This window comes from Diceros bicornis, chromosome 8 (genome assembly GCF_020826845.1).
Source record: "Diceros bicornis minor isolate mBicDic1 chromosome 8, mDicBic1.mat.cur, whole genome shotgun sequence".
In the NCBI taxonomy this organism is placed as follows: Eukaryota; Metazoa; Chordata; class Mammalia; order Perissodactyla; family Rhinocerotidae; genus Diceros; species Diceros bicornis.
Genome location: NC_080747.1, coordinates 67,861,802 through 67,933,497, shown reverse-complemented (window position 1 = coordinate 67,933,497; position 71,696 = coordinate 67,861,802). Strand labels below are relative to the sequence as shown.

General features: G+C 40.9%; 3 protein-coding genes across 4 annotated transcripts in view; 2 read left to right on the top strand and 1 right to left on the bottom strand.

Moving 5' to 3' along the window:
* HPSE (heparanase) overlaps window positions 1-20,369 on the top strand; it is a 34,328-nt gene extending 13,959 nt beyond the window's left edge. The window contains exons 3-12 of the mRNA XM_058546352.1: window positions 335-460; window positions 4,617-4,790; window positions 6,320-6,488; window positions 6,789-6,836; window positions 7,328-7,421; window positions 8,105-8,211; window positions 9,304-9,418; window positions 13,074-13,192; window positions 14,374-14,520; window positions 18,776-20,369. Coding sequence (XP_058402335.1) covers window positions 335-460; window positions 4,617-4,790; window positions 6,320-6,488; window positions 6,789-6,836; window positions 7,328-7,421; window positions 8,105-8,211; window positions 9,304-9,418; window positions 13,074-13,192; window positions 14,374-14,520; window positions 18,776-18,935 — 1,259 coding nt within the window. The 3' untranslated portion in view covers window positions 18,936-20,369. The remainder of the gene's footprint in view (window positions 1-334; window positions 461-4,616; window positions 4,791-6,319; window positions 6,489-6,788; window positions 6,837-7,327; window positions 7,422-8,104; window positions 8,212-9,303; window positions 9,419-13,073; window positions 13,193-14,373; window positions 14,521-18,775) is intronic.
* A 15,881-nt stretch (window positions 20,370-36,250) lies between these two features.
* Window positions 36,251-55,218, top strand: COQ2 (coenzyme Q2, polyprenyltransferase). 2 transcript variants are annotated; one of them, XM_058547405.1, is made up of 8 exons: window positions 36,391-36,503; window positions 41,278-41,350; window positions 42,450-42,616; window positions 46,551-46,672; window positions 48,210-48,295; window positions 50,120-50,253; window positions 52,462-52,650; window positions 54,533-55,218. In XM_058547405.1, the coding sequence occupies exons 1-8, from the start codon at window positions 36,459-36,461 to the stop codon at window positions 54,695-54,697; spliced, it is 981 nt and encodes a 326-aa protein (XP_058403388.1). In that variant the 5' UTR covers window positions 36,391-36,458; the 3' UTR covers window positions 54,698-55,218. The 2 variants fall into 2 exon arrangements, with proteins under 2 accessions (XP_058403387.1, XP_058403388.1); XM_058547404.1 differs by lacking the exon at window positions 41,278-41,350 and having other exon boundaries at window positions 36,251-36,503.
* Window positions 55,219-68,962: 13,744 nt separating this feature from the next.
* Window positions 68,963-69,863, bottom strand: LOC131409748 (ferritin light chain-like). The gene has a single exon (XM_058547410.1). The coding sequence runs from the start codon at window positions 69,655-69,657 to the stop codon at window positions 69,130-69,132; it is 528 nt and encodes a 175-aa protein (XP_058403393.1). The 5' UTR covers window positions 69,658-69,863; the 3' UTR covers window positions 68,963-69,129.
* Window positions 69,864-71,696: the final 1,833 nt, after the last annotated feature.

Genomic DNA, 71,696 nt, shown 5'->3' with positions numbered 1-71,696 from the left:
GTGAACCGTAAGAGAATTGAGCTATGTTTTCTTCAGTGAGGTTCTCTAGTAATTTCAGGTTTCTGAGAAACCTTCTGAAATGTTAAATAACTTGAAGCTATGTCCAGTTTGTCTGTATCCAGTGAATGTCCAATGTTTCTTAGGAAACCTGCCCTTTGGTTGTTTTTTTGTGGTGAATGGTTAGCCAGCAAATTTGACATGTGTAGCAGAATATATCTTTCTCTGATGTCATACCTAATAACCAGAAACTTAGTTATTCTGCTTTAGTCCCGTAAATAGCTAACTAAATAAATGTATGAAAAGAGATTCTCTAAGTTATTTCTTCCATTTGCAGATGTTTGCAAGTCTGGATCCATCCCTTCTGATGTGGAGAAGAGCTTACGGTTGGAATGGCCCTTCCAGGAGCAATTTCTCCTCAGAAACCAGTATCAGAAAAAGTGGAAGGACAGCACCTACTCAAGTAAGAAATGAACGGCACCATGCAGGTGTCCCGGCCCCAGAATATCTGGATAGCTTGAACTTGGGCTTGAGTCTAATTAGCCCTTCAACAGTTGTATAAAGCTGCATAATACTCAAATGTTATCAAGAGTTAATGGGAAATCTTGAACCCAAAACTTCTGTTTTTTCTTTTTTTCACCTGACTTTGCCTACTAGCCACGGAGTGAAATACAGAAATCATTCATTCATGAGCTAATAATGACCTTTACTGCTCTGAAGTACTGGGAAGTCAAGGAAGACATGGATACATGCCTGGTGTAAAAGTAAAATGCAAAAGTATAGAGAGTAAAATGTGAAAACCATCCACACCTCGTTGTCCATTCAGTTTCCCCTCCCAGAAATAAGCCCTATTCTGAGTTGGTGGATCATTAGGCAGGGGAATCCTGGGTCGTACCAGACAGTCTAGGCCATCAAGCAACTTTCTCTTTTTCTTTCCTTTGTGGCTTTGCAAACATAGGACTAGCTCAACTAACCAGGAATTTATTTGCATTCACTGAAACACTTTTTCAGCCTTCAAAATGGGATGATGCTGTCATGCATGTCTTTAAAACAACTGAAACAAGCAATCTTTACTTAACTAAGAAATATATTTTTATCTGAAACTTGGGCATTTTATACTCAGCTAAGGGATGATGTTGCTCCAGATCTCAGTTAAGGAAATAACCTGCTCAGACAGTCTACGACTGTCTTCTTTTGACTTTTGAAAAATAAATTATCTTGAAGTTAATTTGGGTTTGTCTTTTTTTTTTTTTTTTTTTTTTTGGTGAGGAAGATCAGCCCTGAGCTAACATCCATGCTAATCCTCCTCTTTTTGCTGAGGAAGACCAGCTCTGAGCTAACATCTATTGCTCATCCTCCTCCTTTTTTTTTCCCTTTTTCTCCCCAAAGCCCCAGTAGATAGTTGTATGGCATAGTTGCACATCCTTCTGGTTGCTGTATGTGGGACACGGCCTCAGCATGGCCAGAGAAGCGGTGCGTCGGTGCGCGACCGGGATCTGAACCTGGGCCGCCAGTAGCAGAGCGCGCACACTTAACCGCTAAGCCACGGGGCCGGCCCCTGTCTATGTTTTTAAAGGAAATGTCCTTTAAGGAATAAAGGAATCTGCTGTGTTTAGTCTGGGCACCTACTCATTATAGTAACCAGCATCTCAGAAGCAGAGAGGTGTTTCTGGACATTGTTCTACATCCATGGCTGAGGTTAGGAATGTCAGAGTAACTTGTGGTGGCATTATATAATGGAAGAGATAGCAAAAATCTGTTATAGCAAGGACACATTAATTGCTTAGTTAGTGACCTGCACCCTTAAAACAGATGTCCTAGAAGATAGAGTTAAGTTTTCTAAGGACAGAACCCATGGAATGGTGTGTTTCACTTCAGTAGAAGATGACAAAACCATTTGTCATGAGACTATAAACTCACACTGTAAACCTGTTTGGGCAGGAAGAGGAAGCAATGTTACAGGTGTAATTCTGGGTGTGACTGCAGAAAGGACTCCCTTATTAGCATAATCATATTTAATGAGCTAACTCTTTGCTCTCCTTCCCCACCTTTCTTCCTCATCACCCTGGTCCTCCACTGCCAACACCCACTCCCACGCTGAATGCTGAACACACTAACATAAACATACACAGTTTAATGCCAGGGAGAGTCAGCGCCAGCTTTTAATGTCGTTTAGTTTATCTTTATCCCAGGGATCTTTCTACTCTCCCATACAGTAAGAGATAAGAAATTGGATAATGATTGGGAATTGGATAATTAGCTGTGAGTTTTCTTGTTGTTCTTATTTTGAGAAGCGAGTAGGCTGGATAAGTTTTTTTTAAAAAGTGGATTTGAACTCAGAAATATACAGCCCTTATTCTAGGAGGTGTTACTGATTATATTATAGGGAGTGTATAATAGAATTTCAAGCTACATAAATTCCAAGTGCATTTGGAAAAATGAAGAAACAGAGGAAGAGTTGAATAAATACTTGAATGCAAACATTCCATGTTTTTTGAAATGCCTTTGTAAAGGGGCCAGGCAATAACGGTGCTTTATATCTGTAAGGGTTTTTCATGGTTTATAAAGGGTTTTCATGTGTCGTTTCAACCTCTATCTTGTGAGGTAGGAGCATGATGGTGCTAGTTCCAGGATTGAAGATCTGTAGCTGAGACTCATAAGGGGTACAGGGGTCACCTTGATTTGTAAGTGGGAGAGTGGGATCTGGAGCTCAGGTCTCATGATTCCTGATCCAGCACACTTTGTACAATACAATTTTGCAATATGTAAGCCTAAAATACAGTCGTGACTAAGGCAGTCAAGTCACCCCTTTATAACAGGCCCTAGTAATGCCACTGCCATCCGACGACTATGTGATGTTGGGCAGAGCACTTCATTTCTTTGGGTGTCAGTTTCTTCCTAGAAAAATGAGGGTGGAGGTTTGGGGAGGACTCAGTAATCTCAAAGGCTCTGTGCTGTCCACACTGTGGCTCAAGACCCAGTGGAATGCTGGGCCGAGGACTCCGGAGCTTTTCAAACCCTAATGTCTGTAGCTTCTTGATGATCGGCAGTAGCTTTGTGGACATGGGTGACACTACAACAGCTTGCTAGAGTCGTTTCTGCTCCCCCAGCCTTGGTTGGCAGTATTAAATCTGGGATTTCACTGCTGTAGTGATCCAGGCAATTCAGGGTGAAGACTTAGAAACAAAACAAAAACAAAGCCACTTTGAAGGAGAAAGGGTATAAGTTTGCCAGATAGATAGATAGAGGTTTATTTTACACTAGGAGAGTTTCAGAGTGAATTTCTGTTTAACAAAAGACTCAAAATATACATGAAAATCAAAAAGACTTATGCATATGATAACTGATTTAAAGATGACACTCAGGGGCCAGCCTCATGGCGTAGCGGTTAAGTGCTCGTGCTCCGCTGCTGGTGGCCCGGGTTCGGATCCCGGGGGCACACCAATGCACCGCTTGTCAGGCCATGCTGTGGTGGCGTCCCATATAAAGTGGAGGAAGATGGGCACAGATGTTAGCCCAGGGCCAGTCTTCCTCAGCAAAAAGAAGAGGATTGGCATGGATGTTAGCTCAGGGCTGATTTTCCTCACAAAAAACAAAAAAAAAGATGACACTCAAAATTATATTGTTGCCACTCTCAAAAAGTGATTATAGACTAGCTAATGGTTTAAAGAGCTTAGTTCAAAAGTTCCCAAACTTTTATGGCACTTTAGTAGACTCAGTAATTTTTTTCACAGCATACCTAGCCCAAAAAAATACCTAAGAGTTTCAATTACTAAGTTGCTATTAGGTTATTAGGTTATTAGGTCCAAACAACCTGAGAGTAATAGTCTCGTCGTGTCCCACAGATATTGATGTGTTTCCCTTGCAAATTTAAAAGATCCTGCACTGCCACTGTCAGCAGGGCTGCCCAGTTAAATTTGAATTTCAGATAAACGACTTTTTTTGTTTATAATATTGCATAGGACATACACTAAAAATTATTCATTATTTATCTGAAGTTCAAATTTAACTAGATGTCATGTATTTTTATTTACTGAATGTGACAACCGTGTCAGTGAATTCACTGTGTCTCTCCGCGGTGTCTTGGCCCGTAATTTCAAAACCACAACCCTGTAGCCCTAGGCCAATTTTTTAACGTAAAATTCTACTTATTTTAAATTAATAAATCACATACATGAATTTTCAAAAATTTGTTTTAAATATGATTAATTTACCAAAATATTTTGTGCCTGAGTTTGTGAGTAGAGACATTTAGATTATGAAGAATGTGGGTTATGCTGACTAACGACGGTCTGGCCTGTACATGTTGAGCACTGAACCATACAGTGTAGTTTCCCCAATTCACCTGAAGTCACTTGGACAAAATCTGAGTGCCAGACCAAAGCTTCTGGTACCTTCCACGGGACTTGATTCAACAGCTGAAGCAAATGAAGTCACATTGATTTTTTTTTAATTTGTCAGTACAATTTTTTGTCTCATTCATAATTATAGCCACTCATTAGGACTGGAATTCCTTTTATTTAATAACAGAAATAGTAATTCATTATGAAGAGCAAATCTGGAGGCTTCCATCACCATGGTGCCAACCTAACCATTAAATTGCAACATTTTTCCTTTAGGAAGCTCAGTAGATATGCTCTATACCTTTGCAAATTGCTCCGGACTGGACTTGATCTTTGGTCTAAATGCATTACTGCGAACAGCAGATTTGCGGTGGAACAGTTCTAATGCTCAGCTGCTCCTGGACTACTGCTCTTCCAAGAGTTATAACATTTCTTGGGAACTAGGCAATGGTAAGTGCACCTGGGAACATTTCATTAATAAGGAGATTCCCCTTTGGCATAGTTTGTTCCTATTTATGACATTCTTTTTAGTATTAGCAAATAGACTTCTGTCTCTGCACGTTTGTGCCAGTGCTCAACAATGCAACTTTTGGAATTGCTTATGGCAGAAAACTCCTTTATATATCCCAGAACCTATTGCTAATCCTAGATTATGTTACATTTGAGCTGAGAACAACTAGTTGGAACCAGTGACTTCCACAGCTCCCAGGCAAGTTCCCTTGAGATTTTCAGGGTCACTTAAACCTATTATGGTTGGCAGGCTCCACTCAGCAAAACTGTAAAGCGGGCAGTTTGCTTTTACCCTTCCATTCCTTTCTCTATTTCTCAACTTGTCAGTTAATCTCAGTACCCCCATCCCAACCCCCATGATACGCTCAAGCTAGAAGTCCCTGCTATAGAATCCTACCGAGGTCAATTTCCTGATTGTCTCCTTCTTTACTCTTTTTTTGCAAGGAATTTATAAATTCTAACTAAAGTACTAATGATTAGCCACATTCACTCACATTTACACTCACATTCTCACTCACATTTACACATAGCTGGATGCTGAACAACTTTCTACAGCAACCATGTGAATAATAGGTCATCTGAACCCATCCTTACCCATTTCTATACATCCCTCCTTCCCTATTTCTCTGCCTTACCCCTCCCCAGCTCCTTCCACTCCTCAGAGTAAGATAAACCAGTGATGTCAGCATGTTTCCTTCTTCCTTGGGCCCCAATTTGCAAAGAGGTCTGGTTTCCAGGGTGAAGGAGAAGGGAGCAGGGAAGAGCCTGTGCGAGGTGTATTTGGGAGGTGGATTGGACGCTTTCTGTGCCTCCCTCCCATCTCTTCAGCTTTGCTACTTCCAGGCTCATCTACTCAGATAATTTGTGAGTAAACATTCTAAATAAAGCTTTTCATGGTGTTGTAGAAATTAGTTTTTAAAAGTCTTCCCTCCATCCAACTTTTTTCTTTTTGTTTAAAGTAAATAAGGGGCCGACCCCGTGGCTTGGTGGTTAAGTGCGCGCGCTCCGATGCTGGTGGCCCGGGTTCGGATCCCGGGCGCGCACCGAGGCACCACTTCTCCGTCCATCCTGGGGCCGAGTCCCACATGCAGCAACTAGAAGGATGTGCAGCTATGACATGCAACTATCTACTGGGGCTTTGGGGGGAAAAAAATAAATAAAATAAAAATCTTAAAGCAAATTAGGTTATCAAATACTGGATATAGCCTATTTCCCAAATCCATTCATTTAATATCCCTCTTATGAACTTCAAATTGTTTTAATACCCCCTCATACCTCAGTTATATAATTTAAATTTTTGTTTCTCTGGAATATATTCTTTATAACTAGGAGTTTTATTTTTCTTGACTTTAGATTCTGGGTTTTTATAATTTGGAAATGTTTTGTGGCTTTCATATGCTGCTGTTATGTTTGCCTTTAAATAAAAAATTTCTAGGCAAATGATTATTTTGAGAATTGCTGTTTTGCAGAACCTAACAGTTTCTGGAAGAAGGCTGGTATTTTCATCGATGGATTACAGTTAGGAGAAGATTTTATTGAGTTGCATAAACTTCTAGGAAAATTCACTTTCAAAAATGCAAAACTCTATGGTCCTGATGTTGGCCAGCCTCGAGGAAAGACAGTTAAGATGCTGAGGAGGTAAGAGCTGGAAGAAGCAGAACCACTCTTCTTAAAAATAAATTTCTCTCTAGGGGAGAATCCTCAACAGTCCACATGTTATTAAAACAATTTGCTGCCTGACCGGATGGTTTACCAAAAGAGGAAACATTGACTGGCTCAGAATACCAAAGATTTTGGGACAAATGGCACCTATGATAAACTTGTATCAGAATTAGAAAGTTTTGTGTTTGCCTGATCCTAACGTAGTAACCAGCCCATTTCTAGGGAATATATTGTACATATGAGGATTATGATAACATAATAGACTTTTTTTTCCAGCTTCCTGAAGGCTGGGGGAGAAGTGATTGATTCAGTTACATGGCATCAGTAAGTATGTTTCCCGCTCTTAATACTAAGAAAATAATGCTAGCTTTACTTATTACTTACTTTTCAAAACATTATTTCCATTTAACTGCTAATTGACTTCATAGTTTGAATAAGAAACAAATAATGTCTCAAGCAGCACTGTTCTAGAATTTTAATATTAATAAAACAAAGATTTAAACTTATTTTAAATAATGTGGTGGTTCCTACAAGATCAAGGCACACTATCATTTAACCCATGGAACAGACGAGTAGCTAAAACCCACATGCTTGCCAAAGAATGAGTAACCCACAGTACCTGCACTTGTGACTATATCTTCTCAAGACAGAGTAACTGATCCCCTTCCATCCTGGTCTCTCCTTAGTAGGACTGCTGCCTTTTTTAATAATAGGGGAGTGGGAAGAGGTAGAAAGGAGAGCAAGTTTGGCCAATTAACTTAAAAGCAGAAAGTAAAGGTTCATATTTTTTTCTGAATATTTTCTGAATAATTTAGCTACTACTTGAATGGACGAATTGCTACCAAAGAAGATTTTCTAAACCCTGATGTGTTGGACACTTTCATTTTGTCCGTGCAAAAAATTTTCCAGGTAATGGTCTTTTTTTCTTCTTAATGTAAAACCAGAGTCCTTATTTTGTAGTCTAGCTAGTGTGTGTATGTATATACACAGATTTATGTGTTTTTCTACTTTTAGAGAACAGCCACTAGGTCTTATTCACTTTCATTCCCCGTTTAGTGTTGGGTCACGTATGTTGGTTAAAAATTAAAAATACTTTCGGGCTGGCCCAGTGGCGCAAGTGGTTCACTGCGCACGCTCCGCTGCGGCGGCCCGGGTTTCGCCGGTTTGGATCCCGGGCGCGCGCACCGCTGCACCGCTTGGAAAGCCATGCTGTGGTGGTGTCCCATATAAAGTGGAAGAAGATGGGCATGGATGTTAGCCCAAGGCCAGTCTTCCTCAGCAAAAAAAGAGGAGGATTGGCAGATGTTAGGGCTGATCTTCCTCACAAAAAAAAAAAAAAATTAAAACTACTTTCAATAGCCTTTTGGTAGCATTAACTCTGATAGTCCATAAGAATGGGGTTATTTATATTCCTTCCACACCTAGTATTCCAATAAAAGTAAATTGCCCAACACCTAAATGACTGTAAACATATTTTGTAATTATATTGGATGGATGGGTCTGGAAATACAAGGTTTTGAATGTTGTTAATCTTCAGCACCATAATTGGTCAGCTTGTTTGCCATTACCATGGAGACTTTCCTGTTCCGTAGGTTGTTGAGGAGACCAGACCCCACAAGAAGGTTTGGTTAGGAGAAACAAGCTCTGCGTACGGGGGTGGAGCGCCCTTGCTGTCCAACTCCTTTGCGGCTGGCTTTATGTGAGTGAAGTAGCACTCGCCTCAGGGACCGGATGGCAGCATTCTCCTATCCTTCCATTCAGTTGAAATAGCTCGTCAGCCAAAAATTTGATCAAAGATAGTTTCTGTGGCTGAGCCCCAAAATTCGTGCCAGATTTTGCAAGAAAATGGTTTACTAGAGCTTGTTGGACATCTTTAACGCATGTTCCAAATTAATCATTGTGTGAAGGAATTGCTTTAGAAGTTTTGTTCCTTGATAACGGCCCATAAATATGCCAAGGATCCCTTCCTATAAAGAAGTACATTGTAAAAGAGTGCATCTAGAGCCTTGACTCTGAGAAGGACACTTAGTATATGGAGCTCTATTTATATTCCCAAGACGTGTAGAGCCTGAAGTATGAGGTTACACCAGAGGGCCTCCAATGAATTTGAAGATTTACTAAATTACCTCATTATTCAACCACCACAAACTTGATTACTCTAAACAACTGATTTACTTACATTCCGTAGCTCCATTAACACTTTTAATCTATAGTTAGGTATCCTCAGATCAAGACTTATTCTCTTTCCTCTCCTACCCTCATTCTTATAAGTCCAGAATAAAACACAAGTCCTTTATGCTCATGGGGGCATGAGGAGTAGAAAAAGAATGGAGATATTTGTTCTGCAATTCACTAAAGATAGGAAGGGGGAGGTGTTTAGGTGTGATTCTACTTGTTCACAATTTACTACTGCTGACTACAAGCAATGTTTTCTTCAGATCTTACATGGAGCTGGGGCTGGTGGGGGGGGAGTATCTTACAGGATGGAGAATAATTGTCTATAGGAGTGGGCATTTGTCTGCTCTCCTTTGTAGAAGTGGTCTTAGCCTGAAAGGGACTCCTATAGCATATTAATAGTCTTTTAGGATTTGTTATCATGCTGAAGTATGGGAAAAGGTGAAGGGAAGGATAGTCTCCATTCCATTTGAATGACTTATTTATACTTAATACCACTTTTCTGGTTTCCTGTCAATTCCTCCCACATAGATGAATAAATCAGAAAAGTGTATAATTAGAGTTGAGGTATTTTGTTTTCCGAAGCTGAAGGAAGCTGGGCCTCACTGTGTTCCAGGTGGCTGGATAAATTGGGCCTGTCGGCTAGAATGGGCATAGAAGTGGTGATGAGGCAAGTGTTGTTCGGAGCCGGGAACTACCACTTGGTGGATGAAAACTTCGAACCTTTACCTGTAAGTGACCATTATTTTCCTATTTCTGTGAGTAGATTAGAATGTACTGAGGGCCCCTGTATTAACCTCCTATGAACAGTCACTCCTCTCAATAAATTCAATGCTCTCAGTAAATAGCCAAACCACGGAATGGTGAATTGGAAGACACCTTAGAGATCATCCATTCTAACATTTTTGTGTCTCAAGAAAAGAAATTGAGACCCAGGAATAACTTTTTTGGTGCCATTTGGGGCATGATGTGGGATTTTTTTTTTTAAAGGGGTAATTTGAAATTTTATGATTCAAGTTTACAAGATAAACTTGGATCAAAAAGTGTTTTGTGGGCTGGCCCCACAGCCTAGTGGTTAAGTTTGGCGCACTCCACTTCCACAACAGGTTCAGTTCCTGGCGCGGACCTACACCCTTTGCTGGCGGCCACGCTGTGGCAGCGACCTACATACGAAATAGAGGAAGACTGGCACAGATGTTAGCTCAGGGTGACTCTTCCTCAGCAAAAAAAAAAAATGTTTCGCAAAGTAAATCAAAGTTAAAATTGCCTACAGTATCCAAAGCTTCAAAACTTTTTTATGTCATGAAATCATACTTTATTTAACTTGAAGATAAGCCAGTACCGTATATTTGTTGAAAAATCTCACTCTAGGGCTGGCCTGGTGGCATAGTGATTAAGTTCAAGTGCTCCGCTTCGGCTGCCTAAAGTTCGCAGGTTTGAATCCTGGGTGAGGACTTATGCACTTCTTATCAAGCCATGCTGTGGTGGCATCCCACATACAAAATAGAGGAGGATGGGCACAGATGTTAGCTCAGGACCAATCTTCCTCAGCCAAAAAAAAAAAAATCTCACTCTAAGAATTTGCTATTTTGTTAATACTCTATAAGATGTTTATGAATAAAATCTTATTTCCACCCTACCTCCAACTGCATCTGGTGCCAAATCAGGAAATTTAACCTTTCTATCCAAAAAGCTACCTGGAAGCTATATATGTCTAAAAATTGGGATAGTATTGTTATAGCCCTGACAAGTATGACCTTGATTTTTATGGTCTAAAATGGCATTTGAGGATATCCATTTTCTAAGAATAAGTCCTAAGGGAATTATTTGAATATTGTAGGAAAGCTAAGAAAGTTTGCAAAAAGCACATGCCAAAATATGCTAGGCTTTTGTGGTCTGAAGGTAGATTTCCCAACAAAATTGCTTTTAATCTACAGTGGTCCAAGCTCATGGAGTACACTGTTCATAACTGCTAGAAAATTCTTAGAAAAATGACTTTGCACAAAATGGAATCTATCTTCTTCAAGTATATTATGAGTCATCTATAGAGTTAAACCAAACATGATAATTTCACTAAACAAATAGCCAAAATCTACTGCTGGCCCTTTCTTAAATGGACCTCGAGCAAGGGAGGTAAATAAATAGCTTCTACAAAATTCACTTTGAGTACAATGTCTAGAAATTAGCCAGCTTATCCTGTCACTCTCCATAAATAGTACCAGCTATTTATTGTGTTATCTAAATCTTCTCAATGCCCAAACATAAACCTTTGACTTAAGAACCCTTTGTATACGCACTAAATATACTTTTTCCTGAAGGTCACAGTCAGCTAGAAAAACTTGAAAGAGTGAATGGTACCCTTGAAGCCTGCAGGATCCAGGGGAACAGGCCTTAAACCCATGTACATGTCTGTTTTCTTATTTGATTTGCATAACAATCCTGGAAGGTGGCAAGGCAGGTATCTTAGATCCATTTTTCAGATGAGAAAGTTCAAATTGAGACGAGGTTGCATGATTTGCTGGAGGTTACACATTTGTCCCACATTACTCTAAAGAATCCCATACAAATCCCGGCTCTGAGGCCTGACTGCTTTCTACCCTCCCAGTTACTGAACCATGATAAAGTCACTTCTCCTCTGAAAACATTTAATTGGTTCTGCTCTTGTGTCCAGTGAAAAAGTTGAATTTAAGCAGAGAAGCAAAAGCTGTTTCCCTGTGAAGTCTACCTTACCTCTGCTCAAAAAGGAAGAGTTGGAGTAGGTATTGAGTGGGTTTAAAAAAAACAAACAACTTTTTATTATGGAAAATTTCAAAGTAGAGAGAAAAGTATATGAATCTCCAATCTTGTTTAATCCATAATCCTACCCACTCCTCACCTCCCCACTACTGGATTACTTTGAAGCAAATCTCAGATATATCACTTTATCTGTAAGTACTTTAGTATGTATCTCCTTTGTAAAAGCATAACAAAATATGATTATCATACTTTAAAATATTAACAGGGCCAGCCTCGGTGGCCTAGTGGTTAAGTTCAGTGTGCTCCGCTTCGGCAACCCAGGTTCAGTTCTCAGGCGCAGACCTACACCACTCGTCTGTCAGTGGCCATGCTGTGGCAGCAGCTCACATACAAAAAGAGGAAGATTGGCAGCAGATCTTAGCTCAGGGCAAATCTTCCTCAGCAAAAATAATAATAATAATAATAATTTCTCAATATCATCAAATATTTAGTCAGTGTTTCACATTTTCCTTATTTAATAGTTGGTATATTCACATCAGAATCCAAACAAGGCCCATATATTGCATTTGATATATCTCTTAAGGCTGTTCATCTTTAAGTTCCCCCTCTCTCTCTTTTTTTGTCTTTTGAAATTTATTAATTAAAGAATCCAAGTAATTTGTTCCATAGTGTTTCCCACCTTCTGGATGTTGCTAAATTCATTCCTGTGGTATCATTTAGCATGTTCCTCTGTCCCTGTATTTTCTGTAAACTGGTAGTTAGGCTTAGAGGCTTGAGCTTATTTAGACTTTTGGTTTTTGTTTTGTTTCGCAGGAATTCTTTATAGATGATGTTGTGTGCTTCCATCAAGAGACACATAATGACTGGTCGTCTCTCTTTTTCTGACCTTGACAGCTAGCAATGATGGCTGCCTAATCTGTTACTTTACCGAGGTGGAGGGTGGGGGGGCGGTGTAAGGTTTTAAAGGAAATTGTTTTAGTCTCTTAAACAAACAAAAGGTTTTTGTTTTTTGCAATTTTTTTTTTGAGGAAGATTGGCCCTGTGCAAACATCTATTGCCAATCTTCCTCTTCGTTCTATTTTTTCTCCCCAAAGCCCCAGTACGTAGTTGTGTATCATAGTTGTAGAGTTGTAGCTTTTCTGTATGGGATACCACCTCAGCAGGGCTTGATGAGCGGTGAGGAGGTCCGCACCCAGGATCTGAACCAGTGAACCCCGGGCCGCCAAAGTGGAATGTGCAAACTTAACCACCACACCATCATGCCAGCCCCAAAAGTTTTATTTTTAAAACTTGTCTGTGTGTTTGTATCTAAAAGTTTTGCTTTGAGCTTCACTTTGAATTCTTGGAGATAGACAACAAATATTTACACTCTCTCTGAGCAATGAGTTACATTCTTGAGACAAATCTCCCAGCAGGCATGGCCCTCTGAATTATGGAAACTAAGTCCTCCAATGATAAAAAGCAGCAAATGAGATATTACCTTCAGATTCATGGTGGTGACACAGACCAAAAGATGAATCCTCTTTAAATACCACTAGGATAACAGTCACACTCTTTGTAGATAGCTGTTTGCTTGACACAGTTTTTGTTAAATAAAAAAACAAGTAAAGATCTATTTTTGTCCCTTCTTTCCTCAACCACCACAACTAGGATTATTGGCTCTCTCTTCTGTTCAAGAAACTGGTGGGCACCAATGTTTTAATGGCAAGAGTGAAAAGTCCAGAGAGAAACAAACTTCGAGTATACCTTCATTGCACAAACATCAACCAGTAAGTGTGTAACACACCCTTTACCAATCAACAACTTTTACTTAGTAAGCACATAACATCCTATTCTAACACCCTGTTGTCCTCTCTCTATGGTAGGTCTAAGGTGTGGCATTGTTCTATATTTTTTTTGTATTCATAGTGATATGGTACCAGAGTCTAGCTAAAAAAATAGCTTAAATATAGGCATTTGCAGTCCAGCAAAGATTTGTACAATGATTTTACTTGTCATAATCCATAATGGAAAAATATGCAAATTTAAATAAATAAAGAATAGTATAAATGTAAGAACATAACTATTTTTAAATGAATGGTTAATTCATTGAATGACTATGAGTAAATATAAAAATGAATATAAATTCAGATTAATGAATAATTATTTGAATATACCTATCCCCTTGTATCATATCTGATAAATTTAATAAGGAAGAAAAAGAATTAAAAGAAGGACAGCAATAACAACAACAATCTTCTTTTCAAAAGTTTCAACCCAATTTCTGGAGTTGAGAGGTCATAGAGATTTTTGTAGTCCAGTACTCTGGCCTTAGGTGGCAAAAAATGTTCCTAAATCTCAGAGATTTTTCTCTTCTTCTCAGTTTCAATGTGTCCTTCCTCATAGGATGATACTAAAATACTAATTTTAGCCAGGAAAGCCACCCATCACTTCCAATTTCTAGTGAGTGGGATCCTATGGATAGTGAGGATCCTATGGATCCTCACTGGGAAGAAGTGGGGGCCTGGTTTGGATGCATAAATTCTGAAAAGTGTCAATAGATTTAATTTTCTTCTTTATCTCAGTCTTTCATAAGGCTAGAAAAAGCCCCTGTTTATATGGTTTATAATTTTAGTTCACATGAACCCACAACATTTACGTGTTACCATTTAGCCTTCCTGTGTTTAAATATGGATGGGCCAACTGGCTTCCTAACAACTCAGCTGGCAAAGCAGCAAAGATCTCAGAATGCTCCAGCGTAGAAAATGGTAGCGTGAAGAGCAATATTTTTAATTGTTTTCAAAATAGGACCACATCAGTGGTCTAACATTTTCACAAAAGGAAGGGTACAAAGAGGGCCTGTCGTCATTCTAGACACTAATACTTAGTATCCATGAGTATATTTGTAATCAAGTTTTTAATTGCTTAAATTGGATAGATATTTTTATTGATTTAATCTATTTGCCTTTAGCCCAAGGTATAAAGAAGGAGACTTAACTCTGTATGCCTTAAACCTCCATAATGTCACCAAGTACTTGCAGTTACCACATCATTTATTTCGCAAGCAAGTGGACAAATACCTCATAAAACCTTCAGGACCTGAGGGGTTACTTTCCAAGTGAGTAATTTTTCTTGTTCATTTCAAACTTTCACCAAATTTATTGGTGTTTATTAGAATAGAGAGTGTTGATAGGGAGCAAAAAAAAGTCAACTATTTCAAGTTCTAACTATTCTTAATATTCAGGAAGTTTATATATGAATACAAGTTAATACAAGTATAATACTCTGAGAGTCCAAAGCAGAAGGATAGGAACAGAAAGTAGCAATTATCTCAGGGAAGAGTTTACATTTCAAAACAAACAGCCTAATATATCCAGATCTACTCAATGCATTCAGATTATTTGTTCTAAAAATACATAATTCTTGGTAACACAGTCACTAAAGCAAAGCATATGTGATTGCCATATAAAGGCATAGCAGTTGGTGTAAAATCTCATACCACGTGAGCTGGGTGTGATCCTCTTACAGCATTACTTTTTTTATTGGTTAGAGTAAGCAAAAAAACTAGCCAGAAATGTACCTTTTAGGTGAATTATCTGAAGTTGGTTCTAATACATTTTGATTTAAAAGCCAGTCATTGAATGTGTCTTATGAAAGACCATATTCCACAAAATACCCAAGAATGCCTACGAGCCTTGCAGAGTTAGACACACAAATATTGTACGATTTCTGTCCAATGTGTGTTGGAAGGAGCTCTTTTCATCATGACCATTCTTACATTGGAGGATAAAAAATGAGGAGTTTACAAAATTCTCACCATTTCTTGCCATCTTGGCAAATGCTATATGAGTGCTGTTTTCAGTAACAATTAGCATCAGAACCTGAAAAAGCACAGTAAGTGTGCTTTCTCAAAAGTCCTATCCCCCATTGACAGCATTATTAACGCTAGGCACCATGCCTTTATTTTTACCCTCTGCTTTATTTTACTATGACTATAATCATACAACCTCTGATGGGAAAAAGGGAGGGGGAATCCACAAGTTTTCCCAGTATCTTTCAATACACCGCCTTTGTAGATATTTTTAATGAGCTGAATGTTTTATAGAATACCTCGATTTACTTACCCATTTTCCTACTGTTTAAACCTTTTTTTCCTGTTGTAAATAATGTATATTTGGGTAACAGATACTTTATCTGTGTTCTGACCCTTTTTGAAGTGGGTATTTTTAGCATGTTTGTATCTGATGCTGATAAGAGAAAAGCTTTTCTGAAGTAATTGAATAATAGTTGTAGAGTTGGACATGCCTTAAGAGATCATTTTAGTCCAACCTTAGATGGGTATCTAAGGCCATTCGGCTGTTTGACTCCTCCTCTGCTAGAACTTGCAGCCTCTCCTGGCGACTGTTCTCTCTGGCAGGATAGAGTGAGCTTCTCTGTGCCTTTCATCGGCTGCTCTTAGATCTGTTCTCTAGAGCAGAGGCTGGAAATTACACCTCACGCCTGTTGACATGTGGGTTTAGAGGATTTTTTTTCTCTTTTTCTGGTAGGCGAGGTTGGCATGCACTCTGGGTTAATTTTTTGTTTTAATTATTTGTTAACACTTAAAAATTGACAACTACTAAAATATCTGCATTTCTAGCTTTTCTTTAAAAATGGATACCCAGGCTTGTTTTCCCAATTAGATGGAGTTGAACTGGGGTTGTTTACTTTAGACGAGTCATCAGCTTTTTAGAACACCTTAGTCCCCATGAGACCCTGTTGTCCTATGCCTGTCTCCCTGCACTTACATATGTATCTTTCTTGGCCTTTGTGGGCATTTATTTGCTCCCTTAGTCTGGAGCAATGCTGAATACCTCACTTCTCCGGAAAGACACTCAAATACTTAAAGGACAATTGGATTGTCTTCTTTCCAGGCTAAATACACCCAATTTCTTCAACAATCTTCTCTTAGTTGTATTTATCAGCTGTTACATTCTGATCACACATTTCATACTTTCTAATTGGAAAAGTGGTGAAACTATAGATAATGTTTTACTACCCTAATTTCTCTTTGATGAGTATATATTAATTATACTTTTCTCTCTTTAAAATGTTGCAAAGTATCCCAGGTAAGTTTGATGAGTGCACAGTCTGCACACTTGCTCATGTTAATGACCTCTTGGTTAAACAATGATCCCCTTGTGAAAATTATTTTTTACTTGAACAACTTGTGTAGTGCCTGTAGAAGGTCCTGCATAGTAAGTACTTAATAAATATTTGAGCGAATATCTTTAATATGAAAGCAGTATTTTATATTTATGCCAGATAAATTTTGCCCAGCATCCCCAATTCTACCCAATCTGTTGCTTGCTAATTCCTTCTGGCTCCATTTCATCTGAAACTTGACAAGCGTGTCTTCTCTTTCCTGTCATGATGTTACTGACTTCAAAATGTGAAACAAGATACTACCCTCACATAAAGCACTATCCCCCTTGCCCAGCCTGCTGCGGAAATAATCAGCATGCTCTAAGCTTACACTTAATGCATTGACAGCATCCTTTAGCTATATTTATAGCTGATTAAACCATACAGCCAGATGATAGTAGGTATTATCTTGCGCATGTTCATCATCTTAACTCACAGCAGCATTAATTTATAATGATCACATTAACTTTTAAACTGTGTGGCATTTCCTAAAGCATTTCTGAATTTTTTGTGTGTACCCTTGTAAATGGTTCTCAATTTCATGCAGAACAGCTCTTACCGCTGTCATTTAGAGACGTTTTCAAGGCTTCTCTTTGTCTGTGGTTTCCTGGTGATGGTCATGGCATTTCCTCCCCACACCACCTAAAAACTGATGTGATGTAGGCGCTAAAACAAACCTCAAGTGCGTGTGGACTGTGTGTAACTGCAGTGTGGGCTTGTTAGCCTGCAGCTCCATCAGGGTTATCTCATTAAGTCTTTAGGTACAGAGCCCAGAGTTGGGCATCTAACCAAGGTTAAATGGAAACCAGTTTTTATGTTGACTGATTCTTAGCGAGGACAGAGTGGGAGAGATCTTTAAAAATGAAAACTTTATAATAATGCTAAATTGGAAACAACCAAATGTCTAACATTGGACAATTAAGTAAATAAACTAATATGCTCTCACAATGGAATTCTTTGCGGCCATTAAAATGATGTAGTGGATGAATGTTTAATGGTGTGAGCAAAGGTTAGGCTGTGTTACGGGACAAAAATTAAGTTTTAAGAGACTGTGTACTGTATGCTCACTTTTGTTTAAATGAAAATAGGTGTATATATACATACATAGAAAAGAGATGAATATACATCAAAATGTTAAAAATCGTTATGATGAGTTACATTACTTTTGTTATATTTATTTATCTGAATAATAATGATGATGAGATAATACTTTTACATGCTTACTATATGCAAGGCACTGTTTTAAGTGTTCTACATATATGACATACATACAACTGATATTAACTAATCTAAATTTTCAACAATAAAAAACTTGTTCATAATATAAAAAGCATTTGAGAAAAAACAGTAGAGATATAAGCATCGTTTGGAATTATGAAAGTAACTATCAGTAGAACTAAAAGCAGACTAAAGCTTTTCTTTATAAGCTCTTGTTTATATTGGATTTGTTGCTGTGAGCATGTATTAATGTGACTTAAATAATAATAAATATGCATATGAAATAATACTTGTCCTTAAATTTTTTTTTCCATTTTTGATTCAAATTTGAATTAGAATTCCAACAGTAAAATGCAAAGAAAATATAAATTTTTTAGAATCTGTGGTTTAGCCAAACAAAATCATTTCTATTTCACCACAGCAGTATACATGCTACCAAAATATCTTAACGATATAGGAAAATGAGTGCATCATCCCCCCTTCTGGGGGAATGGGCATTAGAGGGTTTATGGGCACAGTTACAAGTGGGAAATTTCACTGACTGTCATTTTTTAAGTTAAATTTGTGAAATTTACATTCCATTCTATATATCTATTTGCTTTATATAAAAATATTTTTAACTATTTACCATCAAATAAAATTCCAGAAGATATGTCATGTTTACCCTTTTTATCCCTCCATCATGTTGCCTAGTATAGGATACGTGTGTTCCATTTTCTGTAAAGGGACCTATAGTAAATATTTCAGGTTTTGCAGGCCATGTGGTCTCTGTCACAACTACTCAACTCTGCCAGTGTAGCTCAAAAATCATCTATGTCAAATACCTAACTGATTATAGTGTTGAAATACAAGTTATATAATATAAGCTGCCACAAAAAATTTTTTTGGTCTTAAAAAGGTCTCCCAACTTTTGTAGAGTGGATGGAGCATGCACAACTTGGCTAACTTGGATGTATCTTTCCTCTTTGCAGATCTGTCCAACTCAACGGTCAAACTCTGAAAATGGTGGATGACCAAACCCTGCCAGCTTTGACAGAGAAGCCTCTCCGCCCAGGAAGTTCACTGGGCTTGCCAGCTTTCTCATACGGGTTTTTTGTGATCAGAAATGCCAAAGTTACTGCTTGCATCTGAAAATGAAAAGCATACACTAGCCCTGAGATTGCATTTTTCAAGTGTACCGACAAGAGGAAAGCAAAACTCAAGCTATAGGAAACCAAGCAGATACATTACGGATCAACCAGTGGGAGCTTTAGGGACCCTGGGACACTCAGTGCCAGATTCAGCACGGGAGAGTAGAGCACTGCTGATAACAATACCTTGTGCCAAACACTGTGCTTAGTTCTTTGCATGTACTGGTTTTATTTAAGGTTATGAAAAATGTATATGAATGCTTCTGATACAGCCAGGAGGCAAGTAAGTGAAGGATATATTATTAGTTGTAAAAAGGTGCTTAGTTGTTTTTATTTTTAAAAGCAGTTATTAGAAGATTATTGGATTCTTACTCTATACGCTATTTCTACGGGCTCCCATCAGAAAAAGTTTACTGCCACCACCTTCAAATTGTCTGTGAAAGAGAGACGATCCCTTTGCACCTTAACAGAGAGCTAGATTCAGCTGCTGCTTCTGTTCTATCTGTTCTGTTTGTCTTTGTCAGCAATACTGTGTAGAGGACAGATGGTTAGATGTGCAAGTATAAAAAAAGATTAATGACAATTCAGAGGGAAGGGATTACGTAAACTTTAAATGAAATAATAAAATGACAGTAAGTAAAATTGATTTACCAAGAGGAGAAAGTTTAATTCAATACATTATAGCCATCTGTAAATGTTTGCTTTTAATCTACCTTTAGCTCTTGTTTTAGTTGGGAAGCTTTTGGCTGCAAGTAAGAGAAAACCTTGATTCAAATGGCTTAAACAATAAGAACATTTATAATCTCACATGACAAGAAGGTAAAGTGGGCGGGGTCCACAACTCAGTATGTCACCAAGGAACCAGGTTCTTTCCATCTCTCTGCTCTGTCACCTTTAGTGTTGGCTTCATTCTTAACCTGGTGCCACGATGGCTGTAGGTATTCCATGGACCCATTCAGACCTGGCAGCAGCCAAAGAAAGAAGATGAGTAACTTTTTCTTCATAGACTTGAAGAACCCTTTCTCAGAGGTTCTCTCAGCAAACCTGTCCTCATGTCTCCTCATGTCTTATGGTCAGGAATGGGTCATGTGGCCATTCTCCCCAACTACTGCCAACAACAGTGAGATTCCTCTAATGGTCTCCTACCAATCTTTTGGAACAGAGAGGGTGTTGGGAAGTCCATGGCGCTGACCACTACAGTTCTGTGCTTTTTATCAATGACAGAATATATTATTTTCTCCCGTATCTTAATTTTTAGAAATATAATCCTCTTTATATTTATGCCCACTATGAATATTGTCTCAATTAAATTTAAGTCCATTTATAAGGAGCTAAAGCTGGAACTTAAAGTTTGGATGCTTCAATACCCTTAAATTTTATATGTAAGTGGTTTTTGTATTTTCACACTTAAAATAAATCAGTTTTTATAACTTCAGTACAGCATGATTTTTTTAATAAGGCTTAAACCTGCAGATCCCTACATTTGCAAGCCTTGCTTTCCTTCACTGCTTTGTTTATACCTCCTGCCTTTATTTGTTCTTTTAGTCTCTCCAATACCAGAAGAGTTGACTCTGAAGAAAAGAGATCATCAGGCACAAATATGATTTCTTACCTCATCATGTAGATTCAATCAAGATCAAAGTCCTGTCCTGTCTATTTTTCTTTTCCGTGTCCCCTCTGCCACTTAATAAATTCAAGGCCTAATTTCTAACTTGTATAATAATAATAATCTCCTAATTGTTCTCCCTGACTTTGTTTAAAATTCATAAATGGATCCCCATTTCTTTTATATATATGACTTCTATTAAGGAATTGGCTCATGTGGTTATGCGGGCTGGCAAGTCCAAAATCTGCAGAGTAGGCCAGCAGGCTGGAGACCTAGGAAAGAGCCAATGTTGCAGTTCAAGTCTTAAGGCCATTTGCTGGCGGAATTCCTTCTTGCTTGAGGGAGTTCAGTCTTCTGTTCTATTCAGGACTTCAACTGATTGGATGAGGCCCACCTACATTATAGAGGGCAATTTGCTTTACTCAAAGTCCACCAATTTAAGTGTTAATCTCATCCAAAAACATCTTCACAGAAACACCCAGAGCAATGATTGACCAAATATCTGGGCATCATAGCCCAGCCAAAGTGACACATAAAATTAACCATCTCAGTTCGTATGGATAATAAGGTTAAAAAAGCGAACAGAGGCCCTTCTCCCAGGGACTCATGATCCAGAGTGAGGAATCAGAGCCTTGAAGGTCCTTTTAGAGATAATCCAGTCTCTGCTTTTTCTAAAGAGTTTACAACAGATGAGCACCTTGCCCAAGAGCGTACAGTGCCTGGCAATAGAGTCTAGAGGGGACGCCTGAAAGTTGGGGCTTCACTATATGACTGTTCTATTGTACTATAAATTAACAGAGTGACATTTGAGTACTCCTCTCAGTCTCCTGCACATTTTAATTGGCCCACTTTTCTTGGGATCACATTGCCTCTGGGCAGGGCCAACATCATGGGTGTGACATGTGCAGTCACTCAGGACCCCATGCTCAGAAGGACCTCATACTTGGTTTAATGTCTTGCTATTGCCATTTGGAAATTCTTAATAATTTTTGAATAAGGTGCTCCATATTCTCCTTTTGCATTGGGCCCCACAAGTAATGGAGCTAGTCCAGTCTCTGGGTACTGGATCAAGGATGTCACTGAACATTCAAATCTGAAGTTCATATCCACCCAGTCCTCCCAGTGATGCTGAACCTCTTCATCTCAAGTTCCTGTGCCTGATGCACACTAAGCCAATCACTGAGACATTGGTGCTTGGGATGGAGAAGTGTTGATTGAAATTGGCCAAAATGAGAAGGTGGGAGGAAAGGTTCTCTCAAATCCACCTTAATAAGAGAAGAAACCAGGGGGTTTTAGAGAGCTAAGGGGCTGGGCAGGAGGAGTTTTGGAGAAACAAAGGGACAATCTGTGTTTCTTTCACTCCTGATAAGCCCCTGGGCAATCTGACTTCTGGGTGTCAACAGCAACTGGGGGCTGGTTATCTGGTGATCCTTGAAGGCATTCTCTTTCTTCTGTAAAACAAGCTCATAATTCCTTGTGACCATTGGGTCACCCCTCAGGTTAAACAAGAAAACAGCAAATTGACAGGATTAACTTCTTTTCATAACAAAGTCGAAAGATAATCTTGGTGAATATTTACAGTAATCCTCGGGTACCTGCTTCACCAGCATCTAAATTCTCTGCAAGATTTACTTCTGATCTCACTCTCAACAAATTTTTAAAACACTTATCTTCATGTCTTTCTCATGCCATTTTGAACTCTTCTGCCAAAGCACTGTGGCTTATAGCATTCTTATGGTTTTTATGAAAATCAGCTATATAACTGAATAAAAACAGAGATACAGAATGCTATTCCTAAAATAGCCCAAGGAAATAGTGCAGCTGAAAAATTACCTGCAAGAATAATTTGGGGGAAAGTTATCACAGCAGTGAAAAACTAAAAACCACCTAAATGCCCAAGAGAATGGTTAAGCAAGAGAATGGCTAAATTAATCATGGCACATTGAAATGAGGGATTATTTTGCAGTCCTTAACAGCCATTTGTGGAACAATATGTAATGACAGGGAAGATGCTCATAATACTTCGAGTGAGGAAAGCTAAGAAGGATTTCTATATAAAGGCTACACTCAGAAGTCATGGAAAAGATTTAAATTCCTAAAATATGAAATATATTATGTGTTTAACAATAGTGTCAGTAACCATTAAAATTCATATCTTCATACTTCCAGTCTTGTTCTGTATACTTCAGTTCAACAAATGTATCAATTTCTACCATATAAAAGACACTGTACCGGCTTCCGTCAGAGATTCAAATGTCAATATGTCCCATGGATATTTTTCAGTTCTTATCTTCTCAGAAGCAATTGACACTGTTGACCACTTTCCCTTCTTGAAATAATCTCTTTTGGCTTCCACGACACCATTTCTCCTGCTTTCCACTTATGTCTCTGGCTGTCCCTTCTCTGTATCTTTCTTGGGTTTCTGTTCTTCTCCCTGTCCTCATATGATGAAGTTTCTTGTGAGTCATCCCAACCCTTGAAAGCGAGGATGATGAGGTTAAAAAATCTTCCCTGAGCTGGAAGAAGAGAGCAAAAACTTTGAGCTAAGCTTTGCTAACTGCAGCTGTACATATTCAGCATAATCAACTGTTGTTTAAAACTAACCAGGTCTTTCTGTACCTCCTCAGGATATGAGTGAGCTGTCTTTTCCAGGAAGTCAAGGTCCAGACATCAAGAGTCAGCCTCACAGGCCAAACACAGGCTGAAGATGAAAACTAACTAGAAAAGTCCAGACAGTCAAGGGAAAAGAAATTATCTTTAAGGCTAAACACAGGCTGGTGGGAAGGTGCCAACGAGCATGGCCACATGCTCCCCCTCCCCTACCTAAAACCCCAGATAAAAACCCCTACCCTTTTCCCTTCCAAGAGGTAGATCTGAGTTCTAACTCCCATCTCCTCAGCTGACTGCCTTTCCATAATAGTAAACCTCTTTCCTTGCCACAAGCCTGGTGTTTCAGTTTTTTCTTTATGGGCCCTACTATGTGGTGGGTAAACCAACCTGTGTTTGGGTTTGGTAACAATTTGGTGGGCCAGCCAGGAGGCTCTTTGCCCGTGGCTCCACGGCCCTGGGCCAGCTGGGATTTCCAGGGAAGCAGTCCAGCAGCTGCCTAGGTGATTTTCCCCAGGAACTGTCCCCAGTACTTTCCGTCTGACCCAGCACCACTGACCCTAGGCACATTTTTCTTGTGGCGAGGAAACAGGCTCTGGATTTGTTTGTTTGTCTGTTTGTTTTGGCTTCTGGTTTGGAACGGATGCCCTTTTGGTGAGTTTCTTTGTTAAAATTGATGGAGTCCTACTTTTCCTTTCTTTGTTTGCCTCTGTTTCAGAGCTTTTGTTCCAGGTTACTGGAGTTCGTTCAAAGGCCTCTGATTTTGTTGAAAGGACTAGGAAGCTCACTCAGGAGAAAACTCTGGGCCCCATTTGGTTTGGTTGGGTTGCCTCATTAAACTGACTCAGTCTTATTTTTCCTTTCATTTGTTTGCCTCTGCTTCAGGGGTTTTGTTCCAGGTTGCTGGAGTTTGGTCAGGCGGCTCTGACTTTGTTGAAAGGACGAGAGAGCTCACTCAGAGAGGACTAACTCTGAGCCTCATTTGTTTTGATGCTTGTGTGTGTGTGTTTGGGTGTGTACGTGAATGTGTAGTTTGTTTGCCTCTATTTCGGGGGTTTTGTTCTTAGTTACTGGAGTTTGTTTGGGGGAACTCCGATTTGTTGAAAGGACTAATTCTTGGTTCCATCTGTTTTGATTCTTGTGTGGATATGTGTGAGTGTGTATAATGTGTGTGTGTGAGTTTTGCTGTAATGGGAAACTCAGATTCTATTCCCAGTGGCAGCCCTCTGCGTTATGTATTGCAAAATTGGGATGTTTTCAGTTATCAACCTATGAAAAAGAAAAAGATGAAACAATCAAATTTGGGGTCAGCTTCCTCTCATGGTCTTAACAGATGCTAATGAAAACAAGTTAACAAAAGAATAAATAGAAGCTGAGAAGAAAAAAATAAAGGGACTCTTCTCAACAAGGTAGAAATTTTTGTAAAGGGTTTTTTTTAAAAAACAAAGAAAGAAAATAAGGCAAATAAGACAAATATTAAAAGGGGGAAAAATATGGGCCAGCCCCGTGGCTTAGCAGTTAAGTGCACGCGCTCCGCTACTGGCGGCCGGGGTTCGGATCCTGGGCGCACACCGACGCACCAGTTCTCCGGCCATGCTGAGGCCGTGTCCCACATACAGCAACTACAAGGATGTGCAACTATGACATACAACTATCTACTGGGGCTTTGGGGGGGAAAAGAGGAGGAGGATTGGTAATAGATGTTAGCCCAGAGCCAGATTTCCTCAGCAAAAAGAGGAGGATTAGCATGGATGTTAGCTCAGGGCGGATCTTCCTCACAAAAAAAATTAAAAAAGAAAGAAAATATTGGCCTGGTGTCTTGCTTACAGGGTTTCTAGCAACCTTACCAGATGAGTAAGGAAGGTCACTGCTGTGGCAGGTGCAGAGAACTCCAGGATATTTTGGGGACCTCAAGAAAAGAGGAATTCACTGCAAATCTGTAGGTATTGCAGACAGAGTCTAATAATAAGTCCTTGGCTTGGCTTTCCTGGCCACGAAAGGCCTATAAAGTTCAGTCTGAGATTCCTTATAAAAAGTTCCAGCAAAGCAGATTTAAAAGACCCTATATGATCGATTGCTATTCTTACTGAGCTTATGTAAATAATTTGGCCAAGTTTATTAAAACTAGATTTATTTTGCATACCAATGAGTCTTAATTTGACTATCTTTGGTAAAAATGAGTGTGATTTTAGAGAGAAAAATTATGTTTCAATAGAGACTATAATATACATTTGTGGATATTAGATTCTGGTTCTGTTAATTATATTTGAGGTTTTCGTTTTCTATCTATAAACTGGACTAGATCCTGAATTCTTCTAGTCTCCTGAAATATCTGGCTACAAATCTCCAAACTAACATTTTCAATTTTTTTTCTGTTCTTTTCATTTGGAATCATTGAGAACTAAAACCATTCTTTTTCCTGAAGCCCTGCAAACTAAAGCTGGACAACTTGATGTAAACCTAAGAGAGAGCATCATAATAGCCCATGTTTGGACAATCTTCATGCATGTTGCTGTGTAAGCCACTCAAAATGTTCACCTGAATGCCTGATAAGATCACTGGAGACATTTCAAACTGCATGGGATGGTTCAACTCTGACATCTAGAGATCTTCTTGACTGACAATCCCCTGGCCTCAGAAACGGGTTTATAATTTGCTCCAACCATTAACCTTGTTTTTCTTTTTGTTTCTCTAGAAATTCTTATTAAATATCTGGTTACTTGCTTATACAATGTAGGCCTAACTTTGGGAGATGCTTTCTATGTTCTAGAGATGATCCAAAAGACGTGGAGGGAACTCAAATTAAGGAGCTAAACAGTGCCAGATGTTTCCTTGCATGCACCATCTTTGTTGTAGAGACTGGGTCCTATTGAAATCCTGGGCTTCATCCCTGCTGGGTGGGACCATATGTGAAACACCACAGGGCACGGGAACCATGCCATAAAAGTACATCACAACTGGGATCACCCAAACCTTGGAAGGTTTCATATTCTAGACAATGACTTCTCTGAATGGTTAAGTGAACCCCTGACAGACTGCAAGTTGCTATTCAGAAAACAGTCTCCTAAAGATAAATAATAAATAACTCCCAGGCTCTTATCTTACTTGTTGAACTATTAGATAGCAGACTACTTGGCAACACCAGATTTCACTTGGGATTCTAGGCGCTAATCTTGACTGGTTTACAGGCCTCTTTTCCCAGATTCCCCAAGGATTTAGGTCCATTATGGAGGGGATACTAAAATTTGGGCTGTCTACTTTGCTAATATGTGTGGTCATCTACGTAATTATAAAATGTGAATTTAAGTGTTGTTCCAAAGCCATTGATCAGAGTACTAAAATATTAGTCATGCAAAGCATATCTTGCTCTCCCCACCAGGTACACAAAAATATTTTAAAATAAAGGTAAAACAGTTTCATTCCTCTGATCCTAATCTTCACCCTTTCACAGCAAGAAGTAGCTAGAGCGGTCTTCAGGCCCATTCCCCAGGATTGAGGAATGATCTAAGACAGTGGGGGTTGAAACTGAGGATGAAGAGGTTAAAAAAGTCTTCCCTGAGCTGGAAGAAGAGAGCAAAAACTCGGACATAAGCTTTGCTAACTGCAACTCTGCATATTCAGCATAATCAACTGTTGCTTAAAACTAACCAGGTCTTTCTGTACCTCCTCAGGATATGAGTGAGCTGTCTTTCCCTGGAAGTCAAGGTCCAGACATCAAGATTCAGCCTCACAAGGCCAAACACAGGCTGAAGATGCAAACTAACTAGAAAAGTCCAGACAGTCAAGGGAAAAGACATTGTCTTCAAGGCCAAACACGGGCTGGTGGGAAAACGCCAACCAGCACAGCCACATGCTTCCCATCCCTTACCTAAAACCCCATTTAAAAACCCCTACTTTTTCCCTTTGAGGAGGTGGATCTGAGTTCTAACTCGTATCTCCTCGACTGGCTGTCTTTTGATAATAGTAAACCTCTTTCCTTACCACAAACCTGGTGTTTCAGTTTTTTCCTTATTGGCCCTACTATGCGGCAGGTAAATGAACCTGTGTTTGGGTTTGGTAACACCCTCTTGTCTTGTTTCTCAACACATTCTTCCTGGGTGAATCAAGTACAATCATACCACAGTTACAGGAATGGGTCACGGTCTCTTTTGCTCTTTGTTGAATTTTTAATATTCATCTTTATTAATTTTATCCTGAGTGTGAACCCATGGTGTTTAGATCAGAGACAAATTATCATTATTCATTTAAAAAGAAAATGCTGATTTTGTGGTTCCCCACACCCCAATTCTTACTCCCAGAGTGACACAATCAAAGCCAGGTCAAATGTCCTAAGCATACAAACCTCAGTCTGTATCACAAGTGAGGAATAGGGGAAAATGGATTTTCTCTGCTTAAATACAGGAGAAAGAAGCAGCTGCCTCCCCCACTGCTCATGAAAAGAGGAAGAAAAATTTTTGCTCATTGGGGATAGAATGGAAAAGATTCTGGGCTCTCACGATAACTTTTTGGAATGTAAATAAAATCTTGCCAGGGCCAGATAGCCCTCATGTTTCTGCAGGTTTTATGATCTAGAGGTATCTCCGAGCTTCCAGGTCTCATTTTTCTTTGAAATGTCAACACCCAGAAAGACAATGTTCCAGTCTTTCTGGCACCTTGGGAACCTGTGGTATAATTAAAAAATATATATTTGGTCTTTGCCCCTGGTTCCTGGCATAAAGCCTCAGAAGCCCTTGGAATTTCCTGAGTGATGAGTGTCTTTTGTTATTCACGAGGAGGCCCTTTCTACCATACCTGAGTTTACGCTAATGAGATGACTCAAGGTGGGCCCTCAGACAGTTTCAAGGAAGGGGCTGGCCACCCAAGAGAACTTTTAGTCCCACCTCCTAATCTCAGGAGAGAGGAGGGATGCTGGAGATTGAGTTCAATCACCAATGGCCAATGATTTAATCAATCATGCCTGTATAATGAAGCCTCAATAAAAACACTTGAACAACAAGATCGAGAGAGCTTCCTGGCTGTGGAACATGTTGATGTGCCAGGAGGGGGTACACTGTGACTCCATGGGGACAGAAGTTCCTGTGCTTGCCCTATGTAGCTCTTCACCTGGTTGTTCATTTGTATCTTTTATAATAAACTGTGATCATAATTGTAGTGCTTTCTTGAGTTCTGTGAATCATTCTAGAGAATTATCAAACCTAAAGGAGGGTCATGGGAACCCCTAATTTTGTAATCAGTCAGGCAGACGTGCAGTTAACCTGAAGACTTCATTTGTGGCTAGCGTCTGAAGTAGGGGCAGTCTTGTGGAACTGAGTCCTTAACTTATGAGGTCTGCACTAACTCTGGCCAGTTAGTGTCAGAATTGAATTGAATTGTAGGACACCCAGCTGGTATCAGAGAATCGGAAAATTGGGAATTGCTGTTGGAAAAACAACACAGAGTTTAACCTAGGAGCCTAGTTTGGGCTGTAACCATTTGTCTCTCTCAGGGAGATAAGAGAAATTTTATTATCCTTTTGGATCAGAGCAATTCATTGACAAATGGCTACAGATCTGATCCTCATGGTATGTGAAAAGTAAAATATTTCTAGGAGAAGTGAAGCAAACATTCTCTATCTTTGTACCATATATATCTCTGTATCCCAGGAGGCCAGGGCTTTTTATAGAAGCATTGAGAAATCTGGGAAGATTTATTTCCCTGCACCTCAGAACTTTGGATGTACTCTTAAACTAGCACTTCCTGCCTCCATCCCCTGTCCTCCTCCTATCCCACCTTGGCTTGGTTAATTCGGACCTGCACTTCAGATCTCAGACTGCATATCACTTTTGAAGGCTTTCTGCACCCCCACTCCACGCTCGCCAAGATGCTCCTCCTGAGTGCTCCCACAGTACACTGGGCCTAGGGCACAGCACTGTCACCTGGCATCAAATACTGTCTGTTTTCCTCTCTAGTCTGTGTGGTCCTTGGGAACAAGACTTTTTTCTCCTTGGTATACCCTGTGCTAAGCACAGTGCTTTCATAAAATAAGAATTCAATAAATACTGTGTTAAATTATTTTCACTCTCTGACTTCAAAGAGTTTACAATCAAATGAGAAAAACATACAAATTTTTGTAACACAAAGGAAAATTACTTAAACTCCATAAAAGAGATAAAGCAAAGTTCTATTTGTGTTTAAGGAGAAGAAAAATCTTATATAGTTGAAGGACTATGTCCACAATTTCAAATGCCATGGCAGTAGTGATAGGAAGAGCTACTCTCTCATTTAAGTTTCAGTGGTGGAGAGTGTGGTCAAATAAAATAGTAAATTCAGGAACACAGCTTTCACCCTCAGCCCCCCAAAAATCCAGCTCTAAGGCTCTTTCTCCTACCAAACACAGACATTGCTCTGATGACAAATCTAATGATCGCTCTAAAGTAATGAGCCCACCAAGGAAGCTAGAGGAGACCTATCTCCAGATAAGGAACTCCCATCAATGGTGAAAATTGCAGGAGCAGGTTTGGAGCTAGCACTTGTCGGGGGAGAGGGAGAATCTCCCTCTGCCCTTTCCCTTAAGGTTCTTCTGGCTGGCCAAATAATCAACAAGACAGGTTAGCAGGAGAAAATAATACCAAGTTTAATAATATGTATACACGGGAGAAAGCAGGGATACTGCGTTTCTCAACACAATAGCAGAAATTCTCGTCTTAAATATCTTTTTCAGCCAATGACAAAGGAGGATTTTGGCGGTGGGGGGAGTCAGTTACAGGAGATTACCACTAAAGCACAGTAAACAAGAGTAAGGTTTATTATGTAGCTCAAGGCCTCACCTTCCACATTGACAAGTCACTAGAGATGAGCTCATCCCCCTCTCTTCTCCAAACAGAGAGGGAGATACCTTTACAAATGGAGATTTCCCTTATAAATGTAAATGATTGTCTGGCAACTCTTTGCAGGGTCATCTAGAGAATGTGGCCAGAGAGACAGAACTTCCGATAAGAGGGGCTTGTTGGTGCCTTTCCTGTTGTAACATTTACCCTAAGTTATCTTTACAGCCATCATGATAGATCTGTTCCAGGAAGGAGCCACCATGTCAAATTCTTTAGGCAGTTAGTGGGGGAGGTCAAATGTCCTCAGAGAAAACAACCAAGGTAAAGAGATAGATTTCAGGGTGGCCAAATCTTGATCTCCCACACACTCTTGTATCAAGCTGCAAGGGAAGGTCTGGCCGCTCTAGAAGTTCCAATTTTCTCTATATCTCCTCTGAATTCTTTTTATGAGAGAGAGCACAACATACAGCATTCTTGTTACTGCGCAAAGGGCACGGTCTGCTTGCTGCAAGACAAAAGCCAAACATCAAGAGGCAAGACAGTGACAGAGATAAGGCATTTATTAACCAATAAGCTAGCAAATTGGAAGATGGGAGGACTAGTATCCTAAAGAACCATCTTAAGAGGGGCACAGAATCTTGAAGCAGTTATATAGGCCAGTGGGTTATAGAGCGGGGGGTTAAGAATGTTGGCTCTCTGGTGTTATAGACTAGAAGTCGCCACACCAGATCTTTCAGTTGTCATTGATGATGGTTATCAGCAAAGACTCTCTGTCTGGGGGTCATCACATTCCTAAGGAATTCAGAAGTACAATGTTATCGACCTATTGCAGCTAGGAGGTATTTACACACGCAGGGGCCATAAAATCTACAGAGCATGTATATTTCCTAGAGGTGAAGGATGTAAATTATGTTAAAAATTTAATATGTTAACACCTTAAGGGGCAGTTGGGGCGAGTCTTCTATGAATAGAGTCTATCGATCCCAACTGACTCTGTTCGCGGAAGACTCACCCTAAACTGTTCAGAGAAAATTGAGAACAAGGGAGTGCTACAGAGGGATAAGTTTGGGAGGGTCGGGGTGGAGGGGGGCCAGGTGGGGACATGTGTGTGCACCTTGATAGCTGTTTCGCGCCGTAGCAATTCGCGCCATAAAATGTAACTGTCTGAATGTTTTGAATTAACCAATCATGTAAAACCGCGCCAACCTTTTCCCGCTTTATGCTCCCAAATCCTATAAAAGAACTTGCCCCCTAAGGCTCGGGGTCGACCCCTCTGTCTCCTGCGAGGGACACGAGTCGACCCGGAGCTCCGCTCAATAAACCTCTTGCGTTTGCATCAAGTTCGGTCTTCTGTGTCTGTGGGCCCGCGTCATCCCGAGACCTGGTGAGTTGGGATTTCCCTCCCCTTCCCCTTGGGAATCCAACAGAGGGTTCCAGAGGTCATTCAAAGTTACAATACAGTTTCTTTTCTACAATATGGCTTCCCTTATGTCAATCTTATGTTGAGCAGTATCATTCTCACTCCAAATTTAAATCTCCTAAAAATGATGAAAAGGAAAGAAAAAGATGGGATCTTTCCATCAAAGGTGAAGTCTTTCCCTCAAACCTACACACTGAGAGGCTTCTAAGAAGTAGAACTAAGAATTACATCACATAGATATTTTCCACTTTGGGGACATTCTAAGCGCTTGATATGCCTATTTATGTTTCCAAAGACCAAGGCAATGTCTTTGTTGAGTTTGAGAATCCAGAAGAAAAAGATATTGAAACTGTTAAAAAATGAACTGAGGCATATTAAAACTTTTAAGAGGTTATTTGAGCATTTATCAGATTGAATTGAGCGGCACCAAAATGGAAGTGGTTAGGAGCACTCCACTGACAGGAGCTGGGAGACAGATTTATATAAAGTGCAGAAGCAAAGAAAGGAAATCATTTGACTGGCTATAGCTTAAAGCCTAGTTGGCTGTTTGTGATTGGTGGTCATTAGCATTTTGATTTTGTAACCTCAAGGCATTTACTGGCTTAGATTTTGGTTTGCTTACTTATGTAGGCCACCACAGCATAACAGCCACACCAGTCTAATGGCCTGTTTGTTTAATTAACTTAACAAAACACGGATGAGGATGGCTGGATGGCCAAGAGGCCCCCGCCAGGAATGCTGGCCCTTGGCCTAAACATCTTACCTGTTACCCTATTACGGTACCAGGTCCGTTTTTGCCCATCACCCAGAAAGCCAAACACCGAGATGACGAGATTGCAGGGAGAGAGAGGGGTTATTAATCACAAGGCAGCCAAGTGGGGAAACGGGAGAATGAATCTCAAATCTGCTTCCCTGAAAATAGGGACTCAGGGATATTTATGGGGTAGGGGGCAAGGTGATCTGAAATGATTAGAGGTGAGGAGGGATGAGGTAATTGATGATCTGCGCAAGCATAGTCAGGCTTCGTGCCTCTTCATAGGACGCATGTTCACAGAATGGCAGCATTAGCATGCCCTGAGGGTGCTAATGCTAACTAAGAGAGTTCCAACCTCTTGACGTCCAAAGGTCACTTATCGGACACGTGTCTGCGTGAGCCCAGTTGATGGGTTTGTGGTCTCAATCCAGCCTGAAGCGGACAAGGGGTTCAATTCCTGAAAAAAAAAATGGCTCCAACATCCATTACCATGGGGACCCAGGTTCCAGGGAGATGTTCTCTATAGGAACCTAGTAGGAATCAGATAGCATATTGCCTAAACAGCACAATTAACAATGGGCAAATTTATCATACAGATTTAGTCCTCGCCTTCTGTCCTGATAAGTTTCTAGGTAAGGCTATCCCCCCCTTCTTCCTGATACAGGGAATAAGATACCTTTACAAATGGAGATTTCCTTTACAAATGTAAATGTCTCTTATAAAGGGTAACCAGAACTGAGAATGGGTTTAGCAAGAACCCTCCCAGATACCCAGAGATGTCTATGGTAATAGCCTGTTCTGGGGGCGGGCCTCCCCTCCCAAATTCCTTTGGTTAGTTAGTGGGGGTGGGGGCCAAAGTGTCTTTCAGGCAGAGAAATATTTTGAGGTGGCCAATTCCGATCCCCCATAGCTACTAGCTGCTTAATCATCAATGGTTAACTGTTTGCCAGTTTCACCCCAACCACACAAGACACCTTATGAAGACCCAGACCTCCAAGAGTACCCTTATCCCAGGGCCAATGCAGCCTCAGAAGCTCTCCATTGTCCTCCAATAAAACAGGGTTGCGAGAACTCCTGTTCCTCCATAGCAAATCCCATCCAGCAAAATACTGGAACTTTTATAACTGGGGGAACATAGGTAGGATAAGTCCAGGCCAGATGGCTGGGTCAGCAAAAGCTGCCATTTTATAACTTCCTCATCCCCAAAGGCAGGCCTACATGTCATTAATCGAAGTGCTCTATCTATCTACATAGACATCAGTCTATTTATTTTGGTTGCAGAAGAGTGGCAGTCTCTGGGTTACTGCTTATTAATGCCCTCCAGTTATCCGTCCTTACAAGTAAGCTCATCTGTTTCCAACTTCTGAAAGAGTAAGTAGCAAAGCCAGCTAGAACAAGTAAACTTCAAGATGCCACATCCCTGGAGCATGTCTTTTCTTTCAATTCTAGTGACTTGATTGCAAATGTTTTTGCCTTTTAGTCTGTCTGGTACTTTAAGGAAGGAAGAAGAGAGTTTTTGCAGGTAAAGTTTCTGTTAGGACTAGAATTGCTATACCTTTAAGTCCTTTTCTGACTTCGATATATATATTGAAGATATATGTATATGAAATATAATATTTATATATATAGAATATATTGAGTATTCATATATTGATATAATATTGTGGTACAAGAAATACATTTGGTCTTCGACTCCAGCTCCTGGCACAAAGTTCCTAAAAGCCTTGGAATTTCCGGATTGATAAGAGTGTCTTTTGTCATTCATAAGGAGCCCCTTTCAAGCACACCTGAGTTTATGTTAATGAGGGAACTTTTGGAAAGTCTTGAAGGATGGGGATTGGTTGCCAGAGGTATCAATCATGTGATTAGAAGGTTGGCACTTTCAGCTCCCCTCCCCCCACCCCGAGACCTCAGGGGAGCGGAGAGGAGGCTGGAGATTGAGTTCAATCACCAATGGCCCATGAGTTAATCAATCGTGCCTCTGTAATGAAGCCTCCATGAAAACCCAGAAGGACAGGGTTCAGCAAGCTTCAGGGTTGGTGAACATTTGGAGGTGCAGGGAGAGTGGTGCATGCCTAGAGAGGGCATGGAAGCTCCAGGCCCCTTCCCACACACCTTCCCACCAATTTCTCTCTTCCACTGGGCTGTTCTTCAGTTATGTCCTTTTATAATAAACCAGTAATCTAGTAAGTAAAATGTTTTCCTAAATTCTGTGAGCTGCTCTAGCAAATTAATCGAACCAAGGAAGGGGTCTTGGGAACCTCCCATCTATAGCTGATCTCTAGCTGGCAGGTCATGATATCAAACCTGAAGTGAGTTCGCTCACTCATGCAGCAAGCAAATCTCTGACACGGCGAGGGGGGGGGGGAGTGGAAGAAAGTAGGGATTTTTTTTTTTTTAAGATTTTATTTATTTATTTTTCCCCCCAAAGCCCTAGTAGATAGTTGTATGTCATAGTTGCACATCCTTCTAGTTGCTGTGTGTGGGACGCGACCTCAGCATGGCCGGAGAAGCGGTGCTCGCCCGGGATCTGAACCCGGGCTGCTAGCAGCGGAGCGCGCGCACTTAACCGCTAAGCCACAGGGCCGGCCCAAAAGTAGGGATTTTATCGCACATCGCTGAGCAAGGAGAACTGGCAGCTCATGCTGTAATCCCGAACTCCCGGAAAAGCTACAAGCAAGGGTTTTTATTTGGGGTTTTATGTAGGGGAGGGGGATCATGTGGCCTTCGGGCTGAAGTTCTGAGTCCTCTGCACAGGTGTGACTGTTTTATGTGTTGCACATGGTGGATTTTTAATCTTCGAAGTCTAAAGTTTACAGTCAGTCATTTTAGTTTCTCAATCTTCCTGCAAGATGCTTAGTCAGGCAGGGGCTGTCAGGAAGTTTCTCAGCCGTCCTCCTGCTGTCCTGCAAGGCAAGCTCAGAAACTTTGGTTATTTTGTTTCCCACATTAACCTTGTGAGTACAAGACCCAGTTTCACCCTAATACAGGGAAATTTAACTCCTTCATCCTCAGTTTCAGTCAGAAGCTCATGTAACAACCTGGATTTAGCAATAGGTTTTTGAAGTGAGGGAGGGGCAGTCTTGTGGGACTGAGCATTTAACCAGTGAGATCTGACACTGCCTCCAGATAAATGCTGCCAGAATTGAGTTCAATTATAGGACACCCAGGTGGTGTTGCAGAATTGCTTGATGTGTGGAAAACCCTCACATCTGGTGTCAGAAGTGAAGTAGGGCTGTAGTAGAGTATTGAGAGTAGAGAAAATGCATACAGGAGGAACTGTGTTCTTTCCTTTATAAACACATAAAATTCCTAGTGCCTTGATCTCTCTGTCTATAATTGGTGAACAAGTTATGAGCTAGTCTTGTAGAATTATGAAGGACCGCCCCCTCACCACCAACACTGGAGACTCAATATATCACAGCATCACTGTTCTAAGCGATTTTGTAAAGGAAAGGAGCATAAAGACTAACCCAATTCCCCCAGAATACTACAAAGCAGATGAGTGACTTGCTCCTGGTCACTCAGTAAGTGGTTAAATGGGATAGTACATGTAAAGTGCCTGGCACACAGTGCTACCCAAGAGTTGGCTATGATAGAGCGCCGACCACCTGTCCTAGCTGCAGGCTCTCAGCATCCCACACGCTCGCCGCCTCTCAATTATTCGAACTCCTTTAACTGTCTGTCAAATTTAAGGTTTTCACTTGGGTAATGAACGTCCCTCAACTCTAAGTACGGTTTTAATTTACATTCTTGGATTTGGCTGCTTGGTGCCCTTTTAGCTTTAAAAAGCAAACAGCTGCCTGCAAATCAATATTCTGGGGTTGAGCAGGTTTTTCACTTTTTCCTTTGTACAACTGTTCTGTATGAGTAAACACTCTTTTCATTTATGGAGAAAGCTGATAACAGGAATTCACTTCACGCTAAGTATCTCGAGGACGCCGTTACAGGGTAAAGCGACCACGACAATCCCTACTTCAAGCTCCTGAAAGGCTTTGACCACACCTCCGCCGGACCTGGTGGACGGGAACAGCCATCCCGCTGACGTCACTGCACACGCCCCCCAGGACCGACGCCCGGGGAATGACGTCAGGCCCGCGCGGGGACACGCCCTGCGGGCGCCATGCTGGGCGCGGGTGGTGCGGGGCTCGCGCGGGGCGTGCGGGCCGCGTCGCAGGCGTGGCTGCGGGGCTGGCGCGGCCACTCCCTGGCCCTGGCGCGCGCAGCGGGGCCGCCCCGCGCTGGGGACTGGCGGCCCTCGGTGGTGCCTGGGCCGCGCGGGCGTGCGCTCAGCCTGTCGGCCGCGGCCATCGTGAACTCGGCGCCCCGCCATGTGCAGCCCTACCTGCGCCTCATGCGGCTGGACAAGCCCATTGGTGAGTGCGGGGCGCGCGGCGCGGGCGGTCCGGGACTGCGGGCGGGCTGGAGACGAAAGCCCGACAGTCAGGGCTCGCCTGCGAGGCCCCGGGACCCTCGAGACGCCGGACGGGGCATCTCCGAAGTGACCCTGCGTTTTTCATACCCCTCTGAATCCTGAGCGCCCGCGGCGGGCCCCACATTCCCTCATTCCACAGTCCCGGTTTAGATAGTGAATCGAGCGGAAATTCCGTGCTCCTGTCCCTGCGCTGGCACAGATTTACAGTATTGAAGCACTTCCACATTCATTATGTTTGATCCTTCCCATAATTCTGCAAAGCTCCCAAAGCAAATAATTAAGACCATAAAGACGCCGAGGACACTAAGGTTCCTCGGCGGAGCCAGACCAGATGAACCTAGCGTTTTGATGGTGAGTTCTAGCTCTTTGCCCTGCACCACCCCTACCACGAAGATTTAATTCGGTTGAATGTATGATGCAGCACGTATGGACTGCCTCTCTGCTCACGATCGCCTCCTGAGGGCGAGTTCCCTGACCTTCCTCGTTTAAAATAATACCAATCACCTCACTGTCTCTTTATGTTCAATTTTTTTCCATTGCACTCCCCACTAACTGACCTTATGCGTTTATTGGTTGACTGACTACTTCTCCAATACAAGCTCCACATATATGGGACTTTCTGTCTAGTGCCTATAACAGCCTAGCAGTAGTAGTGAATGAATTCATTAATTCCTATAACATCGCCTAGCCTTAGGGATAGACAGAACTATGGAAACTCCCTGCTTTCAAGGTACTCCCTGTCTAGTTGAAAAAGACAGACTATTGGGTAAGCTGGGAAAGTATGGGGCCAAATATAAGTGCTTCAGGTGGCAAGTGCTGCAGGAAAAAGAGTAATTGCTGTGGATCTACATTGCTAGAAAATTTCAAGAACAAGTTGGACCTCAGAGGACAAGTAGATTTTGGAGAGGAGGGAAGAGATCTTGATTGGTGGGGGAAATAGTTTTTTGTGTGTGTGTGTGAAGAGATCAGCCCTGTGCTAACATCTGCCAGTCCTCCTCTTTTTTTGCTGAGGAAGACTGGCCCTGGGCTAACATCCATGCCCATCTTCCTCCACTTTATATGGGACGCCGCCACAGCATGGCTTGCCAAGCGGTGTGTCAGTGTGCACCCAGGATCTGAACCGGCGAACCCTGGGCCGCCACAGCAGAGCACGCACACTTAACCCCTTGCGCCACCGGGCTGGCCCCGGGGAAATAGTTTTGCAAAGACCAAAGGGTGGAGTGTTGGAACATTAAGGATATAAGCTGGTCTGGAACTCTAGGTGGGTGTAGAAAATAGTCAAGGCTGGATAAGAGCTGGACTGAAGAAGAGCAGACAATGGGGAGGGAGGAGTAGAGACTGAACTCCAGGTAATCTAGATCATGACATTTGCCATGGCAGTGCATGGCAGTACATTCAAATGCCGAGATACGTTCCCTCCGTCTTTGCCCAGCAAGACCCCAAATTAGGCCTTGTTTTTGGTATTCTAGGTTTATGCACTACCTATTCGGGATCAGAGCACTGGGAGATATAACAAACAGCAATTAAGGTATAAAAGCAAATTAAATGATAGGCACAGTCCTGCCATCATGACCCCTTGCATTTTGGGGCCGGATACAAGTTGATAGGCATAAGTTTCCAAGCCCAGTTCTAGGCTGAAGGCTAACTGTAATTCTGTTCTTGGGGTCTGTGTCATGGAGCTGCAGCGTAGGCTTACAGGCATCTAAGACAGATCAGTAGCTGCTGTTATTCCCGTTTCCATAAACCTCTGGCTTCTACCTTAGTGGCTAGACCACCCCACTACTTACTAAGAGGCTACTAAGGGGTTATGAGTAAAGCTCTGGGGCCAGACCTCTTGAGTTGAATACTCACTCTGCCCATTTGAGGGACCTTGGCTAAGTTACTTGACTTCTCTGGGCCTTCATTTCTCATCTATAAAATGAAGATACTAATAATACTGACTTTAGAAGGTTGTCATGAGAATTCATTAATATATGTCAAGTCCTTAGAACAGTGCCTGACATAGTAAGTGCTCAAGAATGTTAGCTATTATTACTTCAGAAGTGGGAATTGGAGAAGATGGGGTTAATAGTTACGTATGTTAAGAAGATACCAGCCCGAAAGCTTTGGTTCTAAATAGGTGATGATTGCAGGGTTTTTCAGACAACTTATAAATAGCACTGTGTTATAGTTCATTCAACAACAAACATTTTTTTTGTGTGTGTGAGGAAGATCACCTGAGCTAACATCCATGCCAATCCTCTTTTTGCTGAGGAAGACTGGCCCTGGGCCAACATCTGTGCCCATCTTCCTCCACTTTATACGGGACACCGCCACAGCATGGCCTGACAAGCAGTGCATCAGTGTGCGCCTGGGATCCGAACCCAGGCCGCCAGCAGCAGAGCGCGCGCACCCAACCACTACGCCACGGGGCCGGCCCCTCAACAAACATTTTTTTGAGCCCCTACTGTATGCCAGGAACAATAAATTGACAGTAGTAGAATTCCAGGTTTGAGATTTATTTATTTAAATTCTTCTTTTGTGGGGTAATTTTATGTTCATAGTTTTATTTTGTTGAAATTTGATCTAGTTACCTTCATAAACCAACATGGGTTTGGTTGTTTTTCAGAATGGATTACAAGTTCCTTCAACCAGGTCATTGTCAAACTACTGCGTTATTTCAGGAAGTTTCAGCAGGTGGCACTCTTTCCACTAAATTGGTGGTATAATTTTTTGTGTGTGTGTGTGTGTGTGAGGAAGACGAGTCCTGAGCTAACATCCAATGCCAATCCTCATCTTTTTGCTTAGGAAGATTGGCCCTGGGCTAACATCTGTGCCCATCTTCCTCCACTTTATACGGGACACCGCCACAGCATGGCTTGACAAGTAGTTTGTGGGTGTGACCGGGATCCGAACCTGGGAAGCCCGGGCCACGGAAGCGGATCGCAAGCACGTAACTGCTGCGCCACCCGGTCGGCCCAGTGGTGTAATTTTTGTTTTACTGCATTGACGGGTGATTCTGTTGTCTTAAAAATAACGTGTAATTAGTGAGTGACTCTTAGACTCAGTTTACACAGTCTCTTTGGTCTGCCCATCACCTCTCAGAACTTGCTCATTTTATTTCATCTCCCAGAAAGTTCTTCCTTGTTCTACAATAAACATTTTTCTTTCTTTCTTTCTTTCTTTCTTTGTGAGAAAGATCAGCCCTGAGCTAACATCCATGCTAATCCTCCTCTTTTTGCAGAGGAAGACTGGCTCTGAGCTAACATCTATTCTCAATCCTCCTCCTTTTTTTTTTTCCCCCACAAAGCCCCAGTAGATAGTTGTATGTCATAGTTGCACATCCTTCCAGTTGCTGTATGTGGGACACGGCCTCAGTATGGACGGAGAAGAGGTGCGTGGGTGCGCGCCCACATCCGAACCTGGCAGCCAGTAGCGGAGCACATGCACTTAACCGCTAAGCCATGGGCCGGCCCCCAACATTTCTTTCTGAAACCGATTTGCGTTCTTACCACCTCTGTGTCTTTCTTCACAGAAGATAACATAATGAAAGTGTCATAGGGAAGATGGAGAAAAAAAGTAGCTGAGAATCGGGAGGGCGAAAGAACCATCAGAACTTAAGCGTCTGTAGAGATTTAGGTATGCAGAGTGATAGCGTAAGCCTTAGGACAGGACTGGACCAGACCGCCTCGGTTTGAATTGCAGCTCCGAGGCTTTTTGCCTATGTGGCCTTGGGCAAATTACTTCTCTGTGCTTCACTTTCTGTATTTGCTAAATGGGTATACTAAAAATAGTGCCTATCTCATAGATTTGTTGTGAGAATCAAAAACACTTAGCAAGCACTGTGTATTCATTATTATTGTTATTGTTTTCATTATCACCGTCATCTTTAATCATAACAACTCTGAGAGGTAGATATCTCTCCATTTAGAGATGAAGAAGACTGGGTGTTAAAGTTTAATATTCTTTAGTGTCTAGCATCACTCCACGAGTGGCAGACATCAAACCGGAAGTCTGACTTTCCCCTTCACTACAGGAACCCTCTCCATCTGTAGAGGCGCCCTACAGATTCCTATCTGTAAGTGAGTGCGGTACCTATAATATAGACTTATGGCCAAGGAAATTCTGTTAACGACGTCTTTCTCTCTAGAATTCTTTTTTAAATGGAGTCTTCAGTTCTAATTGCACCAGGAAAATAATGCCTGTGAAGTGGTGTTTTCTTTCAGGGCGGGACCAACTACTTCTCTGTCCCTCTGAGCTATGCTTGTAAGTTCAGGGAAAATGAAGTAGTAAACCCATCATGTTTTACTTAGCCTCTCCGTGCATCTGTTTCCTCATGTGTAGAATAGGAACAATAATAGTGCGTTGTTGAGGATTAAATAAGTTTATACATAAGAAGCATTTGGAACACTGCCTGACATGTCATGAGCATTCAGTAAATATTAGCCATTGTCATTACTGTTTTTAGATGGGACACGGTGAATATGAGTCTGTCCAGGACAACCTGTATTCAGGGCTGGGCTGCCCATTTCTCGTTTTCAGCCTCTCCTTGCCTTTTCTGCTATGTGGGTTAAGCCCCTTTTGGAAAAGCCTCCATGAATCGTTCCCACTCCCCTTCCGGTTAAGCTGGGTGGCACTGCTTTATGCCTTTGTAGGACCCTGTACTTGCCCTGTTGTTGAATTGATCTATTTTATTGTTATTTGTTTAACTATGTTTCTTCCTGTTCACTTTTAAGCTGTCTGAAGGCAGAAACCAGCCTTGCTTAGTCACCATTGTGTTCCCAGTTCCTAGCACAGCCCTAGGACAAAGTACATGCTCTATAAATATTTGTAAATTAATAAGGTTTAAACTTAATAAACCTTAAACATGATTATAAGGACTTTGTCATTTGACTGTTTTTATACTGCATCTGATCTCTCTTTAGCCATATCCTTTCTCTCTTACTTTTATGTCACTAAATAGGGAAGGAAAGCTAAGAATTTACCTAATAGACTCCATATCCAAACATTTGTTGAAAGACTTTCTTTTGAAAGTGGAACATGTATTAAAGTTTATGTATGAAGTCTCCTATTCGTACAATCCATTTAATTTTAGCTTAATTTCATCTAGTTTATGGGCTAAGTACCAAAAACTAATCCCATTTGTGCATGTAGCTGCAACATATTAATATAGGTCAATAACCTCCCTCTCCCAAGACCATTAACAACAGTAAAAAAAAAGTTGTATTAGCTTTTTTGAGTAAGTAATACATAAATATGATGCAAAATTCAGAGAGTGCAAAGGTGTAGAGTGAAAGCTAAATCTCCCACCTGCCCAGTTCCCTTCCCCAGAGGCAACTATTACCAGTTTCCAGTGTATCCTTCCTGGCATGGTCAGTGAACACACCAGCATTCAAATGTGTGTATTTGTTTTATATATATGTATAAATATATACACACCCAAACATATAAATATGGTTAAAATTTTCAGGTTGTCCTCCGTTAGGGTTGGACTGTTCTATAACGTCATCAGAAATACACGAGACTTCTGACTCCCTGGGTTGTGTTGTCAGACTTTGGGTTTTGCCAATCTGATAGGTGAAAAATGTTATCTCAATGTAATTTTAATGCATATTTCTCAAAGTTGGGTATCTTTTGATGTGTATAAGAGCCATTTGTATTTCTTTTTCTGTGAACTTCTATTATGTTTTTTGTCCATTTTTCAATTGGACTGTTGATCTCTTTTCAGTTTCTAGCAACCCTGCATGTTAGGGAGAATAGTCCTTTGTGATATGAATTGAAATTTATTTTTCCAGTTTTGTCATGTGTTTTTGACTTTTTGTTACGTCTTGGGGATGTGGTGTTAAAACAAATGAAGACAGTTAACTAACTTGAATTTGTACCTTTTTCATCTTTTATTTTTGCTCAGGAACCTGGCTGCTGTATCTGCCATGTACCTGGAGCATTGGTTTGGCAGCTGAGCCAGGTTGTTTTCCGGATTGGTACATGTTATCCCTCTTTGGCACTGGAGCTGTTCTGATGCGTGGAGCAGGCTGTACTATTAATGACATGTGGGACCGGGACTACGATAAAAAGGTAGTTTCATCATGGAAAGAACAGAGTGGCTCCTCTCAGTTCTGCAGAGTAACACGGTGCCATCATATTTGAATGCCACATAAAGCAACGTGATCATTTAGTGTCCTCACTGAAATCCAGCATAAGAAGTGCAGTATCAGGTGAATAGCTGGTATTGCGAAGCTCTGTGTACTTTGTTTTGCAACACATGAGCGGCTGTGGGGGCACAGTATATACTCCATTTGTACAAAATGAATTCGAATTTAAAAGGCCAGGGGTAAGGATGTTAGGAGCGAAGGTGAAAAATCCATCCTGAACCTTTAGGTGTCCAACAGAACTGTCATCCTTTTCCTTTGAGATGTATATTGGAGCCCTAACTATTCTTATGTAAATCAAATCTTAGTTTAAATGAACTGAGGCAACCCCTATTAGCATTTCTATAGTTACTTCTTTAAAAAACATAATTTTATTTTTTTCTCCTTAGAAAAATAATATGTTTATTCTGAAAAATTCAGACAGTAGAGAAATAGGGTACAGTGTGCAAGTCTTCCTTATCTCCTCCCCAAACCCCAAAGAAAACTTGAGTTAACAGTTTGCTACATCATATTCCTCTGGATTATTTTCTGTACATATTCTAATGCAGTGTGTAACTATTTTTTTGTTCCTCAACAAACTGTTATTTTCTCAAGGGAAGGGTCCATCTTATTTGCCTTTTATCCTAGCAGCTGTGCCTAACAAGTACAAGACGATTAAATGCTTGAGTAAATAATCAAGTAAACTTACAATTTAAAAGAAGTCCATGGTGAATTATGTGAAGTGAATAATCTTACATGCACTTATATAAAGTGAATAATCATCCCTAGTTTGCCTTTCATATAAATCTGAATTCTCTTTAAGCAGGGCATACCTATAATGCTTTGTAGTTAATATATTTTTTAATTCAGAAAACATTCATTGAATACTTGCTGTGTGTGAGACATAGTTAACAGGTTCTAAGATTGCATTAGTGAACATTGCAGAGTGAACTTTTGAGAGAGTGACTTTTGAACTGTGTGTCAGAATGAGGTGGCAAAAAAGGGTGGGCTGGAGGGTGAAGGTCAGTCTAGGCAGAGGGAACAGATTCAGAGGCATGGCTGTGAGATAAAGTATATTATGCTTGACAGTTGTGACTATGGGGTTTATGTGTGGCTGGAGGATAGGGCAGTGGCAGAGTGGCAAGAACTGCATGGTAAAGTCATCTCTGCGCTGCTCACGCATTGGGATGCTTTGATCCATGCCAGGAGATGCACACTGTCTTGATCTGGGGCTTCACACATCCTGGTCACGTTTTCATTCTGCATGACCATATGAATGAGGCTTCTGGCATGTATCACTTCCAAATAATTCTTGAACATATGTAGAGCAGCTAATGTCAAAATCCTGGTTGTGATATTGTATTGTTGATGTTGTACTATAAGGTTTTACAAGATGTTATCCCTGGGGGAAACTGGATAAAGGGTACATGGGATCTCTATATTTCTTAAAATACAGAGATTTTTTTTTAAATTGCATGTAAATGCACAGTTATCTCAAAAGAAAAAGTATAATTAAAAAGAATATATTCAAACCAACTTTTTCCACTTTTTTAATTAACAAAATTTGACTATTTTAGTTCCCCCTTAAGTGATTTTTTTTCTCCTCAGATAAAAGGGAACTAAGTAGATATTTTACATCTCCCCCAGGCCATTTTTCTCTGGTTAGAAGAGTCCAGATTCCTTAGTGACATACAACAAAGCACTTAAATGAATGTTTTATAGCTGTTGAGGTGGTTTTGCTAATGTGAATTTTAAAATGTTATGTGCATCTCTTTTAAAGGATGAGTTAAAAAGCTTGGCCAAATTATAATGCTTCCCTCACAGTTTCTCAAAGGCTGTATATTATTAAGGATATATTTATGGCTCAGGGTTGTGCTTAATACCTTAGATGGTAAGTAAATTGCTAATACGTTAAATGATATGTGAGTTGCCATTAGGATGTACCAGTTAAGCGTGTTTTGTTGATGTTGTATATAATCTACCAGTCATGTGATAAACATTAGATCCACAAACATTGAAATAATCTCAATGCACAGGTATTATTGATTTGGTTTTGTAAGCTGTGAGCATTGTGATTTCATAAAAACCACATAGAATATGTTTTGATCACCATGTGACATCATTTTTAGTCTTTTGATGGAGTGTGTGTTTACTTTCAGCTTTCAAATTTAGCTAGTTACTTTGCACTGTGCTGAAGGAGCAGTGTAATCTTGTGGTTAGTAGTGTGGTCAATGGGACTGGAGTGACTGTGCTGCCTAGCATCTGTGACCTTGGAAAGTTACTTAGCCTCTCTGTCTCAGTTTCCTAAAACTTAGAAATGGCAAGAAGTTGTGAGGGTTGTTATGAGGATTCAGTGATGTGACGCCTATATAGCTCTTAGAGTAGTGGCACGTTGGAAACATGCAAATTCTAGCTAGGATAATCACAATATCCTAAAATAAATATAAGAACATAAATATGTTTTCTAGTTGAAACTACAGGAACCAAATCAGGGATAAAAGATCCATTTCTGTCACTCTAACCAAGATGAGTCATTACAGTTTTGACAGATCTTTTCATTGCACAGTGAAGTGTGCTATAAATTGGGTCAGCAAAATTTTTCTGTAAAGGACCAGATAGTTAATATTTTAGGCTTTGTGGGCCGTACCATCTTCGTTGCAACTACTCCACTCTGTTGGAGCATGAAAGCAGCCATACACAATATGTAGACAAATGGATATGGCTCTATTTCAATAAAACTTTATTTATGGACACTGAAATTTGAATTTCATATTATTTTCATGTGTCACAATACATTACTCTTTTTAAAATTTATTTTCAACCATCTAAAAAAGTAAAAACCGTTCTTAGCTCATGGGCTGTACCAGAACAGGCAGTATAGGCTGGATTTGGCCCACAGGCCATAGTTTGCTAACCCTTGATATAAATTATACAAAAATATGTTATTAATAATAGATAACGTTTATTGCATACTTACCTGCCGCAGACACTGCATTCACTGTATAAAGTAGGTGCTATTATTACCTCTCCCTCTCTCTTGTGTTTTTCCTTGAACAGGTATGTAACCTAAGTCCAAGAGAGGTTATGTAATTTGCCAAAATTCACACAGCCAATAAGTGATGGAATTAGATTCAAATGCTGGGGTTTTTGATCCTAGATCCTGAGTTCTAGCAATGTTGAAAGTTTTGGTTATGTTCTTTATTTGTGGTTGAGTTTAGAATAATCACATTTCATGATCTTTTGAAAGGAAAAGAGAAATTAATATGTATTATTTGTCCATATAAATGCTTTGTCTATTCATACTCTTATAGTGAGTTTGCCCTTTATATTTGGGTACAGTTCATATAAGATTACAGACCCATTCCTACATAGTTGGCAAAAGCACTCCCCCTTACAAACCCAGACAATCTGTCTTCTTTCTTTCTTCACATCTGATTTCTGAGTGCAGTCCTTCCCACACTCAGAGCATCAACGTGCTAACAGCCTTATCTAATATCCACTGCGATTTCCTCTTTCTGAGGATTCTTATTATCGTCCCTCTTTTCTCTATGGAAATTGAACACACACTTGCTAAGCTAGGTAGCTAAATAGCTAGATAAGGAAGTTGCTTTGTTTTGTTTGTTTGGAGATGGGGAAATGGAAAGAAAGGGGAATGAGTGGTGAGAATTTTTAGTTCTTTTCAAAGCTATTTTATTTATTTTTTTTTTTTAATTTTTTTTTCTTTCTTGAGTTTTGATTCTTGGCACTACTTCCAATGTTGATTTCACCTTTTGTTCATATTTCTGCCTTAGTGCCTACCATGGGCCAATCTCTTGATTAAATGTTTAAATGAATGATTGAGCCATCTCATGAGGCTAAGTTATCTGTTTTTATGTGTTAAGGTTACAAGAACAGCCAGTCGCCCTATTGCTGCTGGAGACGTCTCAACTTTTCAATCCTTTGTTTTTCTCGGCGGTCAGCTGACCTTGGCACTGGGTGTTCTTCTGTGTCTGAATTACTACAGGTATAGTAAATATGTTTTTCATAATCGTGTATAAAATCTCTCCTTGAAATGGAGGAAGCAGGAATAAAATAAAATTGAAATATCTTTATCCCAAAGTTCAGTAACTATCTATGGAACGTTTGTAAGTTGGCGAGTATAAGCAAGTCACCATACGTTGTAAAATCAAGAATGCTTTCTGCCCAAGGAATTAAGAGATCAGCATTTAGTTTATTCTGAACCACCTTCAGTACTTGCGCTGCGTGTTCCCTGAGGGACACAGGCACTTGCATAGGTTTTCTAGGTGCATCCATGGATGTCAGTGTATGTACCTGTCTGTATAATTTTATTTATCCTGGTAGTATTACTGAAGTAGATAAAAGCAGAAGTGATTACACTTATTTTGCAAAAAGAGGAACCAGGTTTTTCCCAGAGTCATGTCATGACAGAAGGAAAAAGTGGAAAGACTCATTCCTAAACATCTTTCAACAGAGACAAAATTAAACTTCTGTGGGGGCCAGCCCAGTGGCGTAGTGGTTAAGTTCACATGCTCTGCTTTGGGGGCCCCGGGGTTTGCGTGTTCAGATCCCGGGCTCGGACCCACACACCACTCATCAAGCCATGCTGTGGTGGCGTCCCACGTGCAAAATAGAGGAAGATTGGCACAGGTGTTAGCTCAGGGACAATCTTCCTCAAGCAAAAAGAGCAAGATTGGCAGCAGATGTTAGCTCAGGGCCGGTCTTCCTCACAAAAAAAAAAAAAATTAAACTCTGTGCATCAGATGGCTGCCTACAAAGTGCTTCAATAAGATGAAAAAGAGGGGGAGGTCAGCAAATAAGTGTGACTTTATAGAGACTAGACTTAATTATATTCCTTGCCCTGCAAGCATCAGTCACATGAACACATTGTGGAAGGTGGTTCCTGGAGGGGTGGTGTTAGGTGAGCTTTGAGGTACCTAAGAACATCTTATGTTATCATCCTTGCATAGGTGCTTGGTGACCTTACCCTCTTCTGGAGAAGTAACACCCCATTGTGCATATAGGGAGGGTATCTTGACCCTAATTCTCTGTTAGGACGTCTCAGACTACTCATTGTCAATGTTTGAAAACCAAATTAAGAGAGGCAGTAGCATATGGTGGGTAATAAGTTGGACTCTGGAGCCAGGCTGCCATAGGCCCTACTCCTGACTAGCTGTGTGGCGGTTTACAAATTAATTCCTCTCTTTGTGCTTTAGTTTCCTCATCTGCAAAACACAAGTTGAATAAAACTTCCTGCCTCTTAGGGTTGTGCTGAAGATTGTAATGAGTTAACATATGTAAAGCAGTTAGAATGGTGCCTAATACATGAAAGCTTACATGCGTTAGCTACTGTTATTTTGTTTGGTTGTTTTGTAACACAAGATATTTTCTAATCATCCTTGATCCTAATCAAAGTACAGGAAGAAAATTTACTGTAATTTAAGATAAATCATTTTCTAATTAGTATTACTATTGTTGTCTTATTTAGCGATTTCTAAGAAATGGTGATATTAATCTTTCTAATGGTTTTTTCTTGATTTCAGTATAGCTCTGGGAGCAGCATCCCTACTTCTTGTCATCATCTACCCGCTGATGAAAAGAATTACATACTGGCCTCAGTTAGCCTTGGGTGAGCTTGAAATAACTATAAGTATTTCCTTCGATTTCCTCAAACTATACTTTTCTACATAATATCATACATATGTATATAATGTGGCAGAGATAAAATGTCGTCAGTCATGACATTTTCATATTATAAAGGAGGGCAGTTGGCCATTTTTATTATCTAAGAAATCTTGCATATTTATTAAGATTATCGTCATTATTTCCCGAAATGCTCTTTTAAAAATCTAGGTATGTCATGAAGAAAAAAATTAGCTGCCTTGACCCTACCTTGATCTACATGCCCCAAAGCCTTTGGGGATTGGAGTAGAAAGCACGCTGAGCAGAACCAGGGTTAGAGTGGGTGTGATCGCTTAAACAGCTTGCTTTCTGTGGAGCCTTCCTTAGACCTCCCAAGAAAGAGGTAGCCAGTCTCTCCTGTGGGCTCCCATGGCACTCTGACGCGGCACTTACTGGTGTCAACAGCATTAATTCTATGAGAAGATATTGAGAGCTTCCTCTGTCTCCCCGTTAATAAATGTAAATGCCTAAAAAGTAAAGCATTCTTCACATATGGGTGGCCCAGCATCTAACATAGCACTTGGTACATTGCAGGTATTCAGTAAATATTTGTTGATAGAAAGAGAGGAAGATAGGTAGGTAGGTAAGTCAAAATCTATTGGAAAAATGTCTGCTTCCAGACTTTTCTGTTCTCCTAGAATAATCTAGAGTATTCCTAGAACTATTCTAGTTCTTTGAACTATTTTGTCAGTAAACGAAAGAACCAAAAGACACTCCAAGAAACTGATGCGAGCCTGATTTGTGGGAAAGTTGTGCTGGAATATTTATCTTTTTCTAAGATCCTCTCGTTCAATGTTTTGTTTCTTTTCATTATTAAAAAAATAGAACATTATATTCTCGGCTGACCTGGGAATCTTTTGGTAAAAGGAGGATAAGCATTTCCTATCTATAAGATAATATTGAGAAAGCTAGTATATTTACTTCAAATATTTATTGAACCCCTGACTTTTACTTTGTGCCGAGAATCATACCAGGTACTAGGAAAATGAAAATGACTAAAACACATTCACCATCTTGAAGGAGCCAGAGGAGCAGACAGCAGATAAGCAGGTCATTGCAGTGTATCGCCATGCGTGGCTGCTGTGGGACCACAAAGGAGAGGCACTTCCTCAGTGGAAGAGGAGGAACTCTGAGTGGAAGTAGGCAGTATAGGAGGAGAAAAGAGGTTTCTAAGAAAGGATGTTTGGGACCCATTGTGTTGCAGGGACGTGAGGGAGTGTCCAGCAGGCAGTTCAGTGTCTAATCTGAAGCTTAGGGAGTGATCAGGCTTACGCATAGAGATTTAGGGGTTGTCAGGATATAGATGTCTGTTTACAGTCCTCAGAGAGGATGGGCTTGTAGAATAAATAAGTGTTCCCATCTGTACTCTTGTTACTGTGGCTTATAAGGAGGTAGAGTGGTAATGGAAAGAACATGGGATTTTGACTCGGATAGGTCGAAGTTCAGACCCCGGCATCTACTGTTTATTGGCTGTGCCAGGCACCACACGAGGTAGGATAAATGTTCTCATTAAACCTCCTGTTTATGAGGGGGATATTATTCTTTCTAATTGTTAATTAACCTCTCTGAGCCTGTTTCCTTTTTTGTAAAATGTAGCTAATAACTACCACAGAGAGTGGGGAGAACTTAAGGAAGAAACATTAGAAAACAACGTACACAGAGCCCAATAATCCACAGCAAGTACTTAATCCATGCCGATGCCCCTCTCCTTCCCTTTGGAATTCTAAAGTACATTTAGACTTTTCTTCTCTTTCTGTTTCACTAATTGCAGGGTTGACTTTTAATTGGGGAGCATTACTTGGATGGTCTGCTGTCAAGGGCTCCTGTGATCCATCTGTTTGCCTGCCTCTTTATTTTTCTGGAATTATGTGGACTCTAATATATGATACTATCTATGCCCATCAGGTAAAGAAATGATATCTTTTTTCTTAACTGTGGTTTAGTTGTTATTGTTTAAGAACTTTAAGAACCAAATTAAAGGGAAAGTATTTTTTTCTAAAAAGAAAATCATTTACACTTCCGTGGCACAAACAAAATAATTTTGTTTCTTGTGTATGTATATTTACCAAAGAGATCAACTCATTTATTTAATTTTCAAGCATTTAAATAGTATTTACTATATGCCAGGCACTATTTTAAATGCCTTGCAAATACTAATTTAATCTTCATAACAATCTGTGAGGAAGGTACTTTTATTATCCTCATTTTACAGATGAGGAAACATGTGGAGTAACTTATCCATTTCAGTTAGTGGTGGCAGAGCTGGGATTCAAACCCAGACAGTCTTCAGAGTCTGCGCTTGTACTGTGACACTCTCCTGCCCCTCTGCGGATGCCACTAATCTCTGTACTAGGCAGCTCTTTTACCTATTTTTTGTCATTGTCACTTTAAGACTGCATAATAGTCCATTGACTTACTATGCTATAATTTTTTTAAAGTTAACAACGTGTCTATTTTGGCCATTTAAGTTGTTCTGAGTTTTTACAATTATAAATAATATTCTAATCATTAATGCCTTTATGAATATGAGTTTCTCAGGTAAACTTTTAGAAGTGGTACTACTTAGTTAAAGGATATAAACATTTTTATAACTATTGATACTGCCTTTTTTGTAAGTTTAATAAAAAAATCTTTTTTTTGCTTTTCTTGGTTTATGTTCTTAATTTACCTTTTACATTTAGAACTTTGAAAAAAAAGTTTTTTCTTAGTATTTTTCTGAAATATGAGTATGTATTCTCAATCATTTACTTAAAGAATATGTCTTGATTTACTGAAATTTTTTCCTCAATCTGGATTTCATTCTGCTTTCTTTCATTAACCCCTCTTCCCCACTACATTTGTATTATCATGAAAAAGTTTGCCAGATCTGTAATCAGCCTGATTTCCCGAAGTGAAACTTGACTGACAGTTTACAAGAGATGCCCATACTTTTCACAGCAAGATCTGGAACCAGTGGTCAGGATAACTGTACTCCAATTAGATTAGCTTCTTCAGTAAAACACCACTGAGGGGGCCGGCCCAGTGGCGTAGTGGTTAAGTTCTCACTCTCCGCTTCGGTCGTCTGGGGTTTGCAGGTTCGGATCCTGGGCGCCAACCTACATACTGCTCATCAAGCCATGCTGTGGTGGCATACCATTTATAAAATAGAGGAAGATTGGCACAGATGTTAGCTCAGGGCTACTCTTCCTCAAGCAAAAGAGGAAGATTGGCAGATTGGCAACAGATGTTAGCTCAGGGCCAATCTGCCTCACCAAAAAAAAAACACCACTGACACTTCAGTAAAATACTCACACTTTCATGGTTGGCATAATTAAAGACACAGTTTGCACCCTGAAGGTGCTTGCAAGTTTGAAAGGAAAAACACACACTAACCCCACACGCATTATTACATGGATTTGGGACCCCAAAAGAGAACCTGTTAGGTAGCTGTCTGCCTGCAGGTGGGTGCAGAGTTCAGCATGCAGCCTCTGATCTCACACGACCATAATTAAAACAGTATGTGGAAATGCTTACAGATACAGTTGCTGGAGGAGATCAGTCTGCTAGATGTGAGTGTAGCATCAAGGCTTAACTCTACTTAGAAAGGATTGGATGGGAGGGGCGATGAATAAATTGAGCTAGAAGTGAAATGTGAATCAATGTGGTTAGGTGGCAAGTGAGCATTTTTCTGTATCTATGATTTTAGCAAGATTGAAACTAAAATGTATAGAAAATTGAGTTTGAGAACTCTGAGGTAAGGAGGAGATATGTGAAGAATTAGAGTTGAGTTTTACTTCTAATGTAGTAAAAGCGTAGTTAAAAGTCATTATAGGGTTATAGGAAATACAATGCCATGGGGAAACACAGCTGGAAGATCATTTTAGCAGTAGCGTTTGACTTTGATTTGGCCTACACATTCATCATTGATCAATCTATGTTTCTGAGTTACTGTCGTCTTTCACAGCTTATGGTTTATCTGCATGTTCTTTAAAAGAAAATTTCTTCTGGAATTAGTGGTAATGGTTGCACAACCTTGAGAATATATTAAAACCACTTAATTGTACACTTCAGTACGGTGAATTTTATGGTATGTCAGTAAAAACCAGACAATCTCTTATTACTTTCTGATGTTAGGACAAGAAAGATGATGCGCTGATTGGCCTTAGGTCCACGGCACTGCGGTTCCGTGAAGACACCAAGCAGTGGCTCAGTGGCTTCAGCGTGGCTATGCTGGGCGCACTGAGCCTGGTGGGAGTGAGCAGTGGTCAGACCGTGCCCTACTACACTGCTCTGGCCGCTGTGGGAGCCCATCTGGCTCACCAGGTTTGACCTTTTTCTTTCTTTTTTCCCTTATTTTTCTTTGCTATAAATTATAAAAATTACTTAAATGAAATGACCTCTGTGTTTACCAAGTAAGGTACTTCTTAAAACAAACAACTGCTTGGCTTGTACTGCCTTGAGCCGCCCCCTCCCCTGCCCCAACTTCTCATATAAAAAAACTAGCTGTATTATTTTAGAGAAATAATCTAAAACTAAACCTAGACTTTTTTTTCCCCTCTGATTTTCCTGGAATGACTTCTGAATCATGTCTGGAAAAATTTCAGCAGCGTCTGGGTTGTGGTTGAGTTGAATTACTCTAAAGGAAACGGATCATCACAACTGTATTTTAAAAATGTGGGCTTCTAGTAGTTAGCAAACTAATCTTTCCTAGGTGTGGGTCCCACTGGCATAGAGACCAAGGCCAGATAAGACAGGAAATGCTAACATGTCAGAGTTCTGCCTAAAAGGGAGGAAACTGTCAATTCAGGATATTCACCCAGCACCCGAGCCCCAAGAGGCTTATATTGCGAATCTACATTATAGACTTTTGCAAAATGAATAAACTAAATCTAATTTTAATTAAATAGATTGCTTGTCAATGGACTGTATTTTTGCATCAGTGCTATTGTTATTTTCTTTGAACTGAATCGGAAAGATGTTAGTGAGCCTGTGTTTAGGTCATCTGCTTTATACAGATTATTGCCGGTTATTTATCAGCGTAAGCCAGACTTGCATAACATGGATGAAGGAAGCTAAAACCTGATGTCCATAAAGTAAGCCACATGCTGTATCACCTTCATTGTTTTCCTCTCTAGGAAAGCTAAAAGATATTAATTGGTGATTCTCCAGATTCCACTGCTTTCCTCTTCAGAATTTCTCAGCATCCCCTTTTGCTCATAACTCAGCTCCATGGGGGTTATCATCATCACTTGATTGTCTGGTCAGGATAACGGATGTTTAGCAATATTTAAGCACCTGGATATTAGCAGAGGAAGGCAAAAATTATGAGGACAATCACAAATATTGTAAGAAATATTTGGAACCCATTTTATATTCTAAATTGCACCTGTGGTCCTCTGTCCAGTCCTTGACACGATATTTTAAGATGGACATAGCCTTCTAGTATATGAAGAGAAAGCAAATCATGATGATTTTAGGTGTGCAGGCCACATTATAAAGAAGAGTTGGGAAAATGAGGGATGCTGATGCTTAAGCCTAGGTAAGAATAGGACAGGGACATGAGACTTTCTCAATATATTTGCAGGACAACCATGGAGAGAAAGGAGTATGTTTGTTCTAAGTCGCTAACAGCAGCTCTAGGTCATTAGATCCCCTTCTCTATGTGGGGATGGGAGGGAGATTTATACATGTGTGGGGGTATTTTTGGTTATCATAAATAAACTGGGGAGGGGTCACTACTGGCATTTAGTGGGTGAGGGCCAGGTATATTAAATATCTTTCAACGCACTAGATAGCCCTGCACAACATGGAGTTTTCCTACCCAAATGTGACTTGTTCTCCTGTTGAGAAACATTGCTCCAAAGAATGAAGCTAGACTGGAGGGTAGGAGTTGTAGGAAGCAGATTTTAGATCCATCAGTGTAAGGAGGAGCTTTCTAAAGAGAACTAAAAATAGCATGGGTTGGCGCTTGAAGCGTTCGTGCACCCCTCAAGTGGAAGTTTTTAGGACACAGCTTAGATGATTCCCAGTGAGAGCTATGGTAGATTTTTCTACATTGGAAAACAGTTTGGGGTACATTAAGGGCTTCCCATTGCTTAAAATTCTATAACAAAGTGCTGTTATCTTCTGTGTATTGATGTGTTTATTTGTGAGGCCAAAAAGTCCATTGTGAGTACTAACGTGGCATTGTGTTCTTCTCTCTCAGATTTACACTCTGGACATCCACAGACCAGAGGATTGTTGGGATAAATTTACCTCCAACCGAACAGTAGGACTAATAATTTTTTTAGGGATTGTCCTTGGAAATCTGTGGAAACAAAAGAAGACAGATGAAACAAAGAAAAATATAGACTGTGGAATAGCAAATTAGCAAATGAAGTTTATCTAGGAATTTTTAAAATAAACTTTTACAAAATACTCTCAGGTCTTGTAAATACATAATTAGATTTGAATAAGCAATCTTACGATGTGTTAAAGAATTAAGAACCAGAAGATGAGGACTGAGACCATATTTGCCCGGATTTTAGTTCAAGTAGTTACTAGCAGTACCTTTCCCCTGTCACAGAAACCAGGGACTCTTCAGGATTTGAGATGACCTTGAGTATTTAAGTTGATGCATTCTTCTTCCCATTATCATCCTTATCTGCATTTATGGAAATTGTATGACTTTTGGCACTTTAGAAGAAACCTGACTGATGTGTATCTCATCTAATTGAATGTCTTTGCAGGAAAATGCACTCTTTTTAGGGGAAAAGAAAAGCTGCTACAAGTTGGGGTTTATTCTTTATTGTGACCTTTACTCACTGCCAAAAGCTGTAATTCAGGAAACCATGCTATTTCTTATATTTTAGGAGAATTTAAGTAAGTAAATAAAAATTTTTACCTGCTATACCCATGCATACTGCTGTTGTTACCAGCCCTGACATATCTTTGGGAGGTCTCTGTGTGTAGTCCCGTGATCAGAACTGGCCGGCAGGCAGTCATCAGGGACTATTTTAATTTCTATTTCTTTTTTATTTTATCTGATTATAATTTATAGGCTAGTGGCATATTGGTTAAGTGTGGTATCTCTTTCCTTGCCTCCTTCAGAATATTCTCAACACAGCAGCCAGAGTGATTTTCTTAAAACCTCCGTAGGGTCATGTCCTTCCCCTGCTCAGAACTCTCCAGGTTCTTCCCACATCACTTAGTACAAACTAAAAGTCCTGTCACCTGCTCTGCCCTCTGTGGTCTGGCCTTGTCTGTGACACCTCCTCACACCACTCTCCAGCCCGCTGGCCTCCTCACTGCCCCCCACAGGCCAGGCCGACTCCTGCCCCTTTGCCTGGAGTGCTCTCCTTGAATTACATCTTAGTCCTTCCCTGCAGGCCTTTTCCTACATGTCACCTTCTCAAAGAGGCTTCTCCTAGCCACTGTTGATAAATCTTCACGTACAGATACTACCCACAGTTCCTATCTCCTTGCTGTTGATTGTTTTTTTCTCTTCAGCACTTATCACCATCAACCTAAATACGTTTTCCATGATGAAGTGGCTCTCCTGGACAGTGGGTGTAGGGGAGGCACTCATTTGTTAAGTGGGTGGTGGGCAGCAGTAAACACTAAATTGTGTAATGATGATCATGATGTGGTTGACAGAGTACTCACCTCGGCCCGGCACTGATGAATCAGCACAGGGAAATGTGTTTAACTGTTTATCAGCAAATACTGAACCGCCGAGTGAGTGTTTAGACCTAGGACAGTAGTAGGAGCTATGATTCTACTCTGCTGTAGCAGCAGTGAGTTGAAGGGGAGAAGAAATGGGAACGTTGTGCGCTACATTAGGCAAATATGTATGGCTTCTATTTTGTCTAATTCTAACTTTGCCCCAGGATAGATAACATTTAAATCTGTGTTGGTTTCTGTTTTCTTACTGGTACCACCTGTATTCCAAAAATGCTTAAAATCTTAACCCAGTAGCACTGATTCCAATTAGAGGAGGGTACGGGCAATGTATTTCAATTTTATTTTGTTTTCCCTAGGTTAGCTGATGAAAGTTAATATGGAACAAATCTTAGAATCAATAAAACTCCTGTAGCCATTTGTGATAAATGATAGATTCTCTTGCTCTCAAAAAGTTGCTTAAACTTAATTTTGTTAGTTCCTTCTATTTCTTCCTTCTCCCAGGTAGAAAGGCTGAAAAAGTAGTATAAATGGGTAAGCGGCAGATGGGGGAGGAAAAAAGATGAAGTAGATTATCATCCTCTAAAATCATGGACTTAAAAACAATTCAGGGCTGGAAAGCAGTGCAGCCGTCATCCGTGTAGAATCAGGTTGCCTGTCCCTTGCCTAGTCGTCAGGGATCCTGTAACCTAAGATAGGGGAAATTACCAGTCTTGTCTTGGGAAACCCATTCAATGGAGAGGCCCTTGCCCTAATTTCCCGCTGCAGAGTTACTGTGAGGTTGTACAGAGAAAGCATGTGAAAAAACTAGGTAAACTGAATAGTTATCTAGTATAAGTTTATGGTGGGAGCGGAGGTGGGGTAGGAGCTACAGGAAATCTGGCTACAGAGTCTGAAAATGACATCACAAGTGCTGCCTCTCCCTCTTCCTGGACTTGTTCCTTTAAATTGCTCTGTGCCTCTTCCAGACTGTAAAGGCTTCCACAGTCAAGCCGCACCCTACTATTTCCCCCAAATCAACAGACACCCTTGCCCTTGGGCTGGTCCCTTCACTGTCCAGAAGCCACACTCACTGGCCTCCCTCTGCCATCACAACTGTGTTCCTGACAGCTGGTGTGGTGGCAAGGGCCTAGCCTTTGGAGCAGACAGGCCTGCATATGAATCCCTCTTGCCAGCTGGGAGACCTCATGCAGTGAACCCTCAGCCACCATGTTTTCATCTGCCAAACCCAGGCTGCTGTGAGCACTAGACAGAGTTGGCATATGTTAAAGCCTGTTAGGGGCTGAATTGTATTGCCCCAAAATTCATATATTGACGTCCTAACCCCCAGTAACTCAGAATGTAACTGTATTTGGTGATAAGATCTCTGAAGAGGTAATTAAGTTAAAACGAGGTCATTGGGGTAGGCCCTAATCCATATGACTGGTGTCCCTATAAGAGGAAATCTGGACACACAAAGAGACACCAGACACTTGCACATAGAGAGATGTCTGGATGAGTGCACAGGGAGAAGATGGCCATCTGCAAGCCAAGGAGAGAGGCCTCAGAAGAAGCCAACCCTGCCAACACCTTGATCTTAGACTTCTGGACTCCAGAACTATAAATAGAAATAAAAATACATTTCTGTTTTTTAAGCCATTCAGTCTGTGGTATTTTGTTATGGCAGTCCTAGCAAACTTAATGCAAAGCCCTTGTACTGCACCTGGCACAGACGAGACATTTGACAAATTCGGTTCACATGAAAGCTCTCCTGTTTCCACTCTCATTTCAATCCCACCTCTGTCCTAAAGCACAAGAGTCTCTAGAAGGAACCAGCCCTGCTGACACCTTGACTTTAGCCCAGTGAAACCGAATTTGGACTTCTGGCCTCCACAATTGTAAGATCATGAATTTGTGTTGTTTTAAGCCACTAAATTTGTGGTAATTTGTTACAGCAGCAACAAGTAAACTAACACAACAACTACTGGAGCTCTGGTAGACCTGTCCTCTGCATTGCCAAGGCGCTTGGTTGCTAGCAGTGGAGCAGTTGCTAAGATCACCGGTCCTGGAGAGCTTGCCTGGGTTGGGATCTCTGCCTTAACACCTGCCAGTTGGGTGATCTTGGGCCAGTTACCTGCTCTCTCTCTGGTTTAGTTTCTCAAATGGGGCTGGTAACAGTACCCTTCTCATGGATTTAAAAATCACCTGTCTCCATCTACTAGCATGCGGATTCCATGATAACTGGGACTTTGTCTTATTCACTAAAATAGCCCCAATACATCACACAGTAGGCATTCAATAAATATTTGTGGCTTATTGTACATCAGTGAGCTAACATTTGAGTACTTACCAGACCTGGTGTTACGTGCAAGCATTAGACATTAATGCCATTCAACAACAAAAATTCACGATGTGAGAAACCATGACAAAATAGATTTTCATGTACACATGATTAAAACTGTAAAAATATATATAATGAAGAGTAAAGAAACAAAGATATGTCCTGGGTCATAGGTTATTATAATATTGCTTTATAATAAAATTATATGGACACTGGTCCTAAATTTCATGTTTTAAGCTAATCTACAATGTAACCTTTAGCTCGTCCAGTCTTATTTTTACTTTTTAATATTTGCATTTAAAAAATACACTTGAAGGGGCCAGCCCCGTGGCGCAGCCGTTAAGTGCGCTCCAGAGGCCCCGGGGTTCACAGGTTCAGATCCTGGGTGTGGACCAACGCACCGCTTGTCAAGCCATGCTGTGGCGGCGTCCCATATAAAGTGGAGGAAGATGGGCACAGATGGTAGCCCAGGGCCAGTCTTCCTCAGCAAAAAGAGGAGGACTGGCATTAGATGTTACTCAGGGCTAAACTTTCTCTCAAAAAAAAAAAAAAAATAGACTTGAATATAACCTATATGCAGCCCCTACAAAAACAAAGAAGATTATTATTTTAATAAGTTCTTTCCAAAATAAAGGATAGAATTGAGTACTGAAGAAAGACTTGTAACTGCAGCCTCAAACTCCCATGTCTCTTTAAGTGCTGATCCTTGCCCACATCTGGTAAAGAACTGTAGTTCTAAGAAAGAACATAAACCCCAATAGAGCACCAAAGTTACATGCTACCAGGAAGTCACGTTGTAAAACAATATATCCCCATCTCCCTATAGAGCCAAGATAGTTCCTTAACGACATCCAAAGGCCTCCCGTAATGTAGGGCAGTGAGTCACCACATGTTGCTCATTATCAGAAACATATGTTCGGGAAAAGCAAGGTCACCTTGCTTGTCAAGAATAATCGATAAGGGGCCGGCCCGGTGGCACAAGCGGTTAAGTGCGCGCGCTCCGCTGCGGCGGCCCGGGGTTCGCTGGTTCGGATCCCGGGCGCGCACAGACACACTGCTTGGTAAGCCATGCTGTGGCGGCGTCCCATATAAAGTGGAGGAAGATAGGCACAGATGTTAGCCCAGGGTCGTCTTCCTCAGCAAAAAAAGAGGAGGATTGGTGGATGTTAGCTCAGGGCTGATCTCACAAAAAAAAAAAAAAAAAAAAAAGACTAATCCATAAAAGTCGTGAAATAAAAAGTTGCCCACAGCTGTCTTTTTTTTCTGTCTTTTAAAAATAATATTTACTGGGGCGGGCCCGGTGGTGCAAGAGGTTAAGTGCACGCGCTCCGCTTCGGCGGCCTGGGGTTCGCAGGTTCAAATCCCGGGCGCGCACCGACTCACGGCTTGGTAAGCCATGCTGTGGCGGCGCCCCACATAAAGTAGAGGAAGATGGGCACGGATGTTAGCTCAGGCCCAGTCTTCCTCAAGAAAAAAGGGGAGGATTGGCATCGGATGTTAGCTCAGGGCTAGTCCTCCTCACAAAAAATAATAATAATAATATTTACTGCATTTTTTCCCTAACACACAAGTAACATATGTACGTCATGGGAAGTCTGGGAATAGAGAAAGGCGCAAAGGGGAAAATAAATTCATTTTAACACTATTATTCAAAAATATGCGCTATTAGCAGACTGATAGTCTTCTAGACTTTTAATAGGCATATCTACATATTTTTAGTAAAATTGAAGCCACACTGTACTTCTTTTTCAAAATCTACTTGTTTCACTTAATATTTTCCCATGTCTTTAAATCTCTCAAAATGTGTGTTTATTGGCTGTGTAGGTTTTTATCATATGCATGTACTATTATTTATTTACTCCTATTATTGAATATAGAGGGTTTGTACTTTTTGCCCTCCCTCACTAACACTAGTGCTATGAATAGGTCCATATCTTTGGGCATATCTCTGATTATATCCGTAGGATAAATTCCTAGAAGCAGAATGTCTCTGTGTGTACACTTCCGGGGATTGTATGGTGGGGATAGAGGGTTGGATGTGGTGTGCACATTTTTAAGGTTTTGGATATATTTTCTCAAATCACCTCCAGAAAGGTGTATATTTTTACCTGCAGCACGTGAGGGCCTCTTTCCTCAGACTCTAGCCAACACTGACGTAATTTTTTAACCCTTGCCAATTACATAGGCAAGAACAATACATTGTTCCACTTACGTGTTGGTGATCATTAGTGTAGTTGAATATTTTCAAAATGTCCATAGGACATTTGTATTTCTTCTTTGTGAATCACCTGCATGACTCGCCCATTTGGTTATTGGTGTCGTTAATACATGCTACCTTGTCGATCATATTCTCAAAATCTATTTGACATAGACTGGTCTCATTCTACAAGGTCATCATTTTATTAATAGTTATAAGATTTTCTATTTCATGCTTTAGACAGAACTATCTCTTCCATGGAGAAGGTAACATGTTTAACATATTTGTAGTTGTTCTCATTAATGTGTTCTATTCAGTCAATCATCAAACATTTGTTGAGCATCTCCTATGTCCCATGCATGAGTTAGTTGCTGCAGACACAGAGATGAATTAGATAGTTCCTCTTGTCAAAAAGCTCACAATCTGGCACATAGAGCTGTGCTGTCCACTACAGTAGCCACTGGCCACGTGAGGTGATTAAGCATTTGAAATGTGGTTCGTCTGAATTGAGATATTCTATAAGTGTAAAGTGCACACCAGCTTCCAAAAACCTGTTATGAAAAAATGCAAAATATCTCATTAATAATTTGTCTATTGATTTCAAGCTGAAATCATATTTTTGTATCTTGAGTTAAATACAATATATTATTAAAATCAATTTTACCTGTTTCTTTTTACTTTTTTACTATGGCTACTAGAAAATTTTAAATTACATTAGTGGCTAACATTATATTTCTGATATATAGCAACACACTATATGAGATTATCAATATTCAAAAGATTTGACCTATAAAAATTACATAAACTCAGAGCTTTAGTTTCCTTATCTGCTAAACATAGGGAATAAAATCTAACTTCACTTGGTTAGTGTGAGGCAAAACTGAGATAAACGTCCAGGCATGTGATAAAAACAAAAAAATGCTGGTTCCTTTCTCCCCCACCTCCCTTGCTTTGAAATGTAAGCAGCTACGGAAAAAGAAAAAGAAAACCTTGAAATAAACCAGTATTGTCAGTACTTTTAAAGTTCATGCCACCAACAATACTATCTTTCTATCTGTCTGGATGCTCTTTCATGAATAAGTTGAGACATAGATGATGATAAATAGATGATGAATGGCTGGATGGATAGATAGACGGATGCACAGACAGATGGACGAATGGATGGATGGATGGATGGATGGATGGATGGATGGATGGATGGATAAACAGGCCAATAGATACATAAATATTCCGTTACTCCTCCTCATCTGTTAACATTTTAATCAGAAAATGGGAATAACTCCCTAGCTTTCCTTTCCTTCTCAACACCGAGCTAGAATCCTAAGAGCAGAGCACAGTGCCTAGGAGAGCATGAGCAGGCACTAGTTATTTGTTGGATGAATAAGTGGGACTGTTGGAGCAGGTAGGGCCTTAAAGACCACCTAGCCCAGCTAATTTCTCTAACTTTTGTTAAATAGGCAACAGAAATACATTTTTCAAATAAAATCTTACATAAAGCCCCAATCCGTAAATGCAGATGAAAGCAGGGACATGTCACTTCACATGTCCCGCATGAAGATGCCTGAGCCCTCCGTTCTGAGCCTCCCTTTCGTGTTCAAGGAGCCCCTGCTGGACTTCTGAGGAGCCTTGGGAGGCTCACAGAACCCAGTTTGAAAGCTGTTTATCTCTAATTTTGCGTGTAAGGCCTAGAAAAATAATTTAGTCATAATCAGAACACATTGCCAGATGAGACTTGAATAAGAATGAACATTTACGTCCCTACAGTTGCTAACTGTATGACTTAGAGCAAACTACATAAACCTTTCTAGCTTCAATGTCTTTATATCTAAAATGGGGATTAAAATAGTGTCTACCTCATGGTCGTGTTGTGAGGATTGCATGAGAAAATGATCTCCTCCAGTCTCATAACTTTAAATGTCATCTGTACATGGATTACTCCCAAGTGTATACCTCCAGCCTGAACTTCCCCCTTGAACTTAAGCTGGGCAGAACTGAATATTGAACTGCCTACTTGGTATTTCTACTTGAATGCCAGACAGGCACCTCCAACTTACGCTTAAAACTGAGCTCCGGATCGTCCCCCTCAAACCGCCTCCTCCCACCCTCCGCACCATCTCAGTGTAATGAGTGATGGCATCCGGTCTTCCTGTTGCTCTAGCCAAAACCTTGGAATTGTCCATGATTCCTCTCTTCCTCTCACATTCTATATCCAAGACATTGGAAGAGCCTCTTGGCTTTACCTTCAAAATATATGGAGAATCCAACCTTTTCTTACCTCCTCCACTGCTCCCATGCTGCACCAAGTCACCAGCCCCTCTCCCTGGCTGAGTACAAGAGCTCCTAACTGGTCCCCCTCCTTTTTCCTTGCCCCCTTTTATTCTGTTCTCACCGCAAAAGCAGGGTGATCCTTTAAAATATAAGCCAGCTCCTGTCGTGCCTCTGCTCCCAGTGGCTCCCAGTTTCTCTCAGTGTAAAGCCAGAGTCCTCAGCGTGGCCCCCAGACCCTGTGGCCCAGCTGCCTGCTGCCTCCCGCCCCTTCTACCACTGTCTCCTCACTACACCGCCCAGCCATCCTGAGCTTGTCGTGGTTCTGCTGTGCTTCCGCAGGTTCTGGCCAGGCTTCCCCTCCACCTCCTTCAGTCTTTGCCCAAATGTCACCATCCCAGTGACACTCTCTTTATCTTCGCTCTTTAAAACTGCACACTCACCATAGACAAACTTTTGTCTTTTTCTGCTTTATTTTACTCCATAGTAAAACATATAATTCATTTTATTTTCTTCATTGTCTCTCCTCACCATCTAGAATCTAAGCTCCATGAGGGCACAGATGTTTCCCGCTTTGATCAAGACTTTATCTCCAGTGCCTGGAATAGTGACTAAACAGAGTAAGCACTCACTAAATACGTGTTAAATGAATCACGTATGTAAAGCTTTTAACAGCCTCATTAATATTGTCATGGTTTGCAGGCATCTTCAGCATTCTTTTTCCTCTCCAAACTCTCTCTTTCTAGAAGCCATTTAGGAAGAACTATTCATTTAAGAGATAGCTGATTTTAAGGTTCTATTTTAGGAGAACAATTTCAATATTCAGTTCCTAAGCCTGGGTTTCAAAAATGGTTTCAATTTATTAGGAGTGAGGAAATGTGGAACAGAGAATGGAGAACTTGTTAAATTTATGGATGAATTTTAAAGGGGAAATCTCACTCACTAATAAAGTATAAATTCAATGTAAAGAAATTGAAAGTAATAATGCAAATGTTAATTAGATTTTTATTTGTTTACTTACTAGTTTAAAACTCTAAGAATCTTCTTTTAAAAATTAAAGTTATTAATTTTTTCCTTAGGCAGCATTGAGCACTGTCACAAAAGTAAATTATCATGACTGCTACTTCCTTTATACTTTAGGTAATAGAAGTACTGACACCGTATCTGTGAGAGAATTACTGGGATCCGAGGCCAGGTCATGTCGAAGGAATGCCTCATAAACACAAATTACTTTCAGTTTATGGTATTTCCTAGAAGAGAGAGAAGGACAACTTTAACACTTTAGAATCAAGAGTGAGTTTATGTCTCTGATCAGTATTTTAGTACTAAAAATAAACACTCTATGAATATTTTAAACAAATGATCTTGAAAACGTGTTACAAATAAGAAAGTTTTTAGCACAAATTAATTAATTACTAATTGAAAAAAATTTTTTGTGTGTGAGGAAGATCAGCCCTGTGCTAACATCTACCAATCCTCCTGTTTTTTTTTTGCTGAGGAAGACTGGCCCCTGGGCTAACATCTGTGCCCGTCTTCCTCCACTTTATATGGGACGTCACCACAGCATAGCTTGCCAAACGGTACGTCGGTGCACGCCCAGGATCCGAACCGGCGAACCCCGGCTGCCACAGCAGAGCGCACGCACTTAACCACTTGCACCACCGGGATAGCCCCTACTAATTGAAAATTAAGATCTGCAGATATGCAGAAGAATGTAGGAAAAAAGTATACGGTTTTATCTTTTTCCCCATTCATGTTTCTGTTCTTCATTTTGTTTCTGGCTGGTCTTTATTATGTGAGTAGACAGGCACTCCTCTAAAGTCAAATGTGAATGGAAGTTATAATAACACATGTGAATGTGTTTCAGGATGAAGGAACAGCAAGCCTAAAGCCTTGAAATAGGGACAAACCAAGCAGATCCAAGGAACGAAAAGGTCGGATTTCTGATCTTATTTCCGGCCAAGCTACCCTATAACAAGTGGCGATGAGGATGCTGGTGGAAATGCAAAATGGTGTTGTCAGTTTGGAAAACAGTTTGGTAACTTTGTGTAATTAACTATGCATTTATCATATAACCCAGCAATGCCACTCCCAGGTATTTACCCATGAGAAAAGAAAACTTAAGTCCACACAAAAACCTGTACATGAATGTTTACAGTAGCTTGATTCATAAACATCCCAAACTGGAAAAAAACCAAATGTCCTTCCACTGGAGAAGGGTAAGCAAACTCTGGTATGTATATATAATGGAATACTACTCAGCAATCAAAATGGACAAACTATTGATCCATGCAGCCACATACATGGATCTCAAATGCATTATGCTAAGGGAAAGAAGCCAGACTCCAAAAGCAATGTACTGTAGGATTCCATTTACATGATGTTCTGAAAAAGGCAAAACTCCGGTGACAGAAAACAGATCAGTGATTGCTAGAAACTGGAGGTCAGGGGAGAGGTTGACTACAAAAGGACTTGAGGGAACTTAGGGGGATGAGGGAACTGTGCTGTACCTTGATTGCAATGATTTTACACAATTGTATACATTTGTTGAAACTCACAGAACTGTATACACACACACAAAAGGTGTATTTTACTGTATGTTAATTATCCCACACAAAAAAAGTGAATGGAAGTCATTTTCATCAAAATGGGGTGAGAATAATCAAAACGCAATCACATTGTTGCCATGCTAATTAAATTAGAAGCTAAAATTCTATTGCTGTAGATCTATCTGCATATGGACTTATGTTCCAGAAGAACCACCCCTTTTCCAACACCCACAGTCATTCATATAATCAATATTTATAAAATCCTTATTATATGCCGTGCACTGTTCTAGGTTCTGAGGACATCTCCAGATGTGTCTCTGTCTTCCTAGAGCTTGCATTTGAATAACAAATAAATAAATGAATAAGTGCATAGGTAAAAAAATATATATATTATTTAAAATAATATAACTTGACATAGTGGTAAGTTGTTATGAAGAAAAATAAAGCTTGGTAAAAGGAAAGAGAGTTTGGGGAAGGGAGACTATTTTTGAGGGCGCCAAGGAAGAAATTATGAGTGACAGCTGAACAGGCTTACACGATGTGATGGAGGGAGCCATGTAATAGCTGGGGCAAGAATGTTCCAGAGAAAGGAACAGCAAGAGTATCAGCCTTGAAACAGGGATGAGTCAAGCAGATACAAGGAGCAACTGGGAGATGAGATTTCTGGTTTTGTTTCCATAGTCCATAGCCATGCTACCTTATAAATTCAGATGAGTTTAATTTACATTTATCAAATTTATAAAATGGGTAAAATTTGGTTTATCCCTCCCCAAATGATAATTTGAAGGTACAATCCTGCACCACTACTGTCAAAAGAAAAAGCAGGATGCAAAACAAAACAAAACACATGTCAGTGTTCTTAGTGGCAAACTAGGCAATCTAGGCACATAACTTATTGCGAGAACATCAGGAAGTTCATAAGAATGAAGAATCAGTGTGCTAGTTATCTATGTATTGCCTCTCAGCTCTAAATTCAACCTTCATCTGCTCTGCAAAATGGAGCTGGACTCTGTAAGCATTTCTCCTTGGCTGTGAGCATGGTAGTAAGCTTTGTCAGTAGAGGGCTCTGGGGGACAATGCAGGAGGTAAGGGCTCCTCTTCCTGATTCAGGTGGGTTTCCATTCGCTTCTCGCTTCCACGTGTGGCTGTCAAACACCATATGGTCGGGACACGCAGTAATGCTCCTCCCCAGCTGTTAGGGGCTGAATTGTGCACCTGCAAAATTTGTATGTTGAAGTCCTAACCCCCAGTACTTTAGAATGTGACTGTATTTGGCGATAAGGTCTTTTTTTTCTTCGCTGAGGAAGATTCTCCCTGAGTTAACATCTGTGCCAATCTTCCTCTATTCTGCATGTGGGTCGCCGCCACAGCATGGCCGTGACGAGTGGCATAGGTCCGCACCCAGGAACCAAACCCAGGCCCCCGAAGCAGAGCATGCCAAACCCAACCACCAGGCCATGGGGCCGGCCCCAGATAAGGTCCCAGAGCCTCACAGGGAGAGGATTCCGGGTCACTACACGGAGGGAGGTGTAGAGCAGGGATCTGAGTTCCAGCCCCCACTCTTAACCATAATTACCTTTTATCTCCCTATAGGGCACAAGGTGATGAAACCCTCAACCCTGGTCTGAATGACGCGTAAGTCCAGCTGAAGCTCACAGGATGTCGGGTTGCAGAAGGCACATGGTGCGCTAGATCCTAAGTGGAAAATCTGCAATTTTAGGGGGAATGATTATGGCTACTTCTCCTCTTTTCTCCTTTGGGAAAGGAGGCTCCTAGGAACCCATAGATGGAGGACAGTACCTGGTGCCTGTTTGTCCATGGCACTGCTATACCAATCAACTCATACCTTTCTAGGTTGGCATACAAGGCCTTCTTACCCCCAGCTAGGGTGATCAAATGTCCTGGTTTGTCTGGGACTGAGGTGTTTCCTGGGACATGGAGCTTTCTGTGCTACAACTAGGAAAATCCCAGGCAAAACAGAACCCCTATAATCCGGTAATCCAGCCACCATTCCAGCAGCTGCATTACCTAGGAGTACAGGGAAACAGAAAGATGAATTGCTCAGATTTTATCTGATTTTGACTCTACTTCAGGATGGAATCAAGTGTGCTAATCTGTGTAATTTTTTGATAAAGTACACTCTAAATTTTATATATCTTTTAGCCATGACTATTGATTCCAATTAGAAGATGGTAGAATATTTACCATAAGCTCAATGGATGACTAGTTAATGTGAAGCAGCCTCACAGTCCAGAATTACATAAAGCCTGTCAACCGAACTTGACTTCAAAATAATTTTCTCAGAATTTTCAGAATATCTTAACACTGGTAAAAATCTATAGCTATTAAGGGGAACAAATAGTATGTAGATAAATTTAATGCACAGGCAATGTCGAAACTCTCTTCTAGACTTACTTTCAACAGCTGCCCACTGAGTTTTCTTTCTCTAAAAAAATTATTTCAATTATCTTTTTTTTACCCCTTTATTTCTTCATATAGAAAGACTGATAACCAGTTAAATGTCTAAAAGGCAGACAACTGATAAATGACAAGAGAAAAGTAATTGTTTTTGATCCCGGAATCACAGGCTTAAGCATCTCAAGTTTCAAAAGAACCTCAACCGCCATCTGGCCGTGTGCCTACAGTTACCTAACCGAGAGGTAGTGCATGTAACGTGTTGAGAGTGATAGTTCAAGTCAAAAGCATTAGCTACTGGTTTACTTCTTAAAATAAAATACGTGTTGAAGATTCAAAGTCGCACAATATACAAGTCTGTCAGGAGAGACTAATGATAATAGCCAACATCCATAGAGTGCTACTGTGTGCCAGGTACTGTTCTCAGCACTTTGCACCTATTAACACATTTTTCCGGTGGGTGACGGAGGAAGAGGGAGGTTGGGTAAGGGGTACATGGTGACACAGGCCATAAGCATTGATGCTGGCACTGAGCTTCCCATAACCAGGCTCTAGAGTCCTTGCTTTAACCGTCAGTCACATGGCCCCTTCGCAGGCAATAATGCAATCACACACAAAGGAACAGAGAAGGACTCAGTGGTTGAAGGCTATATTTTGAGCCAGGACTGAAGCAAAAAAGAACCGCTTTCATTTACGATACAGGCTCAGAAACAGGAAGTGAACGTCCCCAAACGTCGTGGGATGAGAGCAGTGTGGAACACTGAAAAGAGGATGCAGGCCATCCCGGAAATATTCCCCTGGCCACAGAGGTTAATCGTTATGGCCAGTTCCTTAGAAAGGAGGAACTGGAAATTGACATCAGGACCTTTAGAATTGTGTAAAGTGCAGAATGGATTCAGTCATTCTTAATCCCTTTGTCTTCTTCATAAGATTCTGAGTTATAGAATCTCTCTGGAATATTTGTGTGTTGATAACTGGACAGAATGGACCCTACCTGAAAATTACCATCTCTATTCTGATGCCTGGTCTTCTATATTTCTTTTGCGTGTGTGTGTGTGTGTGTGTGTGTGTGTGTAAATGTTTTCAATATGTATCAAGAGCATGGACAACGTGATATATGTGTGTTTGGTATTTTAATCTAGAGATAGCAAACCAGCATTTGATGCCCCCTAATCAGGAACTTACTCTCCAGGGTATATTTGAAATACCTTTATTTTTTTTTTTTTTACCAGCTGCTGCAAAAAGCTTTATTGTTTCTATTTGGTCCACAGCTTGGGAGAGGGCTCCAGGGTGGTTAAAAAGCTACCTAGTGGCTGCAGGGAGAGGCTCAGGCAGAAGCTCTGACACCAAGGGGCTGCCAGAAGAGCCCCTCAAAGGCTGCTGGACTGCGGAGGCTCCTAGTCATGCTCGAGGGTGAGCCTTTCGAAGAGATACTCGCCCAGCCCAGCCTGGGGGCCAGCGAGCCTGTGAATGTTGGTCAGGTGGTCGCCCATCTTCTTGATGAGTTTCACTTCCTCCTCTAGGAAGTGGTTCTCCAGGAAGTCACAAAGATGGGGGTCTGAGTGGGCAGAACCCAGAGCATGCAGATCCAAGAGGGCCTTGTTCAGATTCTTCTCTAGGGCCATGGCAGCTTCCATAGCCTGCAGGGTGTTGCCCCACTCATCCTGGGACGGCTTCTGCAAGTCCTGGAAGAGGGCGCGGCCGCCGCGCTGGTTTTGCATCTTCAAGAGACGCTCCGCGCCCTCGCGCTTCTCCTCCGCCAACTCGCGGAGGAAGTGGCACACGCCCTCCAGAGCCACATCGTCGCGGTCGAAATAGGAGCCCAGAGAGAGGTAGGTGTACGAGGCCCGCAGATACATGTTGACCAGGCGGTTGACCGCGGCCTCCACTTCGGCAGAATAATTCTGACGAATCTGGGAGCTCATGGTTGATGGCAGTAAGGAGCTGAGCTCAAAAAATCGGTGTTGGTTAGTCCCGCTGGAGGTAGAGGATGGCTGAGCTGGTCCGAAGGCTACAACTGGAAGAGAGGTTGGAAGGTGGTCGGAGGCTGGAAGAAGGGGGGCGTCCCTGGGTCTGTTCCGTCCAAACACTGTTGAAGCAAGAGACAGATCCGGGAGACGCCGACCGCGCTGCCTGAAATACCTTCATTAAGTCTCCACATTCCAGAGAACTTAATACAAGTAGTTCAACTATTGCTACTTCAATATGTTAACTGTTAATAAGCTTAAGAAATGATAGAAAAAATTTCTAACTGGCAAAATGAGTGGTGCTTAAGATATGTATGTTAACTAGCAACACTGTAGAGGCACCTCTGCCCTTATCTGTACAGGGATATATGATTTTATGAGCCTAGAAGACTATAGTTTTCAGAGTGGTCTTCTAGGCTCAGGCTCTGGTCTGAAGATTCTGCTACCTGTTCTGACTAGTAAATGAGCTGAACTTGCCTCTAGAATGTTATTGCATCTGCCTTGATTTACCTTTTCATACAAGATATTTGGCAATGTGCCAGTGGTAGAGACAACTGGTCGTCCACCAAAAAGTCCATTCTGTCCTTCTTCCTAGGTGCATGGCTACACGATACTTATAGTCCACCTAACAGATAGGTATGGTCACATGGCTGTGTTTTGTCTGATGAACGTGAGTAAAAGAACGTGTGCCTAGATTTCTGGGCCTAAATCTTAAGACCGTGAGTATGCCTCCCCCTTGCTATCTTTCCTTTCTTGCCATTTGGATGGCTAGGACCCTGGCCATGCAGACAACAAAAGGCCCTGGAGATAGTGGAGCATCGTGTTACAAGGAACCTGAGTCTCTGAGTGACTACATGGAGCAGAGCCACTAGCCAACTTGAAACGTTCACCTTAGACTGTTGGTTTAAACTACTGTATTATTGTTGGGTTCTTTGTTACATCAGTTTTGCCTTACCTCAACTAATACAGTACCTAATGGATTGAGCTGAGCTTATAGGAACAGGGTACCTGCTTGCTAACGATGATAAGTGGAGCAGAATTTAGTCTGATGCTTGATACTAGAGTAACATACCAACATTTAGTGAATTTGAGGTGCAACAACATGAAGTCTCACCTACCTCTAACTACTGGAGGCCTTCAACATCTCCCGGTAAAAATCTAACAGTTGTTTACAGCCAATTAGACTTAGCTCAGTTTGCAACATGCCCTGTCTGGGTTCAGTGAGAGAGAGAGAGACACCAAGAATAACTGAGGTATCCAGCTTGGGCAGTGGAGGACAGGATGGCATTTTCTAAGCGAAGGGCAAAGAGGATGAGTTCAATTTGAGATATGTTGAGTTTAAGGTGACTGCAAGATTTCCAGGTGGATCCAGAGTGAAATATTCAGGCCTAGAAACCAGAAGAGATAAGGTTTGGGAATCATCCACATATAGAGATTACCCTAGGCTCTCCTAGGAGAGAGAAGACATGGAGAGAGAAGATCAGAGGGGCTAGGACACAGCCCTAAAGAAAGCAGGCATTTAATGGATAGGGGGAGAAAAAGAGAGCCTGCAGAGGAGATGGAGGGATGGTAGGGTTTAGAAAGTCACCAGAACAATGACTTTCTGGAAGCCAAAGAGGGCACACATCAGTAATGAGAGAGCAGTTAATAGTTCCAGATGCCAGAGAGGTCAAACAAAGTCAGGGCTGAAAAGCATCCTCTGAATTTTGATAATGTGGTAGCAGCAAGAGCCAGACTGCGGTGGATTTAAGGTAAGAGTTAAGGAAAGGAAGAGAGGCAACTTTTCAAGAATTTTGGCTCTGTTTATGAGGAAAGAAATAGGACAAGAATTGACAGTGGGAGACCAGTCTAAGGAAGTTTTTATTTTTTGTTGAGTTCAAATGAGAACCTTGAGCATATATAAATACTGATGAGAAGGATCCATCAGAGAATTAGGGTGGAAGATGTGGGGGAGAAGGTGGTTGGTGGGCCGAGGTCCCTGAGAGAGCACGAACGGA

Excerpts from the sequence above, each read along its gene's own strand:
- COQ2 (XM_058547404.1), top strand. The coding sequence starts at position 36,251 with ATGCTGGGCGCGGGTGGTGCGGGGCTCGCGCGGGGCGTGCGGGCCGCG. Across the intron at positions 42,617-46,550 it reads ACCGGGACTACGATAAAAAG|GTTACAAGAACAGCCAGTCG; the intron begins GTAGTTTCATCA and ends TTATGTGTTAAG. Across the intron at positions 52,651-54,532 it reads GAGCCCATCTGGCTCACCAG|ATTTACACTCTGGACATCCA; the intron begins GTTTGACCTTTT and ends CTTCTCTCTCAG.
- LOC131409748 (XM_058547410.1), bottom strand. The coding sequence starts at position 69,657 with ATGAGCTCCCAGATTCGTCAGAATTATTCTGCCGAAGTGGAGGCCGCG.